Source organism: Urocitellus parryii, chromosome 6 (assembly GCF_045843805.1).
Source record: "Urocitellus parryii isolate mUroPar1 chromosome 6, mUroPar1.hap1, whole genome shotgun sequence".
Lineage (NCBI taxonomy): Eukaryota > Metazoa > Chordata > Mammalia > Rodentia > Sciuridae > Urocitellus > Urocitellus parryii.
Genome location: NC_135536.1, coordinates 101,052,552 through 101,124,640, shown reverse-complemented (window position 1 = coordinate 101,124,640; position 72,089 = coordinate 101,052,552). Strand labels below are relative to the sequence as shown.

At 36.1% G+C, this 72,089-nt stretch overlaps 1 protein-coding gene and 2 pseudogenes across 1 annotated transcript; 1 reads left to right on the top strand and 2 right to left on the bottom strand.

Annotated features, from left to right (window-relative positions):
- Positions 1-14,150: 14,150 nt before the first annotated feature.
- Positions 14,151-15,269, bottom strand: LOC113200122 (protein tyrosine phosphatase type IVA 1-like; annotated as a pseudogene).
- A 5,679-nt stretch (positions 15,270-20,948) lies between these two features.
- Positions 20,949-60,266, top strand: Pygo1 (pygopus family PHD finger 1). The gene is made up of 3 exons (XM_026413394.2): positions 20,949-21,596; positions 50,931-51,016; positions 52,122-60,266. The coding sequence occupies exons 1-3, from the start codon at positions 21,548-21,550 to the stop codon at positions 53,244-53,246; spliced, it is 1,260 nt and encodes a 419-aa protein (XP_026269179.2). The 5' UTR covers positions 20,949-21,547; the 3' UTR covers positions 53,247-60,266.
- On the bottom strand, positions 32,810-33,081 carry LOC113200113 (small nuclear ribonucleoprotein E pseudogene; annotated as a pseudogene).
- Positions 60,267-72,089: the final 11,823 nt, after the last annotated feature.

Genomic DNA, 72,089 nt, shown 5'->3' with positions numbered 1-72,089 from the left:
TTTTACTCCTCACACTTCAGATAGAGCCCTAATATCCAGAGTATACAAAGAACTCAAAAAAATAAACAATAAGATAATAAATAACCGGGGGCTGGGGATGTGGCTCAAGCGGTAGCGCGCTCGCCTGGCATGCGTGCGACCCGGGTTCGATCCTCAGCACCACATACCAACAAAGATGTTGTGTCAGCCAAATACTAAAAAATAAAAATAAAATTCTCTCTCTCTCTCTCCTCTCTCACTCTCTCTTTAAAAAAAAAAAAAAAAAAAGATAATAAATAACCCAATCAACAAATGGGCCAAGGACCTGAACAGACACTTCTCAGAGGAGGACATACAATCAATCAACAAGTACATGAAAAAATGCTCACCATCTCTAGCAGTCAGAGAAATGCAAATCAAAACCACCCTAAGATACCATCTCACTCTAGTAAGATTGGCAGCCACTATGAAGTCAAACAACAACAAGTGCTGGCGAGGATGTGGAGAAAAGGGTACACTTGTACATTGTTGGTGGGACTGCAAATTGGTGCGGCCAATTTGGAAAGCAGTATGGAGATTCCTGGGAAAGCTGGGAATGGAACCACCATTTGACCCAGCTATTGCCCTTCTCAGACTATTCCCTGAAGACCTTAAAAGAGCGTACTACAGGGATACTGCCACGTCGATGTTCATAGCAGCACAATTCACAATAGCTAGACTGTGGAACCAACCCAGATGCCCTTCAATAGATGAATGGATTAAAAAAATGTGGCATTTATACACCATGGAGTATTACACAGCACTAAAAAATGACAAAATCATGAAATTTGCAGGGAAATGGATGGCACTAGAGCAGTTTATGCTTAGTGAAGCTAGCCAATCCCTAAAAAACAAATACCAAATGTCTTCTTTGATATAATGAGAGCAACTATGAACAGAGCAGGGAGGAAGAGCAGGAAGTAAAGATTAACATTAAACAGAGACATGAGATGGGAGGGAAAGGGAGAGAAAAGGGAAATTGCATGGAAATGAAGGGAGACCCTCATTGCTATACAAAATTACATATAAGAGGTTGTGAGGGGAATGGGAAAATAAACAAGGAGAGAAATGAATTACAGTAGATGGGGTAGAGAGAGAAGATGGGAGGGAAGGGGAGGGGGGATAGTAGAGGATAGGAAAGGTATCAGAATACAACCGTTACTAATAGGGCATTATGTATAGCTGTGGATTTGTAACTGACATGATTCTGCAATCTGCATTTGGGGTAAAAATTGGGAGTTCATAACCCACTTGAATCTAATGTATGAAATATGATATGTCAAGAGCTTTGTAATGTTGTGAACAACCAATAAAAAAAAGAAAAAAGAAAGTATTTTATAAATAATTTATGATCTGATTTGTAACCTTAATCTTTTGACAATAGCTGTGTCCCAAAATGTCTTGTTACTAAAAACACATAAAAATCTATGACATTCTGAGAGACATAGTATCTATAAAATCTGGAAAAGATGTGTCTATGTTTTTTATTTCCTTATTTTTTTCTTCCTCATGTTTCCTAAATCATAAAGAATACAGTAGGGAAAAGAAAAGTTATGGATGAGGGAGTGGCTTGAGCCAGGAGAGTGTCCATGAAGGAGGAGGGAAATGTCGTCCAGTAGATGGGGAAGTAAAAGGGCATGGCTGCTGGGAACAACATTGCTCCACAACACTATGGAACATTTTCTGTCATGTGATAACTATGCAGACACAGTGAAATAAATAAAGAAAAAAAATGTATTTATTAAAAAAAAATACTGGAAAAACTAGGGATAGTAGGAACAACCTCAACATACATTTACCTTGTAAAAGCTATATATATTAAAATAAGGCCAACACTGAAGCCAGATTTAAAGATAGGTAGTTAGTATAGTTAGGTAAATTGGGTCTAATATCAAGTAAGATAGACAAAATGGAGGCCATTATTGAGAATGGAATCCAGGAAACCAGAGCAGCACTTGGGGAAATTGAAATGTTAATGTCCCCAGGGCCCTGAGCCCATCCTAAGAAAATGTTAATGAAGCAGTTCTGGGCAAATACAGAGATGCTAATCCAGGCCCTTCCTGCCCAGATTACTGCTTCAGCCCACCTATCCCCCACCTTTTGAGCCTTCCCACCTGCATTCTATCATTGCAAGATAACAGAAAATAAAGGACAGGAATGTGGGAAAGCTGAAAGAAGACCTTAGCTATAAAAAAGGGAAGACCTCCCCATTCCACGGATTCCGCCTTTTGGGTCCCCTTCTTCCTTGGGAAGCAGTCTTTTCTACTGTCCTTTAATAAAGCTTCTAATTTCCACTCTAAACTTGCCTCTGCGTGCTTCTCTGGTGTTATACTTCAGCATTCGGGAAGCAAGGACTTGTTACCGGTAAATAGGGGTAACAACATCATTTTAAATGAAAAAAAAAATGAAAGCATTCTTTCTAAAAACTAGAAGACAAGAATGCCCTCTTTCACCACTTCTATTCAATATAGTCCTTGAAACTGTAACTAGAACAATTAGGCAAAAGAAAGAAATTAAAGGGATCTGAACTGGAAAAGAAGAGCTCAAACTGTCCCTCTTTTCCAAAGACATGATTTCTATATTTAGAAGACCAAAAAAACTTCCAGAACACATTAAAAAATTCAGCAAAGTAGCAGGATATAAAGTTAACTAACACCCATGAATCAATTGAGTTTCTACATACCAATAATGAATCAAGTGAAAAAGAAATTAGCAAAACTATCTAGTTCACAATGGCCTCAAAACAAAAACAATTTAAAAAAAAAACCAAACTTGTGAATCAGTCTAACAAAAAGAGGTGAAATACCTCTACAAAGAAAATTACCACACACTAAAGAAAGAAACTGAAGAAGACTGAGAAGATGGAAAGATCTCTCATGTTCTTAGAGAGGCAGAATTAATATTGTCAAAATGGCCATACTACAAAAAATGCTGTACATATTTAATGCAATTCCTAATAGAATTCCAATGACATTTTTCTTTTTTTTAGTTAATTTTTTTATTTATATGTGACAGTGGAATGCATTACAATTCCTATTACACACATAGAGCACAATTTTTAGTATCTCTGGTTGTATACAAAGTATATTCACACCAATTCGTGTCTTCATACATGCACTTTGGATAATGATGTCCATCACATTCCACCATCATTTCTAACTGCATGTCCCCTCCCTTCCACTCCCACCTCTCTGCCCTATCTAGTGTTTGTCTATTCCTCCCATGCTCCCTCTCCCTACCTCACTATGAATCAGCCTCCTTATATCAAAGAAAACATTAGGCATTTGTTTTTTTGGGATTGGCTAACTTCACTTAGCATTATCTTCTCTAACTCTATCCATTTACCTCAAATGCCATGATTTCATTCTCTTTTATTGCTAAGTAATATTCCATTGTGTCTATATGTCACTTTTTTTTTTTAATGCATTCATCTATTGAAGGGCATCTAGGTTGGTTCCACAATTTAGCTATTGTGAATTGAGTTGCTATAAACATCGATGTGTCTGTGTCCTGCTGTTTTTTAAGTCCTTTGTGTTTAGACCAAGGAGAGCGATACCTGGGTCAAAAAGCGGTTCCATTCCCAATTTTCCAAGAAATCTCCATACTGCTTTCCATATTGGCTGCACCAATCTGCAGTCCTACCAGCAGTGTATGAGTGTACCTTTTTCCCTACATCCTTGCCAACACTTATTGTTGTTTGTCTTCATAATAGCTGCCATTCTGACTGGAATGGAATCTTAGGGTAGTTTTGAATTGCATTTCTATAATTGCTAGAGATGTTGAACATTTTTTCATATATTTGTTGATTGATTGTATATCATCTTCTGAGAAGTATCTGTTCAGTTCCTTGGCCCATTTATTGATTGGGTTATTTGTTTTGTTGGTGTTTAACTTTTTGAGTTCTTTATATACTCTAGAGATTAGTACTCTGATGTGCATTTGTTAAAATTTGTACCCATTCTGTAGGCTCTGTATTTGTTTCTCTTGCTAAGAAGAAGCTTTTTTAGTTTGAATCTATCACACTTATTGATTCTTGATTTTAATTCTTGTGATATAGGTGTCATATTAAGGAAGTTGGGATCTAATCCAACATGATGAAGATTAGGGCCTACTTTTTCTTCTATTAGACAAAGGGTTTCTGGTTTAATTCCTAGGTCCTTGACCCACTTTGAGTTGAGTTTTGTGAATAGTAAGAGATAGAAGTTTAATTTTATTTTGTTGCATATGGATTTCCAGTTTTCCCAGTACCATTTATTGAAGAGGCTATCTTTTCTCAAATATATGTTTTTGGCACCTTTGTCTAATATAACTATAATTACGTGGGTTAGTCTCTTTCCCCTCTATTCTATACCATTGGTCTACCAGTCTATTTTGGTGCCAATACCATGCTGTTTTTGTTATTATTGCTCTGTAATATAGTTTAAGGTCATTTTGACAATTTTGATTCTGCCTATCCAAGAACTAGGTAGACCTTTTTAACTTCTAAGGTCTTCTTCTTTAATTTCTTTATTTAGTGTTCTCTAGTTCAGTTATAGAGGTCTTTCTCTTCTTTCGTTAGGTTGATTCCCAAGTATTTTATTTTTTAAAATATTTTTTAGTTTCTTATGTACATTTATTATTTATTTATTTATTTATATGTGGTGTGGAAGATCAAACCTGGTGCCTCACACATGCTAGGCACATGATCTCCCACTGAGCCACAACCTCAGCCACCCAAGTATTTTTTTTTTTTTTTGAGGCTGTTGTAAATGGGGTAGTTTTCCTTGTTTCCCTTTCAGAGGATTTGTCTCTGATATACAGAAATGCCTTTGATTTATGGATGTTGATTTTGTATCCTGCTACTTTGCTGAATTCATTTACTACTTCTAGAAGTTTTCTGGTGAAATTTTTTGGGTCTTTTAGATATAGAATCATATCGTTGGCAAATAGTGCTAATTTGAATTCTTCTTTTCCTATCTGTATCCCTTTAATTTCTTTCGTCTAATTGTTCTGGCCAGTGTTTCAAGAACTATGTTAAATAGAAGTGGTGAAAGAGGGCATCCCTGTCTTGTTCCATTTTTTAGAGGGAATGCTTTCAAATTTTTCTCCATTTAGAATGATATTGTCCCGGGGCTTAGCATAGACAGCTTTTATAATGTGGAGATATGTTTCTGTTATCCCTAGTTTTTCTAGTGTTTTGAACATGTATGGGTGCTGTATTTTGCTTTTTCTGTATCTATTGAGATGATCATATGATTCCTTTTTTTTTTTTTTTTTTTGGTGGTGGTGCTGGGGATCAAACCCAGGGCCTTGGGCATGTGAGGCAAATACTCTACCAACTGAGCTATTTCCCCAGCCCTGATCATATGATTCTTATCTTTAAGTGTATTGATGTGGTGAATTAGATTTATTAATTTCCACATGTTGAACCAACCTTGCATCCCTGAGATAAATCCCATTTGATCATGGTGCATGATCTTTTTAATATGTTTTTGTATTCAATTTGCCAGAATTTTATTGAGAATTTTTGCATCTATGTTCATTAAAGATATTGGTCTGAAGTTTTCTTGATGTGCCAATGACATTTTTAATAGAGACAGAAAAAGCAATCATGAAATTCATTTGGAAAAATAAAAGGCCCAGGATAGCCAAAGCAATTCTTGGGGAGAAAAGTGAAGCAGGAGGCATCATAGTACCAGACCTTAAATTATACTACAGAGTTATAGTAACAAAAATGACATGGTATTGGCACCAAAAGGGACATGAAGATCAGTGGTACAGAAGAGAAGACATAGAGACAAACCCACATAAATACATTATCTTCTACTAGACAAAGGTGCCAAAAACTTACACTGGAGAAAAGATGGCCTCTTCAGCAAATGGTACTGGGAAAACTGGAAATTCACATGTAGCAAAATGAAATTGAACCCCTCCCTCTCACCCTGCCCAAAACTCAAAGTGGATCAAGGACCTAGGAATTAGACCAGAAACCCTGCTCTTACTAGAAGAAAAAGTAGGCCCAACTCTCCTCCATGTCGCCTTAGAAACAGACTTCCTCAACAAGACTCCCAAAGCACAAGAAGTAAAATCAAGAATCAATAAATGGGATGGTATCAAACAAAAAAGTTTCTTCACAGCAAAAGAAACAATCAAGAGGGCTGGGGTTGTGGCTCAGCGGAAGAGTGCTTGCCTAGCACATGCAAGGCCCTGGGTTCGATCCTCAGCACAATATTAAAAAATAAATAAATAAAATAAAGTATTGTGTCCAACTACAACTAAAAAATAAATATTTTTTTAAAAAAGAAACAATCAAGAATATGAAGAGAGAGCCTACAGAATGGGAGAAAATATTTGCCACCTGCACTTCAGATAGACCACTAATCTTAAGGATATATAAAAAACTCAAAAAAACTTAACACCAATAAAATAAATAATTCAATCAATAAATGGGCAAAGAACTGGACAGACACTTCACAAAAGAATAAATATGAATGATTGCTAAATATATGAAAAAATGTTCAATATCTCTAGCAATTAGAGAATTGAAAATTAAAACTATACTGAGACTCTACCTCACTGCAGTCAGAATGGCAATTATCAAGAATACAAGTAACAATAAATGTTGGTGAGGATGTGGGGGAAAATGTGCACTCATACATTGCTGGTGGGACTGAAAATTGGTGCAATCACTCTGGAAAGTAGTACGGAGATTCTTCAGAAAACATGGAATGAAACCCCCATTTGACCCAGTTATCCTGTTCCTTGGTATGTACCCAGAGGACTTAAAGTCAGCATACTATAGTGATGCAGCCACATCAATGTTTATAGCAACTCAATTCACAATAGCTAAGCTATGAAACCAACCTAGGTGCTTTTCAATAGATGGATTAAGAAAATGTGGTATGTTCACAAAATTGGCATATATATATACACAATTAAATATTACTCAGTTATAAAGAAGAATGAAATTTTGGCATTTGCTAGTAAACGGATGGAACTAGAGACTATCACGCTAAATGAAGTAAGTCAATCCCAAAAAAACTAAAGGCTGAATGTGCTTTCTGATATCTGGATGCTAATCCACAATAAGTGTGTTGGGGGAGGGGCAGAATAGAAGTTCATTGGATTAAACAAAGGGGAATGAAGGGAAAGGAGAGGGCATGGGAATAGAAATGACAGCAGAATGAATTAGACATAACTTCCCTATGCTCATGTATGAATACATGACCAATGTAACTCCACATGATGTACAACTACAGAATGGAATCCTAATTAGAATGAGGTATACTCCATGTATGTATGATATATCAATATACATTCTACTGTCATGTATATCTAAAAAGAACAAATTTAAAAAATAAAGAAAACAAAGAGAACTATTCTAGACTTGAGAACTCTGCTCCATGGTCATATGCAGAAACTTATGGGAGTTGCTGAGAGGTTTCAGCTTTGCATGTTAGGTTTCTTAGGAGGCCATTCAATAATACAGTCTATACACATTCACCCAAAGAAAAAAATTAAGAGCGAGTTTTCCTAAATAAATATTGTTGAAATACAATCAATCAATCAATCAGAATCATGAAAGGCAAGAGAAAATTGAGGGGACTGTTCCAGATTAAAGAGCAGCATGGGGGCTGGGATTGTGGCTCAGCGGTAGAGCACTCACTTAGCACGGGCGGGACCCGGGTTCGATTCTCAGCACCACATAAAAAAAATAAAGGCATTGTGTTGTGTCCATCTACAAAAAAGATTCTCTCTCTCTCTTTTAAAAAAAAAAAAGCAGCATGGAAGTTAAATACAATATGGATCCTTGATCAGGGAATTAAGGCATAAAGTTCACAAAATTGGCATAAAGGACATTATTGGAACTATTAGTGAAATTTAAATGTAGTCATGTGCCCCATAATAATTTTTCAATGGCAGACCACATATATGACAGTGATCCCATGAGATTATATCACCTAGTGACATTGTAGCCAATTTAGTATAACTCCACTCTATGAGATTCTCAGAATGATGGAACCTCCTAATGAGGTATTTCTCAGAGCATATCCCACTGTTAAGTAATGCATTACTGTGTTAGACAATATTATTTTACCAGTGTTAAATGTTGTTAATTTGATTACTATTCTCTAATTATATAAGAAGCTATGTTGTTCTTAAGATATATACATTGAAGGGTTGGGATTGTGACTCATTGGTAGAGCACTTGCCTGCCATGTGTGAGGCACTGGGTTTGATTCTCAGTACTGCATATAAATAAATAAAATAAAGGTCCATTGACAACTAAAAATTTTTTTTTAAAAAAAGAAATATACACTAAAGTATTAAGGGTAAAGAGGAAAGATGGTTCAGAAAATTGTACAGAAAGTAGCAATAGTAATAATGTGTGAGTGTGTAGACAGAGAAAGAGAAGGAAAGCGCATAAGAAATTGAGGCAAAGCATTTATAATCTGAGTGAAGGATATGTTAGAATTTTAATTTTTCTTGTGTATCTTCTGTAACTTTGAAAATGGTTCAAAATTTTAGAAATTGAGTAGTGAATGTACTGGTATAGCTTATATGGTGGAATATTGTTCAGTCATAAAAGGAATGATGTATGTTATGTATATAACGTGGATGAATCTTGATAACATTACACTAAGTGAAAGAAGCCAACTATTAAAGGACATATGTCCTACAATTTAATTTACATGAAAGAAAATGTCCAGAACAGGCAAATCCATAGAAATAGAAAACAGATTTGTGTTGGTGGAATGGGGAGGGGTTAGGGAAGGAGTGATTGCTAACCTTTGTAGGGTTTCTCTTTGGTGTGGTGAAGATGTTCTAAGTTAGTGTTGATAGTTAAATGATACCACAGATGTACTACAATAAAGTAAAAGTTGAATGTACTAAATACTAAATCGTACCCACAAGAATGGTGAATTTTAGATGGTATGTAATTACATCTCCATGAAAAAAAGTGAATGTAGAAACAGTGAGGTACTCAAAGGATATTATTGTACAAAGTTGTCAGTATTTTGCCTCCCTGTCCCCACTCTTACCCTCCAAACACCTACAAACCCAGAAAACTTAAATTGGCATAATTACTGTCTCTTAAAAGTTAATTTTTAAAAAGTCAATTGTTCCTTATTCAGTTTGTTGTTTTAACACCAAGATTTGCCATGTTTCTCAGGTAGTTTCATTCACAAATATGTACACTTTTTCCTCATTCCTACATGTTCTTAAAATATTTCTCAGGCACCCACAGTGTTTCAGTCTGCCTATGTTGGCAGTATTTATATCCCGAGAAAACAAGCAAACAACAACAACAAAAATTGCCTCTTTTCCTATTGCTGTTAAAAAAAGAAAAAGGCAAAAATCCCACACTACTTTGCTATGTTGGTTTCATCAGCTGTCACATAAGTGTGTGGCTCACTCACTCTGCCTTGGGGATCAAAGATTAGACAGATGCCTAGAGCTATGTCACTTAAAGTATGATGCTACATTCATGAATGTTTTAAACCATGTTGCCCAGGGGAAATACCAGGGACCTTCTGGTGATGGTTATATTAAATTCAAGTCTTTGGTTATTGATTAAAGAGGTTATGTCAAGTCTTATGACAAACAGTGATCAAGAAGGAAAGCTACATAGACATTTATCTCTTCCTTGACTTATAAATCTCCTCAATTTTTTATTTTTATTTTTTATTTATTTTGGCCAAGGGATTGAACCTAGGGGCGTTAACCACTGAGCTACACCCCCCAGCCCCCCCTCCTTTTTTTTAAGACAGTGTCTTGCTAAATTGCTAAGGTTGGCCTTGAATTTATAATCCTCCTGTCTCAGCCCCCCAGGTAGCTGGGATTACAGGTGTGTGCCACAGCACTCTGCTTTATTTTTTTAAAAGAATTTTAAATGCCTTATTAATCATTTATTTTCTTTTTTAAAAAATTTTTTGGAGTTGTAGATGGACAGCATACCTTTATTTTATCTGTTTATTTTTTTGTGTGTGGTGCTGAGAATTGAACCCACATGTGAGGCAAGTACTCTGCCACTGAACTACATCCCCAGCCCTAATATTTTATTTTCAACAATGTTTATATACTAAAAGTATTTAGAAAGTTTTTGTCTGAAATAATATATACTTCAGGATGTATTTAATGTAAACTCTGATTCTGCAATTTGGCCATAATAATGTATTGCTTACAGACCATTTTTAACATATTAGTACTTAATATATATTAAGTGAATAATGGATAAATAAAATTGTAGAATGTTAAGACTTTGACACTGAATTCTTTGCCAATATACAATTCATTAGTTCATTCAAATATATTTATTAAGTACTTACTATGTTCCAGACCATAAGGAGCAAGAATTGCTTTAACTCTTGCTCATACCGATTTTAATCTGGAGATAGAGATAGAATTTAATCTGATTCAGAGAAATTAATGTGTAGTATCAAACTGAAGGAAGTAATGAAAAAAATCATGAAAAATGGAATCTGACTTAGACTACCAGATGGATGTACTGGAATAAGGGTGAAAGGTAGAATTTGAGTTAATTTGACTAGGAAAAGCAGGTAATTGTCCCAGAAAGAGAAAACTGCATTTGCAAAGACCCTATGGCAGAAAATGACGATGAATTTCGAAAAAATGTAAAGGCCTGTGAGCATAAAGAACAAAGGGAGTGGTATTGAAATTTATGTTATATAAGCCTTGTAATTCATGTTTTTAAATAACCTAGTCTTTATTATAAAAGCAGTGGGAAGCTATTGAGAAATTTTATGTAAAGGAATGAAATGATGAGATTTATTAAAAAGAGCACTCTGTATTCTGGATAATAATTTGGCAGTTCCTTGCAAAAGTAAAAATGGGCTTACCATATGACCCAGCAATCACATTTTGGGGGTTTTTAATCTTCAAAATACAAAGAGTTGCTGGGATTACAGGTCTGTGCCACCTTGCCCAATTTGTCAATTTCTTGATTTTAATATTGTTCCACGGTTGTATATTATGTTAAAATCAGGGAAACCTAAAGAAAGAATGCAAGGAAATTCCTTATACATTTCTTTGAAACTTTCTGTGAAGTTACAATTATTTCAAAATTTTAAACATTTTTTAAGTTGTAAGTGGACACAATACCTTTATTTTATTTTTATGTGGTGCTGAGGATCAAACCCAGTGCCTCAATGCATGCTAAGCGAGTGCTCTTTCTCAGAGCCACAACCCCAGCGCCCCCCCTCCCCAAATAAAAAGGTTTTGAAAAAGAGCCCTTTAGTTACCAAGTGGAAATTGAATATTTAAGGCAATGTGAGGAAAACTGTTGGGTGATTATTGCAAAAGCCTAGAAAAGAAATAAACTATCATAGCTGGACTTGAGTGGTGGCAGTAGGACAGAGAAGAATGGACACACATGAGAAATATTTAGGAGGTAAAATTCATGGAATATGGTGATGGATGGGACTTAAGAGTTTGAAGAGCATAAGGTTAAGGGTATTTTGAAGTAAGAATTTTCCCTAATATTTCATATTATAGAAAATAGACACTTTGGAATACTACAGCAAAAAATCGGAAGGCACCATTTTATGACCGAGCATATTCTAGAACCAAAGATGCTATTGATAGGAAGTCACTTAGGGAGCTTTGCTAGTCTGAAGGACAGTATCATTGTGGTGATAATTAATTTATTAACACTCAACTCCAAATTTGGTTTTCATTGCCTGCTTTGTAAAAATGAAGCTGGACTCTAAATATTTTGCCTTTGCCAGCTGGTGTGATATTAAACTTTGTCAGGAGAGACACTGTAGAAGGAAGGGGTTTTCCTTTCTGTTCTGTTTCTCCTCTGAATGAGCTCCTGCAGTGCTGGTAGCTTACCAGTAGCAGAGGATGCAATACCAGTAGCACCAGGGGCATCTTCCTCTGGCATGTCCCTTGGAGATTAGCACTCCAGAAACCTCTCTGACATTCAGTGAGCCACTGTTGCACTCTCAGCCTGGGGAAGGAGGGAGCCCCTTCTTTGGGTGGTCTGTCTCAGCTTTCAGGTTGGTGGCTGCTCCTTACATCAGCTTTTCTCATGTACGTTAGTAGTCTCTATACATCTTGTTATCTAATCAACTGTCTCTCCTCTTTTACAGTAACTATTTTCCTGTTCTTATTCCTTAAGTTATCTTCCCTCTTACTGAGATCTGCTGCTATTGTTAATCCTTTTTATTAAATTTTCCCTATTCAAATTACTATATGGTCTTTGTGCCCTGATTAAATCCTGACTCATACAAACCATCTCCCAAAGTTTGTTGTTGTGATTCCCTTCATCTTTGAGATGCTGATAGCTTATAATATTTGCTAAAAAAAAAAAAAAAAAAGGTATCCTAGGTATGATTGACCCATGTATGAAGATTGCTAAACTGGCCACAATTTTAATTATATCATGAAAGTTTTCAAATTAAAGTTTCACGATTCTGAATGCCGAGATTGGGCTTGACTTTTATTTCTATTCAATTTTAAATAAATCTATGATTTTCACATTTCAAGCGTTTTAAAATAAAAGTGATAGAAATATTTTCCTGCCCCTCCCAAACAAATCTACATGTTAATCTAAACCAATTTACTTTAGAGGTTTAAATACTCTACCATTGTACCAACAGACAAAATCTGAAATGTAAAATATTAAATGCAGGGCTGGGAATGTAGCTCAGTGATAAAGCACTTAACTGTGCGAAGCCCTGGGTTTGATCTTCAGTACCACAAGCACACACTAAAATGTTTCTGACTTTAAAGTATTAAAAACAAATACTACAAAATCCACACTTCAAAATAGGTGTAGGAAAATAAAGAAGTAGATTCCAGGCCAAGGATAACTGATGATAGAAATAGTACTTCATTCTGCTGCATATGATACTGTTGATCATTTCTTCCTTTTCTTGATTGCCTTATTATTTCTGTTTTCTGATTTTTTTATTTTCTTAATTTTTTTTACAAGCTCTTCTATCTCTGTCTAAACTTTAAAATGCGTTTTTTCCCTATATTCTGTTCTTGGCTCTTATTTTTCATTGGTCCTGGATGAGTTTATCCATTGTTAGGTAATGTGTCTTTCATTTGTCCACAGCCTGGGTCTGTCCCCTGAGCTCCAGGGTCTTTTAAGTGGTCCAAGCTCTAATCTGGGAGTAAGCAAACTATATAGGCTATTGGTCAAATCCAGCCCATTACCTTTTTTTTTTAATATTTATTTTTTAGTTGTAGTTGGATACAGTATCTTTATTTTATTCATTTATTTTTATGTGGTGCTGAGGATCAAACCCAGGGTCTCACATGTGCGAGGCAAGCCCTCTACCATTGAGCCACAACCCCAGCCTTGTTTGTTTTTAACAAGTGCATTTCATTGTTTATTTAGATATTTAAGTTCTTACATGAAGTATTTACAAACTGATGAACATGGACAAATTATTTCTCCCACGGAGCAATCACATATTCCCAGAAAGTTTAAATATATGGTTAAACAAACATTAATACACATCACCATTTATCAATTAAATAATAAAACAAAATTATCAAGAATCCAAATATTAAGTTACACAGTTCAAAAGGAATATAAGATATTAGATGTCTGCTTGATTCATTAGCAAAAATCTACTTTTTTTTTTGCAAGAAGCTGAGAAGGAAAGGGGAAAAATCATACTTTAAACAAAAAATAAGTTGGTAAGCAACTTCTGATAATTATGAAAAATTTACAAGTATTTCAGAAATGTTATTAAGAATTGTTTTAGCTACAATAAAAAATCTATCTTTTAAAAAAGATTTACTAAATTAAAGAACATATTTTATAGGATCTGCAAGAGATGCAGGCAACATTTTACTAAAAATATTTAATAATCCTTCTCATTAGTTTTTCAGGCTCTCCCTGTTCAGTTGCACCTCTGAGTGCAAATATTAAATTAACTGTAAGGCCTTTTTTATTTTGGTCTGGAGATATTAAAGACATGTACTTCTGTAACAGCTTAGGCTTTCAAACTGGAGTTTTCCCATAACAGCATAAAATAAGACTCATAGAAAGACATTTAAAAAAAATCACCATAAGACTTAATAAAAAGTTTAAAAAAAAAACAGTGGTTAAAAGCAAACCTGAAAAGAAAAAAGAAAAAGTAAAAAAAAAAAAAAAAAAAGCAAACCTGATGCATACTGGTACAAATGTGAGAGATGTAAACATAATGTAAACATAAAGCAATCAGGCAAATAACTACATAGGCCCTGCAATGTTTAAAATGACTGAAAAAATAAATCACTAAGGTCTAGAGTGTTCTTAGTTTCTAGAGTTTTTGGTTTGTTTGATACTGAAAATTATTGCACTGGGTATTTTGGCACCTAATCTTTCTAAATCTCTTAAATATTAAGATTCTGGCATAGAAAGAAATTTAAATTCATTAACTCAATACCACATGATTTCAGGAAAGGTCAATTGAACAAATAATAACCACATTTTAAATGCTGAACAGCAAGGAATCTTTTGCTAAGTGTTTAAATATGTTGATTATAACCCAAACATAGAGGTTGAAATTCTGTCAAGCTTGTAGCCTGCTAAAACTGCTTTCCAGTACTGCTATGGAAGCTTCCATTAGACTTATTCACCACACCAACATGTTGGCCCAATATGCACGTCAAAGGTCCCTTCTCAAGTTCCACTTACAATGCAGAAGCATCAGTTGCCTGAGTTTTATTGAACCCAACAGTTGTTTCTATTACCTCTTGAGTCTTTAAAGCACAGCTACATTTTCTGACTGTACTTCTCCAGCTACAAAAGTTGCTCGCTGCTTTTGTCTTATGAATTATGTTGCACCTTCATATTTCATTCCACCTTCAATTAATGCTAGGGCAACAAGCACTGGAGCTCTTCCAAGGTCTGCAAGACAATGGACAGTGATACAACAACTAGGTTCTTCATGAAACTTAATTTTTACAAGACTTAACCAGTTATCAACAATCTGGTTGCACAGTGGTGAACCATCATCAAAAGGCCAATCAAGAACATGAGTATGGGGCTGGAGATGTGGCTAAATGGTAGAGTGCTTGCCTGGAAAGAATGATGCCCTTGTGTTCAATTCTCAACACTACCAAAAAACAAAACATGAGTAGTGTCACAGGTTGCTTCACTTACTCTTACTATTATGGTAATACCATATTTCTTAAGTTCCTGTATAAGTTTGTTTAAGGTTGCATTGGTTGGATTGTGTGTAATAAGTACTCTTAAGTTCGTCTACTTGACTTCCAACAGGAGCAGGACAGTTTATTTGTGCCATGTTAATTTAGTTAAAAAACAACAACAACAACAACAACAAAAAAACACCCAATAGGGTTTTGAAAGAATTTTAAAAATTGGGGCTGGGGATGTGGCTCAAGGGGTAGCGCGCTCGCCTGGCATGCGTGCGACCCGGGTTCGATCCTCAGCACCACATACCAACAAAGATGTTGTGTCCGCCGAGAACTAAAAAATAAATATTAAAAAAATTCTCTCTCTCTCTCTCTCCTCTCTCACTCTCTCTTTAAAAAAAAAAGAATTTTAAAAATTAAGTACAGAAATGATGCAAAGTAACTGATGTCAATGTCAACATACTCCATTTGATATTCTCAATGCTTTGAGTATGAAGTTGGGAGGAATGGGAAATGAAACAAGAGGCAGCAGTAATTCTCCCATCCAGTAATACTGAGACAATAGAACAGAAATGCCCTGAGATTTACCCCATCCAAGTCAGAACTTTTATAAAATGCTCTGTGGATTTCAATCCAACACTTCTGTGTCCAAGTTAACTACCCTTATGGGGCTTCTTGGTGGCATAGTAATGAATTTCTATAGTTCACTTGTCTGCATAGAGGTCACACTGTGTCTGGCAGTAATCTCCATTGTCCTTCAGAAACTCCATAAATCTATAACCACAGAACTGAGAAATATGTTTGCTCATTGATGATTGCGGCCTAATCATAGAGCAGGTCCCAAGGCAGTGGCAGTGGGAACTGTGGCTGCAGGTCAGGTTTGTTGTGTGGCAGAGGAGGCTGATAAAGGCTGCAAACAGGGCACCAGACTATCATGCAGTGAGTGGCACACACAGGAGAGTGGCCAAATAGGAGACAATCTCATTGATAAATAAATTATTGGAACACAACTATACCTACTTGTTTACAGATTATCTATGGTTGCTTTTATACTGCTGAGTAGCTGTGGCAGAGGATATATGACCTGAAAAGCCTATGAGCTTCATTATCTGGCCCTTCACAAAAGTTTGCCTATCCTTGCTCTAACCTCATTTTTACATTCTATTGAGCTTTACGCATGTTCAAGCATGGTTTCTAAACCGTTTAGTGGGCCCACAAGAACACTTAGCTGCATCTTTTTAGTAAGAGACATAAAGATCAAGTCTGGAACTCATAATCAAGTCCCATGGATATGACAACAGCAAGGTGAAAGGATATTTTTAGTAGGAATTCTGTCATATTGGGGACATAAGGAGAGTATTTAGGCTGGGAAGAAAGCTTAATTTGCCTCACTTCTGCATGGACTGGAGCCACACTTCAACACAGTGAGACTTCAGCTTTATTTTGTTACTTAAGGATTGGTATCTGGCCACGTCATGTTATATCCAGGATATTAGGTATCAATACCAGTGGTGAGGCATATTGATAGGTCTTCATGGGAATCTGACATTTCCAAAATTGAACAAAAGTATAAGAACATGACAGATGTTGTGAGGGAGTAAAAGTATTTGTTTAAGAGCATCATGTGTTCCTGTCTCCCTCTTCCACCCCCCTCATCCTCAGGAGCCACAAGAATAAGGACATATGTGATAGATTGATGCAGTAATGATCCCAATTTGTTCTGCTTCTCTTGTATCCAAATTCTTGGGTAATCCAGTCCCTCAGTGACTTTAGGTTTGGCCAAATTAATTGCTTTAGCCAATGAGACGTAAGCAAAGCCTTGAAAAGTAATCACAAGTTAGGATTTGCCCTCTTGGTGCATTTGGAAATCCCATAACCACTACCATATGAAAGAGCCCAGAGTAGCTGGCTGGATCCTCACAGTTTGGTTTCCTTTATTGCTCCTGCTGACGACCAGCCAACCACCAGACATGAAAGTAAGGCCACTAGCTGACCACAAATTCTTGAGTCTGCCCAGCCATCACTATGTGATGTTGAGAAAAACTACTCTAGCTCAGCACAAATTGCTTATCCATAGGATCATGAGCAAATAAATTTTTCTTTAAGCCATCAAGTTTGGGGGTTGTTTGTTATGCAGCATAAGGTTATTATAACTGTTTAAGTGAAACTGATATAAGTTAACTCATAACTGTTAATGTAATTTCATGTGTTGGTATATGTATGGCTTTGGGAATTATTCATTAGTATATCTGTCTGCAAGACTTCCCCACTTCAGACTCAAGGTGTTCAAAACTGACCTCATCTTGACCTCACCACCCATTACTAACAAATCTTCTCTTCCTGTATTCTCTGTCAGCTGAAATAAGTCTGGGAGCAAATTCCTGATTTGTCTCTCATCCTCCACATCCAAACTGACCATGATGTCAGTTTTTGCCACCATTCTCTGTAATCCCTCTCCACTACTCTACTTTAGTGTATAAGACCCACGCTGATCTCTTGCCTCATTTTATATATTATTTCCCAATTGCTATGGTTTGAATGTACCTTCTTCACAACTTAGGTGCTATCAATGTGATCGGATTAGGAAGTGGGACCTTTAAGAGGTCATTAAACCATAAGGACTCCTCTCTCAAGAACCGGATAAGGTGTCATTATAAAAGGGCTTGATGGAGGAAGTTCAGACACTTTTTGCCTTTTCACCTTTTGCCATGTGAGAATGCACCGTTGCACTCTGGATGCAGCATTCAAGACCCTATCTTCAAAGTGGAGAGCAGCCGAGCAGTCCTCGCCAGATGCTGGCACCAGATGCTGAGCTTTCTACCCAGGAAAATTTATTACTCAGAACTGTGAGAAAGCCAAATTTATTTTCTTAATAAATAAACCAGTTTGTGGTATTTTGTTATGTGCTATAGCAGCACACATATACACGTTTTTGGAGACAGGGATTTTGCTATGTTGCCCAGGTTGGTCTTCAACTTATGGGCTAAAGTGATTCTCCTGCCTTAGTGTCCTGAATATCTGGGACTACTGGTGTGAACCACCAGGCCTGGCAGACAGGAATATTTTGTGCTGATCCAATCTGTCCTTTACCTTGTAGGGAGAATGATCTCAATTGCAGAACTAAATATGTCACTCGCCTAGTTAAACTCTTCAGTGTTTCCCTATTGCTTTCATGAAAAAAAAAAAAAAATTCTTAGTATGACTTGCAATGATTTTCAGAGATCTGGTCCCTGTATACTTTCTGGAAATCAGCTCCTGCCACTTCTCAAAAGGTACCTTATGTTCTAGCCACTGTTAACAACTTAAGGTCTCTAAAAGATTCATATTTTTTCACCCCCCTCTTTTCCTTTGGAAATTTGGTTCCCACAAATCATAAGACTCCATTTGCTCTTACAATCTGTTTAGCTAATTTTAAGTTCTCCCCTCCCCTTTTTTGTGGTTAAAATACATGAACATAAAATTTGAAAAGTACAATTCAGTGGTATTAATTACACTATTGTGCAACCATCACCACTATCCATCTTCAGAAAATATTTATCATTCCTATTTAACAACAATTCCCCATTACCTATCCTTGCCCCAGCTCCTAGTAATTATTCATACACATTATATATATATATATATATATATATATATATATATATATATATATATATATATATATGTTGTGGATGGACACAATACCTTTATTTTATTTGTTTATTTTTATGTAGTGCTGAGGATCGAACCCAGGGCCTCACACGTGTGAGGCAAGCACTCTACCACTGAGCCACAACCCCAGTTTCCATATACATTTTTTAAAGGTCACCAGCCCTTTGTCTCTAGAACTGGGTAGAGGGTTTCTCTCCTGTGCTGACATGGTAGTTGAGTGTAGTGCTTGGCTGTCTGCATTGTCAATGTTAGTTTAAAGCTCTACTTTATTCTTTGCACTGTGAACTCTTTAAGGAGAAGAACTATTGTCTCAATAACTTTTCTACATCTTTGAGTAACAATGCTTCATTCATAAATACAGGTCACCGAATCTGTTTATTGCTTTTGAATCACCTTGGAGAGCATTTAAAGACATTTCCAGACCTCATTCCCAGAGATCCTGATTCAGTAAATCTGGAGGGGAGTTTGGGAATCTTAAGTTTAGGAATGTTTTCCAGATAATTTTGATATGTGCAAGCCAGAAGCCAGGATTTTGAAATTAAATTGATCTTAAAAAAATGATGTCCAAGTAGGATGGTCTTTTTATTCTTGATCAACCATTGAAAAGAGGCCAGTTTCTTTTAACTTACTTTTTAGTCTCTAGCCTTAGGAAGTTATAATAAAGAATTTAAAATCTCTTAGCAATGATTTTTTCTCAACTGTTCTCTTTGCACTAAGGGTTATTTATGTTTTCATATTGACTGCTATAAATGTATGTTTTCATATTGACTTTTCCAAAGAGCTTTCACATCTGCCCTCAACAATCCTTTGAAGTAGGATGTTAGATCCAATTTGCTTTATCATATTTGCCATTTGCTTTGACTTTATCACACCATGGCTCTGACAATCCCATTTGTCACAGGGCCAGTTCTAGACTATTTATTCATATAGTCATTCAACAAGTATGTTTTGAATACCTACTATGTGCTGGTTAGGTACCAGACAACACAGCAGCGAATGGGACAAAATTTCTGCCTACATGGAGCTTATATTCTAGTTGGGGAAATCCCTTCTCCTCCGTTGTGTCTCCTGTATCAATATTTTCCCCATCCTGTCCTAGTGAATCTTCTAATTAGGAATTCCAATTCTACCGGCTCCATTAGATAAGAGTCATGTTTGCCTCTTGGCCAAGCCATATTGTTTTAAAAAGCAGGTTCCTATGCTGTGCTGCGGGTCTGTTGTCTAGCTGGTAAGTCTATAGGACTATACACTGGCTCTATGTTTACATCCATTCTCTTTGACATTATGGTCTGGGTAACTGAATAAGTTCTGAGTCTTGTCACCGGAAGGATGAAACTCCTGTCTCCTGTTAGCTTTAGGTTCTCACATGCTTAATAAGCCCTTTTCAGTTACTTTGACATCAAAATAAGCCGTGTTTTACCTGACTGGAGATTAGAATCTACACCTACAAATTCTCTTTAGTAGGTTAACTAGAAAACAAAGAAACAGGGACCTGTTTCATGAAAGTATATCAAGAATGTCACAGCTAAAAGGGACCTTGGAGATGAAGCCTCACTGCCTTTCATAGATCAGAAAACTGAGATCCAGAGATGTTCCCTGAATCGCCTCAGGTCACAGAGCCCAAACGACGAATGTGGACCTGTGGTCAGATCTAACCTACAATGTCACCGAGAGTCTACGTGGGGTCCAGGCGGCGCATCGCTTCTACCCCACGTCGCTCTTTCTGGAGGAGGTAAGTCGTTAAAACATCGGGTTGGGGCACTGCAGAAACAGGTGTCCAGACCACGGACACCGAGTCGGGGAATCTGGGGTTCCACATGCCCGCCGAGAACTCTACAGCTCCCGCTTACAAAGTTTTCTCGCCTCGTACGTTCCTCTTTCATATCCCTGGCTGCGAGGCCAAGATGCCTGCTGTGGCTTCCGAAGAAGTTGGGAGATGCCACTTCCTCCCCGAAGCTCTGTCGGGCGCGCTGGCCGCTGCGCCGGGCGTCTTTGGGCCCGGAGGCCGGCGAGGGAGCGCGGGGCGCGGGGCGGGGCGGCCCCTCGGCGCGCGCTGCCCGCCCGGGCTGCCAGGGCCGCGGGCCCGCGAGCCCCGGCGCGGAGTGAGAGGCGCGCGCGGGCCGTGGGGGCTGGGCCGAGGCGGAGCGCGAGGCGGCGGCGGCGGCGGGAGGCGCCGCGGGACGAGGCAGCGGCCCCCGCCCCCCCGAAGCCCGTCCCCGCGCGGGGCTGGGAGCGCAGGGCGGGGAAGCCGCGGGGCCGCGCCACGTCCCTCGCCCGCCCCGGAGCGGGTTTTGCAGGCGGCTCCAGGCTGGGGGCTTTTGTGTCTGCGACTCGGGAGCGGCGAGAGCGCAGACCTCCTCCTCAGAGGGCGCTGTGAGTGCGCCGCCAGGGCCGCGCCGCCCGCCTCCTGCCTCCCCTGTCAGCGGCTCCCGAGGCGGCGGCGGCGAAGAAGAAGGAGTGGGAGGTGGCATCGGCGGTGGCGGCGGCTTCGTCCTCGCACATGCCGGCCCTGGGCTGGGGGCCGCCCCCAGGCCGCGCTCTCGACCGCTGCCACTGAACCGGGGGAGTCCCCGCACGCTGCCCCGCCGCCCCGAGGCCTCGTCCTCCTCCCAAACTTTGCAAAGTCGGCCCGCGTCCCCGCCGCCCTCGGCTGCGTCTGGGCGCCGAGGCTCGCCTCACAGCCGCAGCGGCCCCGCGAGGAGGAGGAGCCGCCTTCGCCGCATCAAAGAGACCGAATTCCCGCGGCCTGGGGGGGAGTCATGCTTGGCGGTCTGTAATGTCAGCAGAACAGGAGAAGGATCCTATTTCGCTGAAGAGAGTTCGAGGTAACCGAGAAGGGCGCCGGACTGGGGGGGCCGGGGTGAGTGCGGTGCGCGGGGCCGCGTGCCCGGCAGCAGGGAGGCCACGGGGCTCGGTCCGGGCCTAACTCCGCGCAGCCCGCGTCCCGCCCGCGCCCCAGGGCCGAGCTGCGGTCCGAGACGCGCGGCCCCGGCGCCCGCTCGCCCGTAGACACTCGCGCCGAGCCCTCGCCTAGCGACTTTGTGTTGGGAGGCAGTTGGAGCTGCACTCAGCATCCCTTCCTACCCTCTCCTCTCCCGCCTCACCTCATCCTTAACACTCAGCACAATAGGCACCTCAGAGGATGAGAAAGAGGCACCCCTGGCAGAGACCTCGAAGGATGCCCACCCCCCCATAAAAGTAAGTTGGATTGCAGGAGAGTTGACTCTAGAAGGTCTTCAGGCTTTCGCGTCCCTCCCAGCCCTTCACCCCTTCCGTCCCCTTCCCGAGGCAACAGATACTCATTTTTGTTTTCCTTAAGATTAAGAGAAGAAACTATATAAATTCACAAGGCGTTTTCTTTATTGCTTTATGAACAATCATCTAATCAGGCATGATAGGGTTTCCTCTTTCTTGCAAACTAGTTAAGAGTTGTACTGCCGTCTTACTAAGAAAAATCAGAACCAGGTATTAGACAAAAGATGCTGCATGCAAGTTCACAAACGCCAAATACCATTTGGAAATTTGTGAATACTTTTCCAGCTCTTATGCCCAGCTCTCAATAGGGTTCAGACTGAAAGTCTCCAAATCTGAGTAATGTTTGTTCGTTAAGCAAATATTTATTGAACATCTACTAGATATTGTTCTTAGTGCTGAATAAAAAAAAAAAATAGATGATGTTCACCCAGAAGGTGTTCACACTCTTGTGGGTTAAATACTTGGTAAACAAAAAGGATAGAATGTCAAATGGTAAAAACAAAACCAAAACCAACAAACATACCCCCCCCCCCAAAAAAAAAACAGAGAAAAAGGATAGAAAGTATGGGTGAGGAAGAAGGGTTTATATGGGAAGGTGATATTTGTTTGACCTAAGACCTAAAGGAAACTGTATAGTAGTTCCTTGTGATAACTGTGAGAAAAGCACTCTCAGCAAAAAGAACAGCAAATGCAAAGACTCTGGGTCTGAAATATACCTAGGCAGTATTCAAGCAACAGCAAAGAAGCTGTTGTAACTGTAGTGAAGTTAGCAAGTGAAGAGTTGTATGAGATGGGCAAAGGGATGGGATTATTGTGTATTGGAAGGCTTTGTGAACCATTTGAAACAGGCTTTTACTCTGATAGGGACGGGACAGTTTTGTGCAGAAGAGCAATCTGACATTTTTAATAGGGCTTCTCTAGTGATTTTACAGAAAATAGATTGTAGAGAACAAGTGCTAAAGCGGGGAGATTAGTTAGGAGGCTATTGAAATAATCCTTTCATCCAAAAAAAGGGTAAATTGCTTTATAAATCAGTAAGTAATAAGGTAAATTTAATTTGACTAAGGTAATACAGAGATCAAGAACTACAGTCATTCATTGATCTTTTTATAGAGTGCAACTGCAGATTAAACATACATAGAACTGGTGTGAGACTCACTGACAATGTGATCTCCAAGACATCCACTCATGGGTCTTTAGGTAGAACTGATTTTCTCAGCCATTAAAAAAAAAAAAACAAGGGGCTGGGGATATGGCTCAAGCCGTAGCATGCTCACCTGGCATGCTCGGGGCGCTGGGTTCGATCCTCAACACCACATAAAAATAAAATAAAGATGTTGTGTCCATCGAAAACTAAAAAATAAATATTAAAAAAACATAATTTAGAGTATTGTTTTTAAAGGCTTAATATCACAGCCTTTCATTTGGTGAAATATTTCATCCTTCTGTTTGTAGTTAAGAGTTGCCAAAGCCAGATGCAGTGTTGCATGCCTATAATTCCAGCAGCACAGGAGGCCGAGGCAGTAGGATCACAAGTTCAAAGCCAGCCTCAGCAACTTAGTGAACTCTGTCTCAAAATAAACAGCTGGAATGGATCTTGGTGGTTAAGCACCCTGAGTTCAATCCCCAGTACCAAAATAAATAAATAAATAAGTTGCCAAAGCTCTTAAAAAGTAGGCATTTCTGAGCTACAATATTTCTCCTGAGATTTTTGCTGTATTATTTTGCCTATTATTATAAATTGCTTTGAAGTTTAAGGAAAAGAGCTATGAAGTTTATACCTTTGAATTCAATTATCAGTCTTAAATCAAATTTAATTCTAAATAAAATGGATGAGTATTTTATTGTGGGTCAAGAGCACAGATATATCATCATTTTGTACCAACTGCTGCTTTTAAGTCTCATGCCTTACCTGTTGGGATTTGACTCAGGTGTCAGATCAAGAATATTCTGAGAGTTAAGTACCAGAATAAAAGACAAAACACTTTTTTTTAAAGTCAATTTTTGTTTCATGGAGAGAGTTTTTATAAGTCATTTTCTAATAATCAGCAGTTTAAGAGATATTTTGTAGGTTATTTCATAATCCACAAAATGTACCAGAATATTCTGAAACACAGTTCTGTTGAACTTCACTGCCCTGGAACTTTTTGTTATTTGCATCATTAACTGCATATGCAAGTTGTGTTTATAGAGCATAAACTCTTGAGCAGTACTTCTCAAACTTCTTCTCACCCACTGATGTATATAAACAGATCTTTTTTTTTTTAAGAGAGAGAGAGAATTTTTTAATATTTTTTAGTTTTCAGTGGACACAACATCTTTATTTTATTTTTATGTGGTGCTCAGGATAGAACCCAGGGCCTCGAGCATGCCAGCCAAGCGTGCTACCGCTTGAGCCACATCCCCAGCCCAGACAGATCTTTTTAAATGGTTCTTTATTTCATGTATATTACCAAAAACAAACAAACAAACAAAAAAACTTTTGAAACTCCTTGCTTATGCATTTACATATTTCAATTTAAATTAATTATTTAAAGAGTAATATTTTAGGTGGAACTCAGATTTGACCCAATTATGACAACATTAATGATTGAGGACTTTATCATAATATGCTCCCTAAACTAAAAGCATCATATTCACCTGTTGTACTTAGTAACTGTAAAATCCTAGATCCACAGAATCAAGATATCAAGGAAAGTTTCCTTGCATCTTTAATGAGATTCCCAGGTGATCCTTATATATGCAAAAGTTTGAAAACTGGTTTGTGGACCTAATTGTGAAGGAGAGTGGACCAGAAAAAGTTGATTTGCAGTTTTCCAAACTTTTCCTGATGTTATAACATTAGAGTCTGAATCACAATTTAGTGACACAATGTCTTATATTTCCCCCCCCAGTGCTTACCACCCTTTAACTCTGAGCTCTTAATTACAAGATAATTCCATAAAGACATACTATATCTTAATTATCTTTTTAGTTGCCTTGGCAGTAGTAAATGTCAGATTAATTAATGGAGGAGTAAGTACACTAATTAATTCAGTAATATCTTTATGTTGCATTCTAATTGTCCACAGCCCCTCAAACTGCAAAAGCTTGCCCTTTTCCCTTAGAATGTCACATGTAATCCTTATTTTTAAATAAACATTCCCATTCTGTAGTATTCTTAGAACTCTTTTAGATATTGATGTGTAGGCATTATTCATTTCTTTATTCAGCATGTATTTATTAAGTAGTCACAGTGCCAGATTGTGGGAATACATTAAGAAGACTATGACACAGCCAGGTGTGGTGGTATATGCCTGTAATCCTAGTGACTCAGGAGGCTGAGGCAGGAGGATCACATGTTCAAGGCCAGCATTAGCAACTTATCAAGACCCTGCTTCAAATAAAAACTAAAAATGGCTGGGGATATAGCTTAGTAGCAAAGCATCCCAGGGTTCAATCCCCAGTACCAAAATTAAAAAGAAGAGTTGACACCTATCCTCAAGAAATGATCAACTTAGTACAGGACACTTGACACTGTGGAATAAATGCCTAACACATGGTAGGCATTAGAAAACATACTGAATTCTTCATTACTGAATGAATTATCCTTTCTGTTACCTTTTCAGTTTCCCCTACTCCTTCTACATTGGATTTTTTCTGTAAATCTACAAGTGTTTTTTTTTTAATATTTATTTTTTTAGTTGGACACAATATCATCTTTATTTTATTTATTTATTTTATGTAGTGCTAAGGATTGAACCCAGGGCCTTGCAGGTGCTAGGTGAGCACTCTACTACTGAGCCCCAGCCCTACAAGTGATTTTTTTTTCCTTTTAAAAAATATTTTATTTAATCATACATGAACACAATACCTTTATTTATTTATTTATATGTTGTGCTGAGGATCGAAGCCAGTACCTCACACGTGCTAGGTAAGCACTCTACCTCTGAGCTACAGCCCCAGCCCCCTTACAAATTGTTTTAAGTTTTGTTTTTTGTTTTTTGTTTTTCCAATGGAGAAAAGTTAAAAGACACAAATAGAAACTTTGAGTGTTAGGTTATTATATGTTCCTTTATTTCCTTAAAATATAATTACTATCTATAAGGCAGTCAAGAAAAACCTCCTAGAGAAAAGTTTTAGATATGGTTTGTGTTCTTTTGTATTAAGTGATGTAGAAGGAAGGGGTTGCTCAGAGGTAGAGTGCTTGCCTAGTATGTTTGAGACACTGGGTTGGATCCTAGCACCATATAAAAATAAATAAATAAAGGTATTATGTCCATCAACAACTAAAAATATTAAAAAAAAAAAAAGATGGGGCTGGGGTTGTGGCTCAGTGGTAGAGCACTTGCCTAGCATGTGTAAGGCACTGAGTTTGATCCTCAGCACCACATAAAGATAAATAAATAAAGGTATTGTGTCCAATTACAACTAAAAAATAAATGTTTTTTAAAAAGGATGAAAAGGAATGAGAAATGGTCCCTGGGGATTTTGAGAAGGCACTTTTGGTAGAAAACCACAGTATAAAGCATTGATGATTAATATGCCCAAAATTAAATGATATAGATGTGGCTAAAAAGATGTGTGGTAGAAAGATGTAACAAATAGTTTGAAAAGAGTCAAAAGAAAGTTTCTAGGAGTGTTTTTTTTTTTTTTTCTAGTTTCCTGGCTTCTTCTTTTTTTCTCCATTGGGAGAAAAAATTTAAAACTATTTGTAGATAATGTGGAAGGAGAGGGGAAAAACTGAAAAGGTAGCAGAAAGGATTACTCATTAATTAATGAAGCTTTCAGTACGTATTTTCTAATACCTATCATGTGCTAGGCACTCTCTGTTCCAGTAGTTTGGGATGAGACTGACAAGGATCCTATTTTCATAAACTGGGTCTCTGAAGCTTAGAGAAGGGTAAGATTAGCATCAAGGATACTTATGGAGGATTGGTCTTAAAGAAAAAGAATAGAGAAAGAAACAGAAATTTAGAGATTCAGAAGGAGTTTGAGAGCATTTCATCTCATATGGAATGCTTTTAACTAGAGTTAGAAATAACATAGGAGAGATAAGGATGTAGTTTAGAATGGGATTTTAACAGAAATGTCATGAAAGTACTAAAATTAGACTTTAGTATAAAATACAGACTGTCTTAATGGGATGAGTCTATGGAGGATTTGGATTAAGCTTAGATGGAAAATAATTTATGTAGTCACAGAATCAGGGAGGAAGAGCTAGTGAGAGAAAGTCAAAGGAAAGGTTTAGTTTTTATTTTTGTTTTTAAAGTTGGTTCATGGAAAGGGTGAGCAGATTATCAGGAACGTGAGTTTGTTTTAAACACTTAGAATTGATATCCCTCTGGGATATTCCAGTGTACGCAGTGGAGATACTGAGGTTTGGAACTGAGGCCAGAAATAGAAATCTGGAAGTCATTAGTAAACAGGTAAATACTAATTAATGTCTTGGGAGCACATGAGCTCACCCAGGAGACAGTGAAAAGTGAGAAAACAATCAAAACCATGAACTTTGGAAATACTAACATCTATCCAACAAAAGGGAACTAAAGACCCTGAAAAGCAGAATGAAAAAGGAGTTGTCTGAGATGTAGGAGCAAAATCACAAGAAAATAGTGTCACAGATACAAGGGAAGAATAGATAGGAGTGGATTTATGAGGGATACATAAATGAATTTTGCTTTTAACATGTTGAACAAAAGGTATCTAACTCTGAGATGACCAGTATACTGTCTCCAGTATATCCTGCCAATGAACATGACTAGCATTTGTCAAGTGGTCTAAACTCATTCCCCAACACTGTCTCAAAGTCCTAGAATATCTGTCTCCTTAATGTTTTAAGCCCACTGCTTTCTTGACCTTTCCATAGTCAATCTTTAGTTTAGGTTTTTTTTTTTCCCCTTATCTCTTTGATTTTTTTTTTCATTGTAGTTGAACACAATACCTTTATTTTATTTATTTATTTTTATGTGGTGCTGAGGATGGAACCCAGGACCTTGAACGTGCAAGATGAGCGCTTTACTGTTGAGCCACAATCCCAGCCCCTCTTTTTGATTCTTATAGTAACCCTCTTCCTAGTTTCCTGGCCTCTTCTTTTTTCCCTCTTAATCCATCCACATTGTCACTTCTAATGATAAATAACTATCATCTGCTAAGTACTTACCACGTACTTTTCTAAGTGGTTTAAATGGATCACCTGCCTTAATTTTCTTAGTAATCATATGAATTAGATGTTATTAACATTCTAGCTTTACATTAAATGAATTGATCATCAGAGAGATTAAATAACATGTGCTTTGGTAACATATTCAAGTTTGCCCAGCTAGTAAGTGGTGAAGAACTCAAATCCTAGGGCCTGAGATCTTAACTACTATGTTTCATTGCCATAGTACTCTAAAACCACAATTCAATCATCTTACTCTTTTGTAAAATTATTCAGTGGTTCCTCATTACTTTGAGGATAAAACTCCAGCTTTCTCATATTGGCCATTTTTTATTTGGCCTAGGCCTACTATTTAGTTCTTCATTCTTCACATTCCATGAAATGCTGTCCCTTGGCTCCTATGCTTTATTCCCGGAATATTCATACTTCCTTTCTAGATGTTGTCATGGTCTGTCTTGCCTTTAAAACTATCTTTGCACTCCTTCTGTTAGGTGTGCCCTCTTTTTTTTACCCCACTTTTGATAAGGTATTCATTTTTTTTTTTAAAGAGTGGGAGAGAGAGAGAGAGAGAGAGAGAATATTTAATATTTATTTTTTAGTTCTCGGCGGACACAACATCTTTGTTGGTATGTGGTGCTGAGGATCGAACCTGGGCCCCACGCATGTCAGGCGAGTGCGCTACCGCTTGAGCCACATCCCCAGCCCAATAAGGTATTCATTTTCAAACTTTAGCTCAGGTGAATCCTCCCAGAATGTCTTCTCTAAACTCTTCCTCAAGATGAGGACAGGCAGGCAGGCTGGCAGGCAGGCCTTGTGTTCCCTCAATATCCTATGCTTATCTTACAATATTTATCATATTAAAGTTAAGAGTTTCAAAAAAAAAAGAAAGGAAAATTATTATATCCTATGAGATCCTTACAGGGAGGATTTCTTTCATACATTTAGAAGATCAATTTGATGAACATTAACAAAAAGGTTTGCTTTTTCCAATGGTAGAGAGAACTTACTTCTTGGGATGATGATAAAATTCACTCACTTTTATTCCAGACAACCATGGGTCTAAACCACCTTTACCATCAAGGTTAGTCTTAAAGCATGATCAAGAATGATTTCAGGTCTAGTTGCAATAATGAGGAATAGTACAGTATTTTGACTCTGAGCCTGACTGCCAAAGTTATTGCATTTTTTTTTTTTTTTTTTTTTAGATATGTGATCCTTGGTCCTTAACTTCTCTATGTCAGTTTCCTCAGCTACAAAATGAGAATAATGGTTCTTATTTTGTGGAGCTCTCTGAAGGATTAAATGAGAATTCGAATATTGTCTGGTACATTGTAAGTTTTCAGTGTTTCATTAAAATTACACATAATGGTCTAAAAGACACTTTCAGTAATGTGACCGACATCCATTTTTAGATATATTTAATTAATCAGTCAATAAGTATAAGTGACCTATAGCAGATTTTTATTTTGATTAGGGTAGACATGAAGAGACTAGAAATTAGTTTTTCCTTCCTTTTAGGAAGAAAACAGTGAAAATTTAACAGAAACCTCAAGATTTCACAATTTTGCAGGAAAAGACAAATATTGAATATGTGTGAGTACTGCAGCTTTGTTTCCCATGATTTATGAAGATATTTTTTTTGTCTAAGAAGTAGGCTAATCTTATAATAAAATGAGGTTTTATTTAATAGAAATTTATTATCAAAGGTATTATTGCATAGTCAGCTTCACATGTGAATACTAACACACATGAGTACCCATCCTCCTAAACTTTACCTGTGTAAGCAACCTTAAACCTCATATTACTCAGCAATATTACTTTGGGGAAAACAGCACAGGAACCATAAGTATTTGAAACCTTTACTCACTGATGTTTAGGGGTTTCTGAATTTACATGCCCAGATTGATCTAGATTCTGGGTATCACATAGTAGATATTACCAAGCATTTTGTTTTGTTTTTACTACCATGCATTTTAAAAGAAATTAGTGGCACTTTGATTTTAGTTACATATGGCCATTTTGCCAAATGCTTGCTGAAATTTGTATAATATCATTTTCACAGGTTGATTCATAATGTTTACATTCCATTATATATATATGTATGTATGTGTGTGTGTGTGTGTGTATATATATATATATATATATATATATATATATATATTTATTTATTTATTTATTTTTTAGGTGTAGATGGACACAACACAATGCCTTTATTTTTATGTGGTGCTGAGGATCGAACCCTGGTACCGCCCGTGCTAGGCGAGCGATCTGCCGCTGAGCCACAATCCCAGCTCCTACATTCCATTATAGAGATTAACATTAGAAAAGTACATGTTTCAGATGAAGATAAAGCTGTTAGATAAGATGTCCGTGCCCATAGTAAATGATAGAATAAACTGACATCAGATTTCAGACTTGTGTGCAATAATGAAAAACTGATATTTGAGTATCCAACACGTATGTTGATATTTCTGGATATTAGATATTTTAGTAGGATTTAAATGCTATGCAACTACAGTGAGTGAGGTTTTGGTATTGTTGAGTCTCAAGGAAAGCAAAACGAGGACTAATGTTTGAATGTACTGTGTGCCAGGCACTTTGCATGGTTAGTGTATTTAATCGACATAAAATGCATAATTAAGCTAAGCTGATTTGGAATAATGAAGAAATTCTATAATATTTATAAAGTATTTCTAAAACAATGTTGTTACTTATAAGTGTCTTAACTTAGACTACTATAGCAAATACCATAGGCTAGTGACTTAAACCATAGATATTTATTTTTCACAGTTCTGGTACCTGGGAAGTCTGAAATTAAGGTGACATTAGATTGAGTTCCTGAGGACCTCTTTTTGGATTATAGACTGCTGCTTTCTCATATGGCCTTTCCTCTGTATGTGTGTGGAGGTGGGGGGAGGCTGTGTGTGTATGGAGAGAGTGTGCTCTCATCTTATAGGGCTACTAATTCCATCAGGCATATTCATGGCTACTGTGCCATCCTCATGGCATAATCTAAACCTAATTACCTCTCAAAAGGTCCTACCTCTAAATAGCATGACATTGGGGTTAAGCCTTCAACATATGAATTTTGAGGAAAAACATTCTGCTTGTGTAGTCAATATGATAAACCAGACCATTAGTATAAAAAGTGAGATTAAAAGATGAATACTTAAATAAAAGACCTAAAGTAAATATTGAACTAAAAGACCTAAAGTAAATATTGAACTCAGGAGCACTTGACCACTGAGCCACATCCCCAGCATTATTTTTTGTATTTTATTTAAAGATAGGGTCTCACTGAGTTGCTTAGTGCCTCTCTTTTGCTGAGGCTGGCTTTGAACTCTCAATCCTCTTGCCTTAGTCTCCCAAGTCACTGGGATTACAGGCTGCGCCATGGTGCCCAGACAAAACTCCAGTTTCAAAAGAGAATTTTAGGTGTTTTTATTCATGAGTTACTTGAAAGTAATGTGTTTATTGAAATGATTTTAAACTATTTTTTAAAATTTTTATTTTTTAGTTGTTGATAGACCTTTATTTATTTTTATTTGTATGTGAGCTGAGAATCAAACCCAGTGCCTTACACATGCTAGGCAGGTATGCTACCGCTGAGCCACAGCCCTAGCCCCTGAAATGATTTTAAATGTCAGAATTTTGCATGTAGTATTTACAAGCAATTCTTTGATTTTTGGAAAGTAAGCATAGATGGTAAATTCCATTTGCCGCAGTCTGGCTGCAGCAAAATAATGGGGGGGGGGGGTGATGAACAACTTGTGTACATTGATAGGGCAGGAGTGGGAGCTGTTTATTGTAGGACCGGAGGGGTATTTATACATTCGCACAGCTTATCTTAATTAACATAAACTAGATACAGCAGTCAACCAATAAGAAATCTCCACACTTAATGGCTCGATGGTGCTACCTCACAAACCACTCCCCCTGGCAAAATGCCAGGCGCCATCCTGACTTGTTTACAGACTCTAACACCATTAAGAGTGCATTTTGGGGGCTGGGGACGTAGCAGTGGTATAGTGTTTGCTCCGCATGCATGAGGCCCTGGATTCAATCCCATACCACACACACATGCAAAAGTACCTTTTGTCCATTATTAAATTACAGCATTTTAATTATAAAATTATAGTTATTCACTAGTCTTTATAATTTTAATTATAAAATTATAATTATACTGTGAATGATAATTCAGATATCCTGGAGACTAATTTATTTATCTATTTATTTATAAAATTTTTTTTAGTGCACTACTCATTTATTTTTGTAAACCCTCATTTTCTCTGCCACGGAATATTGGAACATTGCCTGTCAGATTGATTACTCAAGAATATATAGGTTCATGCTCTGAGAAAAGCGAATGCCCCGAGCAACTGCTAACCCTTTAGAAACTTTAAAATAAATACCAACAGCTAATAATGGCACTGTGTAAAAGATCTTTACCACTGAATTAGGAAGAAACAATGCAAATTTTTTTTAATAAAAAAAGTCCCACAGCATTTATTTTCATCTGGTAATAATATAAGGGTCATCAAAACAATATGAACAAATGTTTTAGAACTATATTCCCAGCAAAGGACACCTAAATTAAAATATTGTAGCTTTCTCTGTAATTTCTCACTTCATTGATCATTTCTAGTTGGAAACACTTTGTAGCAGAGTAATATTATCTCCTTTTAGCATGATCCAACCCAGCTGTTTTCTTGACTTTGTCTTAGAATGAATCTCTTCTGCATCATCTAATATAAGGTTCATGTATTCATCGAAACCAATAATACAGCCCTCTATCTGCATATTTTCTAGTTCATAGAGCTACACCTGAATCGGGATCTGTTTTGTAAGTATCTGAAGATGAGGTTAATGGGCTGCACCTTCTGTACCTTCTAGCCTTGGCCACAGTATGCCATGGTGGAATCTCACAAAGACCCACGCCAACCAGCCGAGACTAATTTATTGATAGTTGTTTTTATCTTTAGGAATTACCTTTTTCTACTCATTAAAATGGAATATCCCTGACAGATGTTAAGAAAAATAGTTTTTTGAAGTTTGGCACATTTGTTTATATAACTCCTTTATTCTTTGACCTCTGAAGACTTGCTAATACTCTTTCCATATGATGCCTATCAGAATATATAGGCATTCACATTAAAGAGCAACACATATGTCTGTTCAGTGTGTCATTTATGGAAAACTGCATACAAATTATTAGCCACTAATTATCAATTTATTTTATATGGCTACTGAACATATATGTTTGAATTACATTTGGTTAAATCTGATTTGAATAAATGAATGACCTGAAGGAATGAACTGGATTTCACTGTCAGTTCTTTATTTATCATCTACCTAGATGGTATTGCCACATTGAAATAGAATTAAATCATAAAAGTTCTTTTAGTTTAAACCATGAGTGTCCATTTTTGTCTTCTGTGGTCTGTAAAGGAAGACTTAGTATAGCAAAAGATTTTGAGGCAGGCTAGTATCTTAGAAGTAGATAAACCTTGTTTTACTGAAGTAGCCAAAGAAAAAAATAGATAAATTGGACTTCATCAAAATTTAAAAATTGTACGTGTCAAAGAACACTATCAAAGTAAAAAGGAAACCCACAAAATGGGAGAAAATATTCACAAACTATTATTATTATTATTATTATTATTATTATTATTACATTTCTGGGAATTGAACTCAGGGCCCCATGCATGGTAGGCATCTTTGCAAATCATTTTTCTGTTCAGGGTCTAATATTTAGAATGCATAAAGAATTCTTAAAAAGTAACAAAATCAAATAAACAATCTTTCAGTTAGAAAATGGCCAAAGGATTTTAATAGACATTTCTCCAAAGAAAATATGTAAATAAATAAATTAGAAATAAGGGACAGAATAGAGAGGGTTACAGGGTAGAAAAAATTCAGATAATCATATTAAGTGCAGATGAAAGAGACACAGTAAAGTCAGAATAGCTAGCTAATAGACATGGAACTAAAAATTTGTAGCATAATGAGAAGTGGTGCCCCTGAAGTAGAGCTCTCAACAAAATAGTAATCAAAGAATACCTGAAATAAATAATTGAATCTAGAATGAAAAATACCCTCCTAAATAGGGACAACGCATAGGATCATATGTGAGATTACATTATCCTTAGCTTTAAAAGCAGTGAGTGAATTTTTTTTGTAGTGGTAGATGTACAGAATGTCTTTATTTTATTTGTTTATGTGGTGTTAAAGATCAAACCCAGTGCCTCACTCATGCTAGGCAAGTGCTCTGCCATTGAGCTACAACCCCAGCCCAACATAATGTTTTACATGATGTCTTTTCTTCACCTTAGAGGATTATTTTAGAAAATTTCTCTGGGTGAAGAAACATTTAGCATATTCTTCAGTTTAATTAATTTCTTTTAGTTTTATTAAATTCTAATAAAGTTAAAGTTTTAATGCTTTTATTTAAAAAAGTAGTATCATATTTTTGTAAAATAGTATACCCATCTATCTATACAAAAGGGAAAATAGGTAGATAACAAGCTAGATGCCTGGAATGGTGTTAATAGTAATAATCAAGTCTGGTGGGATGTATGTCAATCAGAATCTGGTCAGGAGACAAACCCCACACCATTTTCTTTAACAAAGAATTTAATATAAATTATTGTTAACACATTGAAGTGCCAAAAATAGGATATTAAAGTTATGGACGTAGCAACTGTGGGAAACAGTTACCATCCCTAAGGTTATGAGACAAAGGAAAAGATGTTGAAATTATTTAAATACATAAAACTAAGGTGGGTGGGCTCATGGAGTTTAAACTCAGATTTCTGAGTTTAATGTCTTGGGCTTGTAGGAGAGGCCCTGCTGGGTTAGGACTCAGATACCTAGTGCTGGTGTCTCTTAAAAAGCACATAAAGCTGTTTCTGTAAGTGTTGGAAATACTGCAAATAGTATTTAACTATTGAAATTGGTGTTCTGGGAACTAAACTACCACCACAGGTGAGTAGAAATGAAGCCAGGCCATTGAGAAGAACAGAAAGAGCATATTCCATTTTTCTCCTCCAGCCTTCCTGTTTCCTTGTAGCAACCTTTGTTGGTATAACCTAACAAGTATACAGCATTGTATAGAATAGCATGTTTGAATTGACACAGTGTGATTTTTTTTCTTTATATGCATTGCTTATACTTCTTTACAATGAGCAATGTTGATTTCCAACAAAAGTGATTTTTAAAGGAGTACCTACCACAGTGTTTATCATATAGCTCAAAAGAGGAAGGTAGTGGAGGGCGGGGCTGGGGTTGTGACTCAGGGGTAGAGCACTCACCCAGCACATGTGAGGTCCTGAGTTCCATCCTCACACCACATAAAAATAAAGATATTGTGTTCAACTACAACTAAAAAAAAAAAAAAAGTTTAAAAAAAGGAAGGTAGTGGAATCTAAAAGAGATAGAATTGTGCATTGTTATTCAATATGTGGTTGATGGATTAACATCTATATTACCTGAAGGATTATTAGAGATATCTGGGCTTTATCCCAGAACTGTTGAATCAGAATCGTGGGGAATGAGGTTCAGGAATATGTTTAAACAAACATCCTGGTGATTTTATGCACATTAACATTTGAGAATCACTGATGCATAGTTTAAAATTTCAGGGGTAGGTTTGTTTTTTTTTTTGGTCAGAAAGATGCAACTATGTGACCTTGATCTAGTTAGTTAATAAAATTTGAGCCTCTGTTTCCTCATCTGCTAAGAGCCACAGCCAAGTAATATGATGCATGGCATTTTTGGTTGAAAGGTGAGCCAGCAAGCCATTGGGATGATTTGATTATGTTAAGATCTGCATTCATATGGATATTGGACTCCTGCTGTCCACCTTGGCCTGCTACAGGACTCCTGGAAAGTTCCCATTGGTTGGGGAAGTGCGGTAGGAGGGAATCCCGGAGGAGGGACTTCCTGTTGGGTTCCAGGAGAACACTGTGGATCGGTGGGCAATCTTCCCAGGAGCTTAGGGCATTGGCGGCAGTTTCAAAAATAAAGTTTGTTCCTGCTTGAGTGGCTCATGATTTTGTGCCCAGCCAGACTGCGGCACTCATCTATAAAATAGATGGAACCGAAGATTCTTTGGGAATCAAATGCTAGCATATATAAAATGCTTATCACAATATCTGACACAGTAAACATTCACTGTTGATATTATCAAATGGTGAGGCTGGGGCTGTAGCTCAGCGGTAGAGCGCTTGCCTTGCACTGCAAGTCACTGGGTTCGATCCTCAGCAATACATAAAAATAGAGATATTGTATTCATCTACAACTAGAAAGTATTTTAAAGAAATATTAAATGGTAATTTTTCTCTTTCAATTTTGTAACAATTTTATAGCTTGGACTCAATTCAACCATCATTTATTGAAGGCTATGGATAAGGTTATATACTATGGGCAGCTATAAAATAAATGAGGCATATTTGCTACACACACACACCTTTATTATATATACACACATATGATTGTTTCATATATATATAAACTTTTTTATCCATTCATCCATCAGTCGACACTTAGATTTTTTCCATGTCTGGGTTTTTAAAAATAATGCTGCAATAAATATGGGGATGCAAATACCTCTTCAAGATACTGATTTCATTTCCTTCAGATATTTATGCAGAAATTGGCTTCTGTATCTTATGATAGTTCTATTTTTAATTTCCCATTTTTTAGGAAAATGTTTATTTAAGTACCATTTTAAAATCAGATTATTTTTGCCATTGAGTTGTATGAATACCTTATTTTGGATGACGACTCCTTATCAGGCATATGATTTGCAAATATTTTCTTCCATTTCATAGGTTGCTTTTTCATTTTGTTGTTTTCTTTGCTGTCCAGAATCTTTTTAGTTTGATGTACTCCCACTTGTTTATTTTTGCTTTTGTTGCTTTATGCTTTGAGTGTCATATACAAAAAATTATTTCCAAGTGTCAGGGAATTTTTTCCTTGTGTTTTCTTCTAGGAATTTCAAAGTTTCTGATTTTATGTTTAAGTCCTTAAGTTTTTTGTTTTTTGGTGGGGTGTGGTATGGGTGATTGAACCAAGGGGTGCTCAACCACTGAGCCACATCCCCAGAGCTTTTTTGTATTTTATTTAGAGATAGGGTCTTGCTGGGTTGCTAAGGGCCTCACTAAATTGCTGAGGCTGGCTTTGAACTCTTAATCCTCTTGCATCAACTTCCCAAGTTGCTGGGATTACAGGTGTGTGCCACCCTGCCTGGCTTCTTAATTCATTTTGAATTAATTTTTTATGAGTGGTATAAGATTTCATTTTTTGCATGTTGATATCCAGTTTTTCCAGCACTATTTGTTGAACAGACTGTTCTTTCCCCATGATGTGTTCTTGATGCTCTTGTCAAATATTAGTTGAATGTATATGTGTGGGGTTATTTTTGGCCTCTCAATTCTGCTTATTGGTCCATACATCTATTTTATGCTAGTACCATACTGTTTTTATCACTTTAGTTTTGTAATATAGTTTGAAATCAACAAATGTGATGCCTCCATTTTGTTATTCTTTCTCGAGATTGCTTTGACTACTCATGGTCTTTGTAGTTCCATATAAATTTGGGGATTTTTTTTTCCTATGAGAAATGTCATTGAATTCTAATATATATAGTAATATATATGTATAAAGTCTTTAAAACACCTTATTGAGGAACACAGAGGAAGACTTCTAACAAATGAAAGGTAGTCTCTGTCCAGCTTGCCATCCATAACAAAATATTGTTTTTACTAATTTCCCCCAAATAAATTCCACATGGAGCAGATATGACAAAAATAAAGCCATATTGTGGACAATTAAAAATTAAATAGGAAAATTAAAAATAGATTTACCGTATAATCTTAGCAATTCCACTGCTATATATGTAGCCAGAAGAACTGAAAGTAGAGTTTTGAAGAGATGTTTGTACACACATATTCATAGTAGCATTATTCATGATAGCCAAAATGTGGAGGCAACACAGATGTCCATGAAAGACATTCTGCTAAATGAAATAGGTGAAATAAGCCAGTCACAAAAGAAAAATACAGTGTTTTTTTCATTTTTGAGATATCTATAGTAGTCAAGTTTGTAAAAATTGGAAGTAGAACTGTGGTTACTAGTGGGTGAAGGAGAATGTATCAGGAGTTGTTGCTTAATGGGTATAGAATTTCACTTTCGCAAGATGAAATTTCTTGAGATTGGTTGCACAATAATGTGAATAATGGCTAATATTTTTGAACTCTATACTTTAAAACGGTTAAGAGAATAAATTTTATGTAATGTGATTTGTCACAATTAAAAATTAAGATTATCTGGGCATGGTGATACACACCTGTAATCCCAATGGATTAATGGTTTGTGAGGCTAAGGCAGGAGGATTGAGAGTTTAAAGCCAGCTTCAGCAAAAGTGAGGCACTAAGCAACTTTGTGAGACCCTGTCTCTAAATAAAATACAAAATAGGGCTGGGGATGTGCCACAGTGATTAAGTGCCCCTGAGTTCAATCCCAGTACCCCCTACCCCAAAAATTAAGATTAAAAAGTGAAGCTATTTGTGTACAACCAGAAGAAAACATAAATGGAGAAGTTATACTCCATTTATGTATGATGTGTCAAAATGCATTCTACTGCATTCTATTCATGTGTAACTAATTAAAACAAGAAAAAGCAAAGCTGTAAAACATTAGGAGAAGGGCTGGGGTTGTGGCTCAGTGGCAGAGTGCTTGCCTTGCACCTGTGAGGCACTGGGTTTGATCCTTAGCACTACATAAAAATAGGTAAACAAGGGGGGGCTGGGGCTGGGGCTCAGTTGTAGAGCACTCATCTCACATGTGAGAGGCCCTGGATTCGATCCTCAGCACCACATAAATAAAATAAAGGTATTGTGTCCACCTACAACTGAAAAAAATATTTTAAAAAATAAGTAAACAAAATAAAGATATTGTATCCATCTATAACTAAAAATAAAAAAGTATATTTTAAAAATAAAACAGGAACTATGTTTTCTTTCAAAATGATAGTAGTTCTAAACACAAGACAAAGCACAGAATTCAAAAAATAAAATATTGATACATTTTATTATATTAAATTATTTTTAAAAAATTCTGCAGAGTGTAACAGGAGAAACTGGGTATGGGGGTCTATGGACAGTATCTACACAACTCTAGTTAATCTAAAATTATTCTAAAAAGCTTAAAAGTATTGAAAACTATGACAAATCAAGATATAATTGGATAAAAATATAGTTCACATAGATTGAGCTTTTGTAGTGTATAAAGAACTTTTACAAATCACTAAGGAAAGAATCAAACAGTAGAAAAACAGTAAATTAAATACACATAAGGGAAATGAAAGTTTAAAATACATGCAAATATCATTTGAGTGCAGGGGTGTCACAGCTATAATCTCAGATGCTTAGAAGACTGAGGCTGGAGAATTACAAGTTTGAGTCCAACCAAGGCAACTTAGAGATGTCCTGTCTCAAAATAAAAACGACTTGAGTTTAATGCAGTGGTAGAGTGCCCCTGGGTTCAATCCCCAGTACCAAAAGAATGAATGAATGAATGCAAATATCACCATTTTGTATTCCTAATGAATCAGTGGAGCTGAACTTTGATTATCAGTGGTTATCAAGATGACTGCTAAACTGTCTTATTCTGCTAGTATGCATACTATATAGGATTGTGAATATCATGGATTTTAATCTTTTGATTAGGTTATATCAAATGACACAGTTGACCTTAAGGTAGATTGGTTATCTGGGCAGATATGGCCTAATCACATGAGCTCATTTTTTGAGTATTGAATTAGTGCCTGGGGCTGGGACTCAGCCGGAGCCCACTTGCCTGGCATGTGTGAAGCACTGGGTTCAATCCTTAGCACTGCACATAAATAAATAAATGAATAAATAAATAAATAAATAAAGAGTAGAGAATTACCTATAGCTGGTTGGAGATGAGGAATTCAGAGACTACTTCATGAAACACATGAAGGTTTTGATACACCATTTCTGGCTGAAAAGTGGAAAGAGCCATAAGTTAAGAAATGTAGGTAGCCTCTAGGAACTAAAAGCTGATAGACAAGGAGAGTAGAATCTTAGTCCTACAACCAAAAGGAACTGAATTTGATCATAAGAAAGAATGAGCTTGGGAACAGATTTCCCCCAGAGCCTCCAGATAGAAACTCAGTGATACTGACATCCTGATTTGGTTTGATATTTTGACCAAAAGCACCCATTCTAATTTCTGATCTCTGAATTATAGACTGGAGAGATAATAATGGTTGTTTGAACTTTTCTTTTTTTCCCACATTTTTAAAAACTTTTTTTTAGATGTTGATGGAACTTTATTTTATTCATTTATTTTTATGTGGTGCTGAAGATCGAACCCAGTGCCTCACACATGCTAGGCAAGCTCTCTACCACTGAGCCACAACCCCAGCCCTATTCTCACATTTTTTTATTGGTGAATTATAAGTGTACATATTGATGGAATTTGTTGTTACATATTTGTACATATGTACAACAATATGATTTGATCAATATCACTCCCCAGCATTCCCCCCCCTTCCTCCCCACTTCCTACCCCTTCCCTCTACTGATTAAATTTTAATTGAGATAAAATTCACATAATGTAAAATTCACCACTATTTTAGAGTATACAATTCAGTAGTTCTTAGTGTGTTTGCAATATTGTATAACCATCATTACTTTCTAATTCCAGAATACTTCATTGCTTCAAAAAGAAACCCTGTACCTCCTACCCCCCCCCCTTTTAAACTGGGTTTCTTTCTTCTTTTTTTTTTTAAGTTGTAGTTGGACACAATACCTTTATTTATTTATTTATTTTTATGTGGTGCTGAGGATCAAACCCAGGGCCCTGCGCGTGCTAGGCAAGTGCTCTACCGCCGAGCCACAATCCCAGCCCAAATTTCCCCTTTTTCCCAAAGGCCTGGCAACCATTAATTTATTTCTGTCTCTATAGATTTTCCTATTCTGAGCATTTCATATGAATGGAATCATAAGGTTTGTGGTCTTTTGTGTCTGCTTTCTTTCATTTAGGGTAACATTTTCTAGGTTTGTTATGTTGTGGCATGTATCAATCAATATTTTCATTCCCTTTTATGACTAATTAACTCTTGTATAGAGGCACCACATTTTGTTTATCACTGGTTGATAGACATTAGAAGTATTTCCACTTTCTTGGCTATTATGAGTTATAAGGTGAACATTTTTATACAAGTTTTTGTTCAAACAGGTTTTCAATTCTCTTGGTTATACATTTAGGAGAGGAATTGCTGGGTAATATGGTAGCTTTACGTTTAACTTTATAAACTTTTTCATATCCTTGCTAACTCTTGTATCTTTTTGATTACAGCCATCCATCCCATTGGGTTTGAAGTGGCATCTCAAAAGTGCAAACAGTTCGATTTCCATGATGTTGAGAATCTTTTCGTGTGCTTATTAGCCATTCATTTATATTCTTTATAGAAACGGCTATGCGTATACTTTGGCCAATTTTAATTGGGTTATTAGATTTTATTGAGTTGTAAGAATTCTTTATGTATATACTGGACTCCTAACCGGTATATAATTTGCAAATATTTTCTGCCATTGTGTGGGTTGTCTTTTTTTTTTCTTTTTTTTTTTTTAAAGAGAGAGTGAGAGAGGAGAGAGAGAGAGAATTTTTAATATTTATTTTCTAGTTCTCGGCGGACACAACATCTTTGTTGGTATGTGGTGCTGAGGATCGAACCCGGGCCGCAAGCATGCCAGGCAAGCGCGCTACCGCCTGAGCCACATCCCCGGCCCTGTCTTTTCATTTTATTGATAGTGCTCTTGGCACCAAAATTTTTTTAACTTTGATAAAGTTCATTTGTTCTATTTTTTCTTTTGTTTTCTATACTTTGGGAATCATAATTAAAAATTGTTGCCTAATTTAAGGACATAAAGATTTATAACTTGGTTCCTTCTAAGTGTTTTGTACTTTTAGCTCTTATATTTAGGTCTTTGATCCATTTGAAATTAATTGTTTTTGGGGTTTTATTGTTTGTTTGAGACAGAATCTTGCCATGTTGCCCAAACTGATCTTAAACTTGCAGGCTCAAGTCACCATACCTAGTATTGGGACTGTAGGCACACATCATTGCAGCTAGCCAGAAAATAATTTCTGCATATGACAGATATCCAGGTGTCTCAGCACCATTTTTTTTTTAGAGATAATACTCTACCCTATGGAATTATCTTGATTCCTTTATTCAAATCAATTGTCCATAATTTTGTGGGTTTACTTCTGGACTCAGATTTATACATTGATCTCTATGTTGTTCTTTATGACAGTACCTTGCTGTTTTGATTACTGAAGCTTTCTAATTTTAAAATTAGGAAGGTTAGTCTTTCACATTTGTTCCTTTTTAAATTTTTCTCAAGATTGTTTTAATTATTCTGGGTATCTTGCCTTTTCCTTCTGAAAACTTAACTTGTCCATTTCTACAAACAAGGCAGTAGAATTTTGATAAAATTTTGTAAAACAGTTTGGAGAGTATTGCCATTTTAACATAGTCAATCATGAACACGGAATTTTTTTTTTCTGAAGTTAAGAGTGTCTTTAATTTCTTTCAACAATGTTTTATATTGCAGTATAGAAATCTTTTACCACCTTGGTTAAATTTATTCCCAAGAATTTTATTAGTTTTGATGATATTATAAATGGAATTATTTTCTTAATTTCATTTTTGAATTACTCATTGCTAGTTTATAGAAATAAATATGTAAGGATGTTATCTCAAACAGAATAATATATTTCTTTCTTTCCAATCTGGAAGCCCTTTATTCTTTTTCTTGACTAATTGTTCCAGCTAGAACTTCTGTTACTACCAGGCATCTTGTCGTGTTCCTGACCTTAGGGGGACAGCTTTCAGTATTTTACTCTCAAGTGTGATGTTAGCTGGGTTTTTTCATGGATACCCCTTATTAGCATGAGGAAGTTCCCTTCTCCATAGTTTATTGATTTTCTTTTTTTGTCATGCAGAGATATTGAGTTTTGTGAAATGGTTTTCTGATTCTGGTGAGATTATCAAGTATGGGGTTTTCTCCCTGTATTCTATTACTATAGAATAATAAATGGTTGATTTTTCATGTTGAATCAACTTTGCATTTCTGGGAAAAATTCAGTGTCATGGTGTTCTGTAGATATGCTGCTGAATTCAGTTGATAGTATTTTGTTGAGAATTTTTACATCTGTATTTCTAAGAGATGTTGGACTGTAGTTATTTTTTTCTTTGATGTCTTTGGATTTAAAAATAAATCATATTGTACAAATTATTGGATCGAATTGTGACATTTCCATACATACAAATACTGTGCTTTGATCATACACAGCCTCCCTCTTCCTTTTTCTTGTCCTTTTCTTTCCCTTTCCCTTATAGGCCATCTTCTTTATTTTATTATTTTATTTTATTTTTATTTTTTTAAAGAGAGAGGTGTGAGAGAGGGAGAGAGAGAGAGAATTTTAATATTTATTTTTTAGTTTTCGGCAGACACAACATCTTTGTTTGTATGTGGTGCTGAGGATCGAACCCGGGCAGCACGCATGCCAGGCGAGCGCGCTACCGCTCGAGCCACATCCCCAGCCCCTTATTTTATTATTTTAGTTTCCACAAATGAGAGAAAATATGTGATACTTATCTTTCTGAGTCTGGCTAATTTTACTTAACATGATAGCCCTCACTTCTATCCATTTTCCTGCATATGATGGGATTCCATTCTTCTTTATAGTTGAATAAAACTCTGTGTGTGTGTGTACACATATTTTTAATCCATCTGTTGACAGCATCTAGGTTGGTTCCAAAACTTGGCTGTTGTGAAAGTGTTGCAATACACATGGGCAGGCAAGTATCTCTTTGTATGCTTACTTAATTTCCTTAAGGTATATACTCATGAGTGTTATGACTAGATTGTATGTTTTTTTTTTTTTTGAGGAAGCTTCATACTGTTATTCAAAGTGCTTTACTAGGACTGAGGTTGTGGCTTAGTGGTAGACCACTTGCCTAGCACATGTTGAGGCACAGGGTTTGCTCCTCAGCACCACATAAATAAAATAAAGGGAGCTGGGGTTGTAGCTCAGTGGTAAAGCTCTTGCCTAGCATGTGTGAGGCACTGGGTTCGAATCTCAGCACCACATATAAATAAGTAAAATAAAGGTCCATTGACAACTAAAAAATATTAAAAATAGGTATGTGTTCATCTACAACTAAACCATGTATACGTACACACACACACACACACACACACACACACACACAAAATGACGTACTAATTGACATTTCTACCTGTAGTGTATCAGGATGGATTTTTTTGTTTTTTGTTTTTTTGGTACTGGGGATTGAACTCAGGGGCACTCGATCACTGAGCCACATCTCCAGCCCTTTTTTGTGTTTTATTTAGACATACAGTCTCACTGAGTTGCTTAGTGCCTGGCCATTGCTAATGCTAGCTTTGAACTTGTGGTCCTCCTGCCTCAGCCTCCGGGGCTTCTGGGATTACAGGTGTGTGCCACTATGCCTAGCTTATAAGGGTTCTTTTTTCTCCGCATCCTTACCAACATTTGTTATTTTTTGTTTTTTGATAGTGGTCATTCTAACTAGGGTAAAATGGAATCTCAAGTTTTGATTTGCATTTCCTTCATAGCTAAAGATGTTGAAAATTTTTTCATATATTTACAGCCATTTGTAATTCTTCTTATAAGAAGTTTAAGTTCAAATCATTTGCCCATTTATTAATTTGATTACCTTTGTAAGATGAATATCTGGCAAAGATTTTCTCTCATTCTGTGTAGGTTGTTTATTCACCTTGTTCATCTTTTGCTGTGCAGAAGCTTTTAAATTTGATATAATCCAGTTTGTCAATTCTTGCTTTTATTTCCTGAGCTTTTGGAAGATACATACTACTGTCATTTTGTTATTTTTTTCTTCTGGTTGTTTTGAGTAACCTATATTTGTTTCTTCCTTATTCATCTTGATGGCCTACTTTGTTAATGTTTGATTCTTTCCTATTCTCCTTTGCTCCAGTTTTCTAGAGCAATTTATTTTCCCTGTACTCTTGTTATTTTATTTATCTTTTCCCCTTCTGGGTGTAGAATTCCTTTAAGTATCTTCTGTAATACTGGTTTATTGGTCATGAATTCCTTTAGTTCGTACTTACATTAGAAGGTTTTTATTTCTTAATTATGAAGGATAATTTTGCTAGGTATGTCATTTAGTATTACATCATTCTGTGCTCTTATTACCTTTAGAGTTTCTTCTAAGAATTTGTTATTCTGATGGGTTTGTCTTCATATATGATTTGGAGCTTCTCAAAGTTTTTAATAATCTTTGTACTTTGGCTGGTTTAACTATAATATGTCATGTAGAGGTTGTTTTCTGATTTTGTGTACTTGGAATGTCTTTCTGTACTTGAATGTCCATCTTTCCCTATATTTGGTGAAATTTCTGCTATTATTTCACTGTGCCTTTAGTGAATTATTTCACTATGCCTTTAGTCTGAACCTCATCTCCCTCATCTATTCATATTATTATTAAGTTTGGTGTTTTTGTTTGTTTTGTACTCAGGATTGAACCCGGGGCGCTCTGTCTTTGAGTTACAGCCCTAGCCCTTTTAATTTTTTCTTGTGGGACAGGGTTACTAAGTTGTTGAGGCTAGCCTCAAATTTGTGATCTTTCTGCCTCAGCCTCCTAAATCACTGTGATTATAGGCATGTATCAACTATGCCCTACATAATGTCATTCTCATAAATTGTATGTTCTGTTTCTTCTTATTTTATTACTATCTGAATGTGATTAATTCATCAGCCTTGTCTTAAAGCTGTGCTATTCTTTATTCTACCTGATCTAATCTATTAGTAAAGCTTTCAACCGAGTTTTGTGTTTGATTTAAATATATATATATATATATATATATATATATATATATATATATATATATATATATATTTTAGTTGTATATGGACACAATCCCTTTATTTATTTACTTTTTTATGTGGTGCTGAGGTTCGAATCCAGTGTCTCACACATGCTAGGCAAGTGTTCTACCACTGAGCCACAACCCCAGCCGTGTGTTTGACTTTCTGAGTTTTTTATATGCAAGATTTATGTTTGGTTCTTTTCCAGAATTTCTCTTTATTGAATTGCTTTCATATGCTGCGTTGTCTTTCTTAATTCATTCAGCTGTTTATTTGTATCCTCTTTAAATTCATGGATCATTTTTAACATCATTCTTTTGAATTTTTGGTCTGGCATTTCATCAACTTCAGTATCAGGAATCATTTACTAGAATATTGTGAATTTTTAGATGAGTCATGCTGCTTTGTTTGTTTACTTCTTGTGTCCCATGTTGATTTCTGTGAGGGCCTTCTTAGAGAACAGCCTTCTCTTGATAACGTGTCCTGTGATATCTGAGTGTTGTGAAGTGTTGAGTTTAATTCCAACCAGACTTTATAGTATGGCTGTGATTAGTGGTATTTAACACACATGTGCAGTGTGAGAGCCTTAGGGTTCCACTTCTTCTTTAGGCCTCAGAAAAATGGGACCCCTCTGGAATATATTAGGTAGGCATTCTGTGGTCACTCCTTTAGTTTTTTACTTTTTTGTGGGGGGATGGGTGATGCTGGGGATTGAAACCAGGGCCTTGTGCATGCAAGGCAAACAGTCTATCAACTGATTATATCCCCAGCTCTCCAGTTTTTAACGTGTTCTGAAAGGGTATGGGAGCAACTTCTGCTAAGGTCCTTGATAGGTGCATTTTTCTACAATCTTTGTGTTATTTCTCTCTGTTGTTGCTTTGGTGGTGAATTTCAAGAACGGGTTTTAAAGTTTCTCCCAGCCATGCCTACCCGGGGCCAAGTCTTCAGCTGGGGACTTTGTCTCTCTCGTTCTTTAAGCTGAAGTATCCAGCAACGTTTGAGTAGAGCTGGGTTTTGGGTAAAGTAAAATGCAATTTCTCTTAGTTGGGCTGGAAGTGTCTCTTAGCAGTAGAGCATCTATCCACTATGCTCAAAGTGTAAGACTTGATCCCTGGCACCATGTAGAAAGAAGAGAAAAAAAAAACAAAAAACAATAACAACAACAAATAGAAGCAGAGCAGGTACAGAAAGTAAAAACCAAGCAAAGACTATGATGTACACATTGCAAACAACAGAAATTATGGAGGTAAAATAATACACAATAAATTGAAAAGTTTAAAAAAGATAGAAAATTAAGACAGATAAAAGGGGACAGGAAAATTTAAAAAAAATAGAAAATTCAAAAAGAGAAAAGAATGAAACTAGGAGAAAATATAAAATCAATAGTTAAAAAAATAAAGAAAACCAAAAAGAGAAGAAAAAAATTTGAGCCAGGCATGGTTACAGATGCCTATAATTCCAGAGACTTTGGAGGCTGAGGCAGGAAGATTACAAGTTTGAGGCCAGCCTCAGCAACTTAACAAGAAGAAGGAGAAAGAAATTGAAAAAAAAATTTACACACACACATGAATCAAATAGTAAAAAAAATGAAAATGTTAGCCTGACAAGGTGGTACCCCCCAGCCCCCCAATAATTCCAGCTACTTGGGAAGCTGAGACAGGAGGATCACAAGTTTGAGGCCAGCCTTGATAACTTAATGAGATCTTGTTTCAAAAGAAAATAAAAGGGACTGGGATGTAGTTCAGTGGTAGAGCACTTCATGAGGCCCTGGATTCAATCCCCAGTACTAAAATTAAAAACAAAAACATTATTTGCTGAGGTTGTTGATCATGCAGGCAAAAGTAGTGGATGTTTGCTACCTATTTCCAATCAGCACTTTTTTCTGATTATTCTTAGGCCATGTGCCCCTGGAAAGAGAAAAGGTTGAGGGTTATTCACCCTTTCCTTCTTACTTTTGCTTTGCTTACCAGGCAGCCAGCAGGAGTGATTTGTGACCTGAAGCATTTGAAATAGTTCTTAGCTGTCCTGCTCACCAGTATAAGCTAGCATGGAAGGCAGAGTCCCCTGGCAGAAATTTTCTCCAGTGAGATTAGCTTATCACACTGCAAGGGTCAGGCAGCACATCTGGGTCTCCAGAACCCTTTGTGAAGCCCATTTGGAAGACAAGGTAACTATCTTCATTGGGCATAGGGACATGGTGGGTTCTGTGTAGTCCACTACCCATGATTCTGGTCTTCCAGGATCCAGCTCACTTACATAATCATCCGTAACAGCTTGGTCCCCTGAACTTCCTCAGCTGGCCATCTTAAGTGGGAAGTGTATTCTGCTCTAGTTTCTATGACCTGTTTCCTATTGCATAAAGGTTTTAGAGGTTTATTTCAGTGGTATTCCCCTGAGGCCAAACTAGGTCTCAAGTTAAATGCCCACTGAGGGCTGGGGATGTGGCTCAAGCGGTAGCACGCTTGCCTGGCATGCGTGTGACCCGGGTTCGATCCTCAGCACCACATACAAATAAAGATGTTGTGTCCACCAAAAACTAAAAAATAAATATTAAAAAAAATTCTCTCTCTCTCTCTTAAAAAAAAATGCCCACTGAGTGGTACATATATACAATGGAATATTACTCAGCCATAAAGAAGAATGAAATTATAGCATTTGCCAGTAAATGGATGGTACTGGAGGCTATCATTCTATGTGAAATAAGACAAACCCCAAACACCAAAGGCCAAAAGTTGTCTCTGATATTCGGATGCTGACTCACAATAATTGGTGGATAGGGAAGAGTGGAGGTTCACTGAATTGGACAGGGGGGAATGGGGGAAAAGGAGGAGGAGATGGGATTGGGAAAGACAGTAGACTGCATTGGACGTAACTTTCCTATGTTCACATATGAATATATGATCAATGTAACTCCACATCATGTACAACCTCAAGAATATGTCAAAATATATTCTATTGTCATGTATAACTAAAAAGAATAAATAAATAAATAAATAAGCAAGCAAACTTTTGCTTTTAAAAAAAGAATATTGGGCTGGGAATCTGGCTCAAGCGGTATTGTGCTTGACTGGCATGTGCGCGGCGCTGGGTTCGATCCTCAGCACCACATACAAATAAAGATGTTGTGTCTGCCGAAAAACTAAACAATAAATATTTAAAAATTCTCTCTCTCTCCAAAAAAAAAAAAAGAATTTTAATACTGAAGAAAAAAAAACTTTAGATGTCCCTCTGACTTTGACTTCCAAGATAAAACCACTGAATTATTCTTTGTCCCTATTTCTCTGTTTCTTCTTCATTTTCCCCCTGACTTTAGGGTTCCTCTTGTTCTTTCCTACCCTAACAACTCTGAACATGATGTCAGAGATCTTATGCTAATAAAAATAAGACATCCTACAAAAAAATAAATTAATAAACTTGCTCACTGAGACAGTGTAGTAATGTTTGCCACAGGTTCTAAGAAATAGGAAAATTTTTGGTTTTTTGTTTCCCAGAATAGCAAGCTAGCCTTCCAAGATGAAAACCAACATTACGGTTGTCACGTGCAGAGAACTTCTCCAGCCCCAGCCTGTTAGGCAGATCTTAGATCAGTTGTGTTCAGGGTTCACAATGCCCTTCTGATTGTGCCAATTTCTTTGCTTGTGTGTAGTGGGTCTCCCCTATTTCTCCACTCTCCCTACCTGCTGCCATATACTCAGTGTTGGGGCACTCTTTCTTATTCTCTCTTCCACTATCCAGAGTATCTGAGCTTCTCCAAGCCTCTATTCACTATTGAACTCAAGCTTTTTCCCACAGTCACTAACCTGGAAGAGTAGCAGCTTTCTAGTTGTTTTGATTCCAAGTTGTAGATAAGCAGTTGAGTGTTGGTTGTTTCTAATCCACTATCTTGAAAACTCTCTTCTTATCTGTCTTTGGTATTAAGGTAATACTGGCCTAATAGAATGAATGAACGAGTTAGAAAGTATTTTATCCACTTCTGTTCAAATGGGCTTTTTTGTTTGTTTGTTTATTCTGGGTATTGAACCTAGGGCCTCACATGCTAAGGATACATTCTACCACTGAACTACACATCTACCCACAAATGGACATTGTTTTTAGTACCCAAATGTGTGATAATTTATACAATAGAAAATTAAAACAAGTGCTAAAGAAAAGCAACAAGAAATATTGTGTCCCTTGATGGAAGAAGAAACCATCTTCTGGTCTAGATCTAAATACCAATTATCTTTGGAAACAAACTAATGTTTTAGTCAGCTTTGCATTACTGTAACTAATATGAGACAAGAATAACTTAGAGGAGGAAATGTTAAATTGTAAAGGCTTACTATTTAACAGGTTCATCCCATGGTCAGCCAGTTCCATTGCTTTGGACCTGAGGTGAGGCAGAAAGATGGCAGAGGAAAACTGCTCAGTTCATGACAGCCAGGAAACAGAATGAAGTGCTAGGAACAAAATATAAACCCCAAGCAGAGTACACAGTTACTATTATGGCATTATGTAAAAATGTGGATGTGTAACCGATGTGATTCTGCAATCTTTGTAATGTTTTGAATAACCAATAAAAAAATATAAACCCCAATAACAAATATGGAAGCAGAGAAGAATGACTGTTTCTGTATGAAACTATGGAAAAGACTTTCTAAAGACCAAAGATACTAAAAGCTGAATATTGCTTTCATCTAATGAAAATAGAAAGCATATTAATAGATTAAATATAATAGGTACTGCTATAAGAGATAAAATTATTTCATTTATAAGTGGAAATATTATTGGGATTTTTTTTTTTTTTTTTAAGGTGGTGATAGTGGACTGGATGGGTTAGGAGGACCAGGTGTGCAACTAGGAAGCCCAGATAAGAAAAAACGAAAGGCAAATACACAGGTAAATTGACATTTTCTTTATTAATAGTTTTCCCTTATTGGTATGATCAGGCTAATAAAGCAAATTTTAAATTTGATAATGGGCATTGTTTTCTATCTTTATCCAGAACCTAATAGTGAATTCCTCAGTGATTTTTTTGTTTGTTTTTTATTCCTCAATCAATGACTAACTTTGGGTAGGCCTAGAGTAAATAGTTCAAGGTAAGTATAGGCAGACAAATTAAAATACTTGTTCTTAAATCTTACTTAAAGATTTTTTAATGGCAAAAGTGCTTGTGCGTTCTATTACAAGATTTAAAAAATATGTACAAACAAATTTAACCTGAAGTAATATTAAGTCGTTATAGTAATTCAGTGTTATGTGCATTTTTCACAAAGCAATTATGATGGAGGCATCCATTATTGAAACTTGTGGTTGTAATAAATGATTATATATACAGGCTTTTATGGCTTTATTCTTTAAGTTTGAAGCACTCTTTTGATAATAAAGGCTATAAATAAGTATGATATTTGTACAAATAACTTTGCCTTTCCATTTTGGCCACTATCTGATAAACTTGCAATGTGATTAAATCTGGCAATTTATTTTTCCAGTGTGAAGTCTAGAGCTTAGTGTTTTGGTAATGCTTTAATTGTATCTCCCTGAAGTTAAGCTAAGAGGAAAAAAATTAGATCCTATTTATTGTTATTTAATTTTATGATTTTTGAAGGATCTAAAAGGTATTTTGGGTTGGAGGGATCTAAAAGGTAGTTTGGCGTTAGTGTTTTAAGTGAAAGAGTTTAGTTACAGGAAAACATACTAAATGAAAATTATGATAATGAAACTTCTTTTGAAGGTTAAATACTTGAGAGATTTGAAATAACAATGGATTTGAGCTCAGAAAAGCATACTTATTTCCTTTCCTAAATGAAACATGACTATTTTTATCATTAAGCATAATTATATGTTAAAATTAATTGTAATTGAAAGGTCAAGTGAAGAAATTAAATTTTTATAACACCATAAGAGAAACTTGACTAAAACCAAATTCATAGGTATTAAGATAACAGGAAAATTATAATGACTTCTTTTAGTTATGAACATGAACTTTACATTTTCTTTTCAGGGACCTTCTTTTCCTCCATTATCTGAGTATGCTCCACCACCGAATCCAAACTCTGACCATCTAGTGGCTGCTAATCCATTTGATGACAACTATAATACTATTTCCTATAAACCACTACCTTCATCAAATCCATATCTTGGCCCTGGTTATCCTGGCTTTGGAGGCTATAGCACATTCAGAATGCCACCTCACGTTCCCCCAAGAATGTCTTCCCCTTATTGTGGACCTTATTCGCTCAGGAATCAGCCACACCCATTTCCTCAGAATCCTTTGGGCATGGGTTTTAATCGACCTCATGCTTTTAACTTTGGGCCACATGATAATTCAAGTTTTGGAAATCCATCTTATAATAATGTACTAAATCAGAATATTAACATGCCTAATCAACATTTTAGACAAAATCCTGCTGAAAACTTTAATCAGATTCCTCCACAGAATACTAGCCAAGTATCTAACCCTGATTTGGCATCTAATTTTGTCCCTGGAAATAATTCAAGTTTTACTTCTCCATTAGAATCTAATCATTCTTTTATTCCACCTCCAAACACTTTTGGTCAAGCAAAAGCACCACCTCCGAAACAAGACTTTAGTCAAGGAGCAACTAAAAACACTAATCAAAATTCATCTGCTCATCCACCTCACTTAAATATGGAGGATACAGTGAATCAGAGCAATATTGAATTAAAAAATGTTAATCGAAACAATGCAGTAAATCAGGAGAACAGTCGTTCAAGTAGCACTGAAGCTACAAACAACAGCCATGCAAATGGGACACAGAACAAGCCACGACAACCTAGAGGTGCAACAGATGCCTGCACCACTGAAAAAAGCAATAAATCATCTCTCCACCCAACCCGTCACGGCCATTCGTCTTCTGACCCAGTGTATCCTTGTGGAATTTGTACAAATGAAGTGAATGATGATCAGGATGCCATCTTATGTGAGGCCTCTTGTCAGAAATGGTTTCACCGGATCTGTACTGGAATGACTGAAACAGCTTATGGCCTACTAACAGCAGAAGCATCAGCAGTATGGGGCTGTGATACCTGTATGGCTGATAAAGATGTCCAATTAATGCGCACTAGAGAAACTTTTGGTCCACCTGCAGTGGGCAGTGATGCTTAATCACAAGCATTAACTAAAGTGGGGTTTTCCCTCTGTATTACAGAGGTTTGGTGACACAGGACTTTAATGTTTTACGTTATTTTTTTAAATACACACAGAAAACATTTACCTTTTAGTTTTTATTAATATTTCACTTCATTACTAGTACAACTTTGTATTGTCTTTGTTTGCTCTCTTAAATGAGGATAATGTATGTGGGGTACTTTAGAAACAAATAAATGTTAGTAGTTATTTATCATAAACATAAAAGCCTCTTGAAGCTTCAAAATAATATAACAAATCTAGGCAAGTTTTAACTTTTAAAATGTGTATTTCAGTGGTGAATTTTGGCTGTATCACATTAAACATTTAATTAAGTTTCTGAAGGATCCATTTAAATATTTCCAAACATAATATGTGAAGGTATAACATGGGGGAAAGCATACATTTTAATGGATTTATTTTAAATAAGAAGAGTATGACACTAGATTCCTCCTCTACTAGGGTCTTTGAAATAAGTGAATTTCATACTTTAAAATTAGTCTTTTCAGGATATGTATACAGATATGAGACAGAGACAGATTTTAGCATATAGATTCTCAGCGTTTATTAACTTGTGGATTGTATCACATGAAATTGCTAATATTAGATCAGTTGAAAATTGACTGCACTTAGTAAAGTTGTCATAAAGTATGTTTCCAGTATTACTATTTAGAATTATGATAGTATTTTGGTCTTAATTTTCTTTGGTTATTGAGTTGTTTTGTTATTGTTGTCCAGAGAAATAAATAATATGGTGTCCTCTGAAGAATTGTGAACACTTTCTTTTTTATGATTTTAAACTTGGACATATTGCAAATGAAGAAGGTAGAAACACCGGTTTGGCTTTAGAGGACTCTGCTGGTAAAAGAACTAACTACTTAGTTTGAAAATTCTTGTGCTGGGGATCTGAATTTCCAATATGTACCTCAGGGAAGATCAAAATCCATTTAAATAAAGACCAATTAAGAGCTTAGGTGAAAGCTAACTTACAAACAATCAGTAATTTGAGGCCTTGCTGAAGGCTAAGGAGTTTTTGCTGTGACTGGGTAATGTGTAAAAATGGAACCGAGAGTACACTCTAGAGAGAGAAAGAACAGTTACAGTTGAAGGTATGCTCACTCAGACTCAAATAGAAAACAAAACAAAACATGTTGAGAGCAGTCCATAACTGGTGACCAAATAAATAAAAAGATACAGTATGACAATTGATAGTAATTTATACAATGATTGAATGTTGATGAAACTCTAATAATTCACCACCATTATCATTGCAACCAAAAAAAGTTTGGAAGACAATGGTGATCCTTGAAGGAGATAATTACTACAATTTGAACCTGGGGAAGCAATGACAGCAGCAGCATGTTGCCAAGAAATCTGAATTATGTATGAAAATTTTGATTTAACAACATCCTTTGGTTAACAAACATAAACCCTCATTTCTACATGACAGGACTTTATATGTCGCAAGTCACTAACACAAAGTTAATTGACTTGGGTGGTGAAATTTTGTCATTATCTATCATAGTTCCTGGACCTTCAATGGATTACCATCTTTTTCATCATTTGGAGCTTTTTCTAAGAAACAACATGTTCCCCAACTGAGAATCAGTAACTAGAGTATTTGAATAATATATACATCCTAAGAAAATGATGAATTCTATAAAAATGGAGAAAACTAATGCTAATGTTTCTGATACATATCTTAATGGAATAAAACTTAACTTTTAAAAATAGTGTTTTAATTTTGACCCACAAAACAGCAATTTCATATGGTACAAGTAATAGTTTTCTCCTTCTACCCTCAACTAGTTAGAGGTGAGTACAAAATATTTTCAGAGTTGTATATCTTCACAATTTTAGGAAATGAAATGAGATAAACTCTAATACTAGGTGTTCTTTTGTGTGAAAACTTTACCAATTGAAGCAGGTCAAAATGCATTGTTTTGGGCTGACTTTGGCATTTTGATGATGCTTAGTACATACCTGAAGATTCCATTTTGCTTACTTTGTAGTTTTGTTAAAGAGAGATAATTTTCTAAACATTGAAGGACCTAGTTTTGTTTTTCCTGAAATTTTCTTGAGTAATGATTTTTAAGAAATAATAGAGTACATGCTATATCACCACTTCTAGCATCAGATCATGACTTTTTTTGACTGAGTTAAACTAGATATATATTTTTAATGGAAACTTCCAATGCCCTCAGGATTTAACACTTGATGTGGCAGTGTGTACTTGAGTTGTGCTCATTGCTAAATTTTTTTTTAATTTTTTAATATTTATTTTCTAGTTTTCGGCGGACACAACATCTTTGTTTGTATGTGGTGCTGAGGATCGAACCCGGGCCGCACGCATGCCAGGCGAGCGTGCTACCACTTGAGCCACATCCCCAGCCCATTGCTAAATTTTTTTAAAAATATTTTTTTAGTTGTAGATGGACACAATACCTTTACTTTATTTAGGCGCTAGGCTAGTGCTCTACCACTGAGCCCCTCATTGCTAAAATTGAGTATGCAGTTTCTTAAAACCTTTGTTGCTTACACTTTAAGTAGTTACCTGTTTTTGTAAAAATGAAATAACCTCTCCCAGGCTAATCTAAAATATTTATGAGGTATTTCTTTCATTTTCTAAGCGGTTCTTAAAAAACCATATAAACAAATAAATTTTTATTCAAGTGTTTAGATTTTCAAAACACCTTACTCTAAGAATCTAATGGTTCTAAAGGAAAACCTATGATTGATTTTGACATAAATCAACCAAACTATAATCATTGCTGATGAATATTTTCATGTGTTTGAATTTTTTACTAATTCTACATTTGTCCCTACAACACTCTAAAATTATATAGATGGTAGGTGCTTTGGGGTAGGAAAAATGATGAATTATGAAGATGGCCAGAAAATTTGTCCAATTTGTCACAAAAAAGTCCGTTAAACAAATTGATACTATTTTCTTAGGAAAAGTGTTGAGCTTCTCTCAACTACAGAAATATGCAGTGATGGATATAGGTGGTGGAATTGTATCTTTCGAGTTATTATCCCTTTCCTTCCCTGAAAAGCCTCATCTCCTGCACACATATACAAGGACACACAACCAAGTAGGATTAGAATTTCTCCTACATTCTCAAGTTTCACTAAAGTTCAAAATGGCTAAATATTAGCATCTAGGCTCACTCACCGATGCCAAGTTACTAATGAAAAGTTTTCAAGCATCAGTTTTTTTCTTAGGACTTGCTTTGCTCATTCATGATTCCTGGTCAACTTGCTTCTAGATGTTACTGGACATGCTAATACTGAAATAGCTTAGTTTATAATAGAAAATTAATTGTTCTTCAGATAGAGTGCTTAGAATTAGATTTGTGATCAGTGATTTCCTTTTGAGTAAAATGCTTTAGAGTACTGCTATTATGATTCTTGTTACCCAAATTAGAAGGTTATATACATGAAACAAGATTTTCTTGTACTAGTTCTTAGTCTTCATAGATAAGCACAATGTAAATCAGGTTTTTTGGTAGGTTCTCCCCCGCCCAGACTCCCAGTTCTGCTTAGTGGCAGAAAAAAACTCTTTACGAGTATGGGTCACCATGAAATCTGCTGACTTTAATCATCCACATAAAATCAGTACCAAGAGTTTTCATCTAACATGCTTTCAAACTTTTGTGTCTTGAACAAATTAGAATGCTAGTATTTATTATCCAGCATACTAATTGTATTTAATAGTAAGAAAACATAAGCAATGATTTTTTTAAAGGGGAGTTAGAAAGTGTTTGGATTTCTTTTGCAATGTACAGAGTTTTCATATGCATGAGCATTTGTGCTATTTTAGACTTTTTTTTTTTTAATTAAAAAAGTTGAAAAGCATCCAGGCTCCCAAAGTTCATTTGTAAATAGTGGCTTGGACTCTATATAAAATGATTAGATTCCTAGGGAAGCTCATAAAGGTGTATTTAAACCATAATGTAGTTAACTGCTGTTATACTGAGATTTCAGTTTTCTTAAGGAAACCAGTCAATGTAAGAGAAAAAAACAGAGATCTTTACTTTTTTCTGTGTTGAGGAAGGTTAAGTTCTGTCCCGTGAGTTGTTTCCCAGTGGCTCTTTTACAGTTTTAAACTCTCTGGTGTAATGCTGCACAAACAAGCTTGTCTTTCCCCCTCCTGGATGCTCTGTCTCTCAAATTTTCCCATCTTTCCTCTAAACAGAAATTATGTTTGTGTCGTTATCTGTTGGCTAGATTTAAGAGAAAAGCATTTTTCTGCTCATATGAGTGAAGATAATGGAGAAAATTACTTAATTTTTTTAAAAAAAACAAATCTTCAAAATGAGTCTTTAATATTACCATTTTAGACTGTATGACCACATTTCAGGCATCAGGGAAAACAGTATTTTTAGCAAATTAACTGGTATTGTCTTAAGACTATTTCTAATTTCTTTAGGTTGTTTTGCCTTTTCACAACTTGCTGTCCTCTAATTCTGAACTCGAAAGATTTCCTCATTTTCAAATCTGAGAAACTTTCCCTTTCTTTTTCATTTATCCAGTAGAGCAGTAAAAAAAGTCACAACTGCGTTTTCGAGCTCTTGGTAGAGAGAGGTTTGCAGGCATCTCTGGAGTGAGTAGGCTAGGGATAACAATAACATCTTCCAAGACAAGTGGTTAAAGGGAAATGAAGGGAAGAAAATGGCCATGTGTATGCCAGGCATTAACACATCACAAACTGCCTGTGCTTATTAAAAACTTTAAATGAAATCCAATGGATAAGATTCATCTTTGTCATATTTTATCAATAATACATTTACTTGCAATTATATTAAAACTTACTCTAAATATTGGTACCTTTCTTATTCTGTAGATAATATAGATGATGTTGCTTGTTAGTTAAAATGTTATCTTTTATAAAAGAAAGTCCTGCTTCTTATCATGATGTATGTGACTTAAATGATTGTTTCATATTAAAACTATTTCTTCCTTATGTACTGTTTACATATACCTCTTTTTGGGATATTAGTTCAGTACTTTTATACAAATCTGAATGTGTTCCACATTGGTGACATGTATTTTTGCAGTAAGTTTTGTTTTGTTCTTAGAGCATGTCTAAAGTAATACATGCACTAGTGCTGTGGTCTGTGACAAAATTACTGTAATTCAAATTGGAAAACAAAAATGTTTCCAGACTTTGTCCACCATTTATTCCTATGGCAAAGGAAATTACTATGTAATACTAATTACTTCTTATGCTGGTATGTTTTAAGCTACTCTATGAAGTATGTGAAACATCAATATTTATGGATTAGTAGATGGTTTGATGTCTTTGAAATGTGAGAGAGGAGTAAAATTGGTGTTAGCAATTTATGATACTCATAAAACACTAAAATTTGTATAAAATTTTAAATTTGATCTTCTATAGATATGATTTACCAAGAAATTAACTGACAGTGCTTATTAGTATTCTTTTAGCCCATGCTACTAAAATTATACCATAGACATTGAACTTAAGCAAATATCTCCCAACCAAAAGTAGTATCATTCTCTCTACCATGACAAAAATAAGTAGTAAAACTAATCTTCACTTATTAAGAAGTGATTAAGATACCATAAAACTCCTCTACTTTACTTGGAATTTGTACTGTTGATACAAAGACTTGAATGCAGTTTTCTTTGTATTATCTGATGGGAAGACTTATTAATAAAAGTCATAATCAAGATTTAAGGAAAAATGTTTAATTTTGAAGGCAAATTAAAAACGTTTTTAAATTTTAGAGGCATTTATTTAAGAAAATTAGTTTTAAATCATTCTTATTTTGTCATAAAAACAACCAAAAGAACTGTAATAGATGATACTTGGCCAGTGCACGTTTGTATATTTGAAATCACATGCTTGAAAGAAAAAAACCCTGCTCCTGAGTGCTTAAACTGCATATCTTTTAAAAATGTTAAAGATATTAGACTTTTATCAATTCAAACTGTCCTGAATGAATGTTTTACTACACCAGTGAGTATGTTAGAAAATAAATGTATACCTATATTATGTTAATAACATTTCTGTACAGCATCATATTTGGCATGGTGGTTGTGGTATGTTTTGTACTTTTGATTGTCAACTTTTGATAGGATTAATATAGCAATAAATCTGACTTAGTCTTAATATTTTTTTAAAATGCCAGGTAACATACTGTGTCATAATCTCATTATATTTTACTTGAGTGCCCATATTTTCATAGGTCTATTTTTTTGTGTTAAAAACTTTAATATTACATGTTAGGGGTTGTGTGTGTGTACTGTGTGTGTGTGTGTGTGTGTGTGTAATACTTTTACATACAATCTTTTAGAACTGGGTGTTTCTATTTTAATTATAGAGATTTAAAGAAGTATTAGTATTAAATGATCATGAACTGTTTTGTGGCAAAGTTTAAGTATGAGATTACTAGATCACTCCAAATTCCTTATTATCCTTATGTGGTGTGTGTGTGTATGTGTGTGTGTGTGTATATATATATATTACAATTTTCAAAGAAATAAAATTGTCTTGGTAACTGATAGATTATAGTAAATCATGAGGTAGTTTGTTTAAAGGCTTCCAAGTGTTAATTACATTCTCTGTTCTAAATACTTTTAAACAATTACTCTAAATAGTAATAAGCCAGTTCTACTTTATATTTTTGAGATGTTTAACTCTTACAGTTTCTCCCTTCTGATCCTTTTCCCTTCTTCCCTAAACACCATGCTAGAATTTAAAACTGGATTTTACTTTGCCTTCCACTTTTCAATTTTTTAGTCTAAAGTAATAAAACAAAGGTTCCACTGTCAAGACAGTTCATGTTATTGTTGGCCATTCTTTTCAGGGATAATGCTAATGTCATTTGTGCATTGTACAAAGAATGTCAGTATATAGACCTATTATTGGTAGAAATGATGTATAGCAGGCTTTCTTGAATAATGTGTATGGTAAGTTTGTTTCCTATAGTGTTATTATGCTGAAGATTCTTTTAAATAAAGCTAGTTTTTAAAGAGAAAAAGATCTGTTTTAAGTATTTGACTTTCATCTTTCATCAGGACAAATAGGTATGAGCATCTTGGCTTTGGGAGGGATATGTCCAATAAAACATCAAGTGGATTAAGGTCATCAATTTACCAGGAAATTAATTTCATACTGAGACCCAATATTTTTGTCCAGGACTTGTTATATACATTATTTTTCTTGCAGTGGATTATGTACAGAATGATCATAATTCATTTCTAAAAAGTTAGGAATGATCATATGACAAAATGCTGTGGTTATCTTTGAGTAACAGAAGAACAGATGATTTTTCTAATTGTATTAGGGAAGGGATGTGGGATAGGAAAAGGAAAGACAGTGGGATAAATCCAAAATAATTTTCATATGTACTTATATGAATACACCATAGTGAATCCCACCGTCAAGTACACCCATAAGAATGGGATCTGTTAGCATAATTGCAGCCATCTTCCTTTTCCCCACCCCCACTTTAAGAATACTGTTCCCAAGAAATAGAAACTAGCCCGAGATAAAACCTACCGGCCTGGAGATGTGCTGGTCTCTCCCTGTTCTCTCATTGAGAGATAGATAGGAGACAACTTATTGGACCCTGAGATAGGGATGCACTGGTTTTCCTGTTCTCTCTGTGAGAAGAGAAAGGGACATGCCAGTTTTCCTGTTCCCCTCTGAGAGATAGGAAAGCTGCCTGTCTCTGTTCCCCAAAAACAATCTTGCCTTCCACAAGATCTGGGGATGCTTACTATTGTCAGTCAAGACTATACCTGCCCCTAGCATGAGCCCATGATTCTAGCCTATAAAAGGTAACATTCAAGGTGAGTTGCTGCTGCTGCTCTCCCTCCTTGCTGCTACTGTCCCTCTTTTTGTGCACAGCAGCCTTTTCAGGCTCCTAACAATAAGCTCGCTTCTTATCCCAGCTGCATGTGTGATTAGTCCTGTGTCACTTTTCTTTCATTGATGCCAGTGACTCTATCAGGTTCTCCCATCAGCTTTGCCCCCCACCCCCAGGGGGGATTTGAACTGCTTTAGGATCCTGGCCTTAGGGCCCAGGACAGTCACCACATACCTTCTTCCATTCACTGAGTGCTCTTCTTCTGCATCCCCACACCATCTTCATTTGGGTAAGTGACTTCACCCTTCCCCTCCCCTCCTCACAAGTCTACTCTCTAGAGACGGCAGTGACAAGTCTCCTCTTTAGAGGAGACTTAGATCTTGGCCCAACACCAAGATTCTTGACCTTCCCATCCCTTCCCCTTGGCGAGTTCACTCTCGGGTCTTGGTTCTCAGCTCCTCAGCAGAGCTCCCAAAAGCCCTGGCCAGGTACCAAGACCTGATGAATGGCAAAACCCAGGACTAGGGAAGTACCGGGAGACTACCCGCTTCTCAGTCCCAGAAAGGCTTCAGCCCTGGACCAGTGAATTGTGTGGTGACGACCCCCCTTCACTGTTGTCCTCTCTCCTACTCTGGTTTAGCCTAGAGCCAGAGATGCCTGCCTCTAGCCACTCCACTATTTCAACTTGCCATGGGGAACTCCCAATCTAAAATCCCATTTGACTCACCTGACTCATCTGCCTCCTTGCCCACTTAGCCCCTCTCCGTTTGGCTCCAGATCTGAAGGCCCATCAACTAATTCAACTTTCCACTCAGTCATGTTCTTCTATGACTTAGCCAATGGATCTAGGAGGCCACCAACAGCACCTTTGGTTCCATTATTTTATGGGGCAAGTGCTCAGGAAAATGGAAGGAAATCCCTTATGTGCAGGCTTTCTCCTTTCTGCACTCTAAGCCTTCCCTTTGTTCCTCTTGCTCCCCTGCCCAGCTTCTACTTGCCACTAAAACTCTGGATTCCTCCGGAGACTCTACTTCTAGACAAACAAGGGACCTAGAACACCCCTCCCTTCTTCTATTGGCATAGTTCATTGTAAAGCCCTAGGCAGCAATCTCCCTGCCCAAAGCCACACTGAAGCTAACATTAAAATACAAACAGCAGACTCAACAGGCTTGATAAGAGGCCTCAGACCAAAAAAAAAAAAAAAAAAAAAAAAAAAAAAGGTGTCAATTTAACTTTTCTCTCATTGGTGCCGTGACTTGGATAAATTTTAATAATAAACATGTATTCCTTTGGGAAGCAGGAAATACAATTTTAAATAGTAAACAGGAAAAAAAATGTTAGAAAAAATATCAAAGAAATTTGACATGAAGAAATCTGATAGTGAAAAACAACTAACCAATATCTTTTGAAATTTCAATCCACTCAAGATAAAAATAATAGCCTGAGAAAGAACTTAAGTATACTTAGAATTGTGAAAGGTAAACTAAAAAAATAAAAATGAAATTATGAAATCCAAATAACTGGACATTATTCAACATTTATTGTCAAGCTCTGTTCTAATGCTAAAACTACAGCAGTATATGAGACAAAAAAATTAAATAATAAAAAAATTTCATGAGGTTTTTTTTAGTGATGCAGACAACAAACTATAAAGAAAGGATATGTACTATGAAGAAATAAATGTAATGGAATAGGGTGTGTTGGCACAAATGGGCAGGAAGTACAAAGTAATTCATAGTTTTTAATAACTTAAAAAACATTTAGGTGAAGAGTTGAAGGAGTAAGGAAGACCATCATAGTGAACTGCAATTAGCATTATTGCAGCAGGTAATATGGTCCTGTGGCGGGATCATGCTTGGCGTATTACAGATTTTTCAGTTCATGTGGTTGGAATGAAGTGAACAGGCAGAGGATTGACAGGAGAAGGAATCAGAAATTTTAGAGGAGGCCAGATAATGTGAGGCTTTATCCACCAATTGTAGAATGGACAAATCTTTGTACATTCATGTAATATAAGAAAAAGAACTGATACACATTCTGAAGGCAAAAGAATGGGCATAGAGTTCAGTTCAGTGGTTGCTAGGAATAGGAACTAAGAGTGGAAGGAGGGGACTCTTTGGTGAAATGGGACTGTCCTCCTGTTCACTTCATCGTGGTTGTGGTTGAGGTTATATGACTCAAAACTCAGAATTATATATCTCAAAAGGGTGATTTTTTAAAGTGTTGGTTATTGAAAATATGTTCTCATGCATGCTAGGCAAGTACTCCACAACTGACCCCAAAAAGGTGGATTTTTACTGCATGTAAATTATACATTAGTAACCTACCTTTATTTTTATTTATTTATTTTTTTAAAGAGAGAGTGAGAGAGGAGAGAGAGAGAGAGAGAGAGAGAGAGAGAGAGAGAGAGAGAGAGAGAGAGAATTTTTTAATATTTATTTTTTAGTTCTCGGCAGACACAACATCTTTGTTGGTATGTGGTGCTGAGGATCGAACCCGGGCCGCACGCATGCCAGGCGAGCGCGCTACCGCTGAGCCACATCTCCAGCCCCAAGTAACCTACCTTTAAAAAAATTGATTAGAGGCCAGGAAACAGAGCTTATTTTCACATATTCCCTATAAGTAAGAGGGCTTATTTATTCTGAATAAGGAATGATTTTTTCATTGAAATGCAGCTACATCAGTATTTAAGATGTAAATTTATAGTCTTAAATGGACCTATGAAAAATAAGGACATATTTTTAAATATATATTTAACTCAAGGAATTGAAAGATACATGAGGAGTTCTAAAGAAAGCAGAATAGAGACAAATATAAAAGCAGAAATTAGTGAAATAAAAAGCAAAAGAAAAATTGAAGATCAGCAAAAATAAAGATAATTTTATTAGTCTTTCAAAAGACTCAAAAACAAGCATGCAATAAGGGTGATAGGGAAAGAGATTATACAAATTTAAAATATTAGAAATAAAAATGTGAACATAGTCTTAGAGTAGAAAATACTATGAACAGTCTTGTGTCAGTGGAGACTAAGGCTAGGAGGAAGATTTGAGGAATATGATATTGGTGTAACCCTAGACACTAATGTGACTAGGTGGTGATCAGTATTAACATCACCATGCATGGGACCAATCAACATCTTATGCCCCTGAAATGAGTGATTCACTTAGGAAGGCACAATCTCATTTCTGTGATATCCGTGCCAAGAATGCATGATCTGCCTCTCATGGTAGGGAAACACCAGATAGATCCACTTCGGGGGTTGTCTTACAAAAGGTAAGGCCTGTAGTCTCCAGATTGGAGAAAACTGAAGACACATGATAACTAAACATGCTGAATGTTCCCAGATGGGTTCTGAAGTAGAAAAAGAGTCATGATGGGTAAAATATAAATGGTGTCTGTGGATTGGAGAATAATGTACTAATATGTCCTTACTTGGAGGATTGTACTGTCAACCTATATAAGAGTTTGGGGAAATTACATACATATTACGTACATATTAGGAGTGATATATTTAGGGGCATCATCCTGCAGCTTGCTCTCATGTTCAGAACAAGACTGATGGGTATGAGTAGGAGTGTGTGAGTGAGGGAAAGGTGCTCTCTCCAGTTGTTCTTCAACTCCAGATTCATGCAGCTGAAGTTTTGCTTCTCAGTGAGGTGGGTGACTGAGGGGATTTACTGAAATTTAACATTGGATGGTAAAATAGCCAAAGAAACAAATTAAGAAGATTTTTACATAAAATAAGGGATAATATGTCCCAAAAGCTCAAGAGGCTGAGGGAGGAGGATTGTAAATTCAAAGCCAGCTGCTTGATGAAAAAACAGGTCATATTTAACAAGCCCCACTCCTTGATCAAAGAGGTACATAACCAAAAAAGAAATGCAAAGAAGGGTGCATCAGTATAAGCAACAAACATCTATCCTTGCCAACAGTTTTGAATAACTCAGTAGAAACAAACCCTTCATTCTCCACCCTTTTTTTTTAAACTTTTTTTTTTTTTTTGTGTGTGTGTGTGTGTTTTCTCATGGTGCTAATAGGTTCAGTTTTGGAGAGGCAAAATTTTATGTGGGTTTGTTTTGGTTTGTATTTTATTTTTTTTCTTACCTTTATTTTTGTTGCTCTTATTACTCCTCCTTCATTTTCTTCCTCCTCTAATTGCCAAATTCTCCTGTTCCCACTTCCTGTCTCTCTTTTTTTATTACTCTCAGTTTTTTTATGTATCCTTCTTTATATTTTATAAGAGGGTCTGGGAAATGATTTGGACACTACAAGTTCATGGGGTAGAGATCTTGCTGCTGACCTACCTACACCAGCAACTCAGCCAAGTGACAGTGAAGACTCCATGCATGAAAGAGTCCTGCTTGAGCTTCAACACATAGAAGAGACAAAACGCCTAAACCAGGCCCAGTTAGGAATAGCAAGAGAGGAACCTCAGGTCCCACACTTGGAAATTTTAGTCACAACAAAAACAGAAGTTCCAAGGGGTGGGGGAAGGTAACTACACACCAAAGACACTATGCATAAAAGAGGAAAACGAGTTCATATCAACAGATGTGCAAGCCCAAGCCCTCTAAAAACATGCAGAAACAGGCAAGCCCCCCCCCAAAATATATAATTCCTCAACAAAGGAACACACAGATATGAAAGTGGATGAAATCCTGGAGAAAGACTATAAAAACTGATTGTTAAATATTCAGTAAAGTAAAAAGAAGATCTATGGAGTGAATGAAAAGTACAACTACAGGAGATGAAAGACCATTTCAATAAAGAAATGGGTGATTAAAATAAACCAGTTAGAGCTGAAAATTAGAACCAGATAGAAATGAAAGATACAATGAATCAAATAAAAAATTCAATTGACAGTTATCACCAACAGATTATATTACATAGAAAATAGAACTTCAGATATCAAAGATGAACTTCAGGTCTTGAAGACAGGGTATATGAATTTCACTACTCAGTATGTGTCATGGTTTGGACATGAGATATCCCCTGGAAATTCACGTATGAGACAATGCAAGAATGCTTAGAAGGGAAATGATTAAGTTATGAGAGCCTTAACTTAATCAGTACATTAATCCTCTGATAGGTATTAATTTGGTGGTGACTCTAAGTAAGTAGGGTGTGGCTGAAGGAGGTGGGTTATTGGGAGCATGCCTTTGGGATATATATTTTGTGTTTGGTGAGTAGAGTCTCTCTCCTTTTGCTTCCTGGTATTGTCCTGAGCTGCTTTCCTCTACCACACTGTTCAACTGTGATTTGTTCCTTCACCTTGAGCCCTGAGGAATGAAACTATTTCAGATGTCTTAGTTCATAGAAGGCTATGAACTGAGGAATGGAACCAGCCTTATATGAACTGAGACATCTGAAATAGCCTCAAAAATAAACTTTTCCTCCTCTAATTATTCTTGTCAGGCCTTTGGTCACAGCAATGAAAAAGCTGACTAAAACAGTATGAAATAAAGGGAAAAATAAAAAGACCATGATCCAAAATATACAAAAACTCTGGGATAACATCAAGAGACCATATGTCAGATTCATTGGGGAACAGAGACTATGTAGATACAGGCTAATGGCATTAAGACCCTTTTTAGTGAATAATAGAAAAAAGTTTCTAACCTTAGCAATGAGATATCCATGTATAGGAGGCATATAAAAACACAAATAGACAAGATTAAAAAGGAACCTGTCACCAGGTGCTGTCATGCTCTCACCAGATTGTGTAGTACATGCCTGTAATCCCAGCAGCTCAGGATCACATGAAACAGAGGGATCAAGGCCAGCCTCAGCAACTTAGCAAGGCCCTAAGTAACACAGGGAGACCCTGTCTCAAAATAAAATATTTTTAAAATGGGCTGGGAATGTACTCAGTGGTTAAGCATCCCTGCATTCAATCCCTGTTAAAAAAAAAAAACTCTCCAAGACACATCATAATCAAAATGTCTAACATATAAAAAAAGGAAATAATATTAAAAACTGCAAGAGGAAAACATCAGGTCACATTTAGAGGTAAATCAATAAGTTTCAAGTCTGACTTCTCAAATCAGACCCTAAGATGGAGGAATGAGCTATTCCAAGCTCTGGGGGAAAGAATTAAAACAATGTTAGCCAAAATAGCTATAATCAAGGGGGAAAATAAAAACTTTCCATGATAAGGAAATTTAAACTAAAGATAAACTAAAAGAGTTCATGACTACTAAGCCAGCACTACAAAAAATACTCAAAAGATTTACTACACAGAAAAATCTGAAATTTTTCTCCAAAGCTCCCAAATGGATGAAGATCTCTAGAAGAGCAATTAACTAAATGAAAATTAAGATGAAATTAAATATATCAAACAGACCATAATGGCAAGAAATAACAAGCATCTATCCATAATAATACTGAATGTAAATGGTTTAAACTCCCCAATTAAAAGACATGGATTGGCAGAAAGGATTTAAAAGCAAGATTCAAATAATAATAATAATAATAATAGTAAACAATAAAATATAAAAGCAAGATTCAACTACATTCTGTTTGCAAAAGACTTATCTCATAGGCAAAGACATCCACAGGGTAAAAGTAAAAGGCTGGAAAAAATATTCCAAATAAATAGTGTCCAAAAACAAGAAGGGATCTCTACTCTAATATCTGTCAAAAGAGATTTCAAGAAAAAATTAATCAGAAGAGACAAAAAAATGTCACTGCACACTGGTAAAAAGAACATATGAACAAGAAAAATGTATAATGGTAATAAGTGTTTATACTCCAAATGTTGGTGCACTTTATACATTTAAAAAATAGTTCTTGACATTAAATCCCCAATAGGCCCAATACAATAATACTGGGTGATTTCAAAAGACCCCTTTCACCAATAGACAGGACATCCAGACATAAAATCAACAAAAATACTTGCACCAAATAATACTATAAATCAAATGAACCTAACAGACATCTACAGAATATTTTACCCCAAGCATCTGAATTTACTTTTTTCTAGGCAATTGATGGAAATTTTCCCAAAATAATCCATATTCTAGTTCACAATGTAAGTTGTAGAAAAAAATTTTTTAAAGCCCTGTTATAATCCCATGCATCTTATCAGACCATAATGAAGTTAAATTAGAAAGCAACAGCAAGAAAAATTATAGAAACCACAAAACACATTGATTTTGAAAAATACTCTTTTTTTTGCTTTTCTATTTATTTATTTATTTATTTATTATTAGTTGTTCAAAACATTACAAAGCTCTTGACATATCATATTTCATACATTTGATTCAAGTGCGAAAAATACTCTTTTAAATGAGGTGTGGAGGGGCTGGGGATGTGGCTCAAGCGGTAGTGCACTTGCCTGGCATGTGTGTGGCCCGGGTTTGATCCTCAGCACCACATACAAAGATGTTGTGTCCACCGAAAACTAAAAAAATAAATAAATAAATACTTTTTAAAAAATGAGGTGTGGATCATAGAAAAAAATGGGAGAAAAAATCAAGAAATTTTTAGAAACAAATGAGAATAGAAATATATCAAAATCTCTGGGACAGTATGAAGGCAATTATAAGAGGAAAGTTTATAGTATTGACTGGCTATATTAAAAAAACAGGAAGATTCCAAATAAATCATCTAGCAATGCATCTGAAGGCCCTATAAAAGGAAGAAGAAACTAATTCCAATATTAGTAGAAAACAACATAATTAAGATCAGAGCTGAAGTTAATGAAATTGAAAATTTTAAAAATACAAAAGATCACTGGGCGAGGTGGCACATGCCTGTAATCCCTGTGACTCTGGAGGCTGAGGCAGGAGGATCATGAGTTCAAATCAACTTCACCAGGGCTGGGGATGTGGCTCAAGCGGTAGCGCACTCGCCTGGCATGCGTGAGGCCCGGGTTTGATCCTCAGCACCACATACAAACAAAGATGTTGTGTCTGCCCAAAAATAAAAATAAATAAATAAATATTAAAAAAATTCTCTCTCTCTTTCTCTCTCTCTCTCTAAAAAAAAAAAAAAAAAAAAAAAAAAAAAAAAAGACAAATCAACTTCACCAAAAACAAGGCGCTAAGCAACTCAGTGAGACCCTGTCTCAAAATCAAATACAAAATAGGGCTGGGGATGTGGCTCCATGGTTGAGTGCCCCTGAGTTCAATCCCCAGTACCAAGTAATAATAATAATAATAATACAAAGGATCAATGCAACAAAGAGTTGGTCCTTTGAAAATATAAACATGATTAATAAACTCTTAGCCAAGCTCACCAAGAAAAGACCCAAATTAACAAAATTAGAGATGAAAAAGTAGATATTACCTCAACAACTTTTGAAATCCATAGGATCATTAGAAACTACTTTGAAAATTTATACTCTGATAAATTGGAAAACATTGACAAATTTCTAGAATCATGCCCAAATTGAACCTGGAAGACAGAGAAAATATTAACATCCAATATCAAGCCATGAAATTGAAGCTGCAATTAAAAGTTTTCTAAAAAAAGAAAAGTCCAGGACTAAATGGATTCTCAATTGAGTTCACAAGATCATTAATGAAGAACTTATGCTAGGCCTCCCCAAATTATTTCTATGAAATAGAAAGGGAGGGAACATCCCCAAATGCATTATATGAGGCCAGTATAACTGATGCCAAAATCAGACAAAGACATGAAGGAAAGAAAACTACAGATATCCCTTATGAAAAAAGATGCAAAACTCCTTAATCAAATATTATTAAACTGCAAAACCATCTCAAAAAGGTAGTATGACAAAATCAAGGGGGTTTTACTACAGAGATGCAAATCAATAAGTGTAATTCACCATATAAATAGAATTAAGAACAAAAATCATATGATCATTTTGATAGATACAGAAAGGCCTTTGACAAAATTCAGTGCCTATTCATGTTAACAACTGGAGACACTTGGGCTAGAACTTGCCTTAACATTATAAAATTTATATGACAAACCACAAACCAACTCAACAGAGAAAAACTGAAAGCATTTTCTCTAAAATCAAGAACAAGACAAGGATGCTCACTCTCACCATTCCCATTCAATATAGTTCTTGAAACTCTAGCCAGAGCAAAATTGCAAGAGAAGAAAATTAAAGGGATAAAAATAAGAAGTCAAATAAGAAGTCTGACCATCTTCTTAATATCAAGAATATATTATGCTCTGTAGTATGTCATCTGATTACTAATGTCATGATCTTAAGTCTGGAAGACCTAAAAAACTCCACTAGAAAAATTCTAGAGCTTATAAACAAATTTATCAAAGTAGCAGGATACAAAACCAACATTCAACAGTTTTTTTATACTTCAATAGTAAATCTGCTGAGAAAGAAATCGAGTAAACAATCCCTCTCACAATAATCTCAAAAAAAAATTACATGGGAATAAATCTAACTAAGGAGATAAAAGACCTACACAAAGAAACCTATGGAACACTGAAGATAGACATTAAAGAAGACCTTAAAAGATAGAAAGACCTCCCATGTTTTGGGATAGGCAGAATGTGAACACTGGTTCTATTCTCAGCACCACTCATAAATAAATAAAATAAATGTTCATTGACAACTTAAAAAAATTTTTTAAAATAATAAATAAGTGGAATTACATCAAACAAAAAAGCTTTTGCACAGCAAAGGAAATGAATAAGAAAGTGAAGACAGAGCCTATAGAATGAGAAAAATCTCAGCCAGCTACTTCTTCAACAGGTAATTAATATCCAGAATATATAAAGAACTCAAAAAAAAAAACAAAATAAAAAACAGAACCAGTAAATAGGCAAAAGAAATTAACAAACATTCCTCAAAATAAGAAATATGGATAGTCAACAAATAAATAAATAAAATGTTCAACATCCCTGGCAATCAGACAGATTGAGATTTCATCTCAGTACAGTTAGAATGGCAAGAATAAACAAAATGCTGGCAAGGATGTGGGGTGGGGGGAAGCACAGTCATACATTGCTAGTGGGACTGCTAATTTGTATAACCACTCTGGAAAGCAGTATGGAGATTCCCCAGAGGACTAGGAATGGAACCACTATTTGACCCAGCCATACCACTCCTTGATATTTATCTAAATAATTCAAATCAGCATGCTATAGCAGTACAGGCACATCAATGTTTACAGCAGGGCCATTTACAATAACCAAGTTATGGAACCAACCCTGGAGCCTGTCAACAGATGAATGGATATAAAAAATGTGTATATAGACCCAATGGATTTTTACTTAGCCTTAGAGAAGAATAAAATTATGGCATTTGCTGGGAAATGGGTGGAAATGGAGAACATCATGCTAAGTGAAATAAAAAAAATCAAGGGTCAATTGTTTTCTCTCATGCAGAAGCTAGAGCAAAGTAAGAAAAATGGTGGGCATATCCCACAAAAATAGAGGGGAGATGAGTAGAGTGGAGGAAGGAAATTGAGGGGAAGAGTGGAAGAATGGGATAAGTGAGGAACTGCTAAATGAATTTATGAAGTTATGTGATGTACATATATGAATATTCCACAGTGAATTCCACATATATATATATATATATATATAAATTTATACTTAAATATATTTACATATATAATTTAAATTATATATGCATATATAATTATATATATGCATTTATATATATTATAAATATATATTCATAAAGCACCAATTTTTAAAAATCATAAATAAATAGAAGAAAGGACAGTTGAGCAGAGGAAGGGGAATAAGGTATGGAAGAGGGAGGAGGAGAGAGGAGGAGAAAGCACCGAGAACTAAAATGGAACAAATTATATTCCATGCATGTATGGCATGTATGGCTATAATGCACTAATACAAACATTTTCTAAAAAATATATCTGGTAGGGCAAGGTAGTGTACACCTGTAATCCCAGCTACTCAGGAGGCTGAGGCAGGAGAATCATAAGTTTGAGGCCAGTGTCAGCAACTTAGGGAAACCATGTTTCCAAATAAAAATAGAAAGGGCTAGGGATGTAGCTCAATGGAATGTGTAGGTTCAATC

Coding starts and splice junctions, on each gene's coding strand:
- Pygo1 (XM_026413394.2), top strand. CDS start 21,548: ATGTCAGCAGAACAGGAGAAGGATCCTATTTCGCTGAAGAGAGTTCGA. Junction 21,597..50,930: donor TTCGCTGAAGAGAGTTCGAG/GTAACCGAGAAG, acceptor TTTTTTTTTAAG/GTGGTGATAGTGGACTGGAT. Junction 51,017..52,121: donor AACGAAAGGCAAATACACAG/GTAAATTGACAT, acceptor TTTTCTTTTCAG/GGACCTTCTTTTCCTCCATT.